The sequence below is a fragment of the Panicum virgatum genome, chromosome 7N (assembly GCF_016808335.1).
Source record: "Panicum virgatum strain AP13 chromosome 7N, P.virgatum_v5, whole genome shotgun sequence".
Lineage (NCBI taxonomy): Eukaryota > Viridiplantae > Streptophyta > Magnoliopsida > Poales > Poaceae > Panicum > Panicum virgatum.
In genome coordinates, this window is record NC_053151.1 from 41,228,549 (window position 1) to 41,289,496 (window position 60,948).

The 60,948-nt window shown below is 46.4% G+C and overlaps 4 protein-coding genes across 9 annotated transcripts; 1 reads left to right on the forward strand and 3 right to left on the reverse strand.

Moving 5' to 3' along the window:
• Positions 1 to 11,765: 11,765 nt before the first annotated feature.
• Positions 11,766 to 15,775, reverse strand: LOC120681483 (protein LAZ1-like). 2 transcript variants are annotated; one of them, XR_005677884.1, is made up of 9 exons: positions 15,545 to 15,775; positions 14,829 to 15,164; positions 14,648 to 14,704; positions 14,465 to 14,573; positions 13,771 to 13,955; positions 13,599 to 13,687; positions 13,053 to 13,314; positions 12,678 to 12,960; positions 11,766 to 12,461 (listed from the first exon to the last, which is right to left on the reverse strand). XR_005677884.1 is itself a non-coding variant. In XM_039962982.1 (9 exons), exons 2-9 carry the CDS (start codon positions 14,979 to 14,981, stop codon positions 12,144 to 12,146), a joined length of 1,422 nt encoding a protein of 473 aa, XP_039818916.1. In that variant the 5' UTR covers positions 14,982 to 15,164; positions 15,545 to 15,775; the 3' UTR covers positions 11,766 to 12,143. The 2 variants fall into 2 exon arrangements, 1 of the variants encoding a protein (XP_039818916.1); XM_039962982.1 differs by having other exon boundaries at positions 12,678 to 12,926.
• An 11,869-nt stretch (positions 15,776 to 27,644) lies between these two features.
• LOC120681484 lies at positions 27,645 to 31,310 on the forward strand. Of its 3 annotated transcripts, none has more exons than XM_039962984.1 (3): positions 27,645 to 28,824; positions 28,904 to 30,269; positions 30,904 to 31,310. In XM_039962984.1, the coding sequence occupies exons 2-3, from the start codon at positions 29,024 to 29,026 to the stop codon at positions 31,062 to 31,064; spliced, it is 1,407 nt and encodes a 468-aa protein (XP_039818918.1). In that variant the 5' UTR covers positions 27,645 to 28,824; positions 28,904 to 29,023; the 3' UTR covers positions 31,065 to 31,310. The 3 variants fall into 3 exon arrangements, with proteins under 3 accessions (XP_039818918.1, XP_039818919.1, XP_039818920.1); XM_039962985.1 differs by having other exon boundaries at positions 28,907 to 30,269; XM_039962986.1 differs by having other exon boundaries at positions 28,946 to 30,269.
• A 1,931-nt stretch (positions 31,311 to 33,241) lies between these two features.
• Positions 33,242 to 37,067, reverse strand: LOC120681485 (cyclin-B2-1-like). The gene is made up of 11 exons (XM_039962987.1): positions 36,708 to 37,067; positions 36,525 to 36,601; positions 36,329 to 36,419; positions 36,187 to 36,243; positions 35,916 to 36,090; positions 35,686 to 35,817; positions 34,910 to 34,999; positions 34,606 to 34,827; positions 34,172 to 34,270; positions 33,792 to 33,970; positions 33,242 to 33,703 (listed from the first exon to the last, which is right to left on the reverse strand). Exons 2-11 carry the CDS (start codon positions 36,583 to 36,585, stop codon positions 33,532 to 33,534), a joined length of 1,278 nt encoding a protein of 425 aa, XP_039818921.1. The 5' UTR covers positions 36,586 to 36,601; positions 36,708 to 37,067; the 3' UTR covers positions 33,242 to 33,531.
• A 1,735-nt stretch (positions 37,068 to 38,802) lies between these two features.
• LOC120683840 (NPC intracellular cholesterol transporter 1-like) lies at positions 38,803 to 56,739 on the reverse strand. 3 transcript variants are annotated; one of them, XM_039965935.1, is made up of 39 exons: positions 56,374 to 56,739; positions 55,289 to 55,338; positions 55,021 to 55,120; positions 54,783 to 54,890; positions 54,079 to 54,195; positions 53,737 to 53,887; positions 53,267 to 53,514; positions 52,529 to 52,714; positions 52,204 to 52,280; positions 52,004 to 52,121; positions 51,440 to 51,523; positions 51,131 to 51,223; positions 50,952 to 51,053; positions 50,734 to 50,799; positions 50,365 to 50,460; positions 50,163 to 50,270; positions 48,818 to 48,931; positions 48,638 to 48,724; positions 47,914 to 48,042; positions 47,101 to 47,299; positions 46,763 to 46,903; positions 46,603 to 46,646; positions 46,406 to 46,489; positions 45,705 to 45,773; positions 45,544 to 45,620; positions 44,867 to 44,936; positions 44,563 to 44,712; positions 44,164 to 44,235; positions 43,830 to 43,974; positions 43,633 to 43,697; positions 43,473 to 43,538; positions 42,678 to 42,771; positions 41,888 to 41,924; positions 41,695 to 41,752; positions 40,824 to 40,934; positions 40,051 to 40,118; positions 39,658 to 39,724; positions 39,502 to 39,570; positions 38,803 to 39,415 (listed from the first exon to the last, which is right to left on the reverse strand). In XM_039965935.1, exons 1-39 carry the CDS (start codon positions 56,437 to 56,439, stop codon positions 39,326 to 39,328), a joined length of 3,876 nt encoding a protein of 1,291 aa, XP_039821869.1. In that variant the 5' UTR covers positions 56,440 to 56,739; the 3' UTR covers positions 38,803 to 39,325. The 3 variants fall into 3 exon arrangements, 2 of the variants coding, with proteins under 2 accessions (XP_039821869.1, XP_039821870.1); XM_039965936.1 differs by lacking the exons at positions 55,289 to 55,338; positions 56,374 to 56,739 and having other exon boundaries at positions 54,783 to 54,886; XR_005678953.1 differs by lacking the exons at positions 38,803 to 39,415; positions 39,502 to 39,570; positions 39,658 to 39,724; positions 40,051 to 40,118; positions 40,824 to 40,934 and having other exon boundaries at positions 41,689 to 41,752; positions 41,888 to 42,124.
• Positions 56,740 to 60,948: the final 4,209 nt, after the last annotated feature.

The following is a 60,948-nucleotide window of genomic DNA, read 5'->3' on the forward strand; positions in this document are numbered from 1 at the left end:
GAGATGAACCGGCTATATTCCCAAATGAGTCAGCTCGGGCAACACAACGCCGAGCTGGTACTCAAAAATATCGATGCCAACACAAAAATGGCCGATCTGGGGGCGCGTCAGCAGGCGCTGGAGGAAGAGCTGGCGCGGGTTGCCGATGAGCGGAACGCCCAGAGGGCGGCCGCGGAGCAGAAGGCCCGTGAGGCCGAGGCTCAAGCTGCCGAGCTGCAGCGCCTTCGGACGGCGCTTGAGGAGAGAGCTCAGGAGGCTGAGGCGCAGAGCGCCAAGCTGCAACGTCTCAGCGCCACTCTCGAGCAGCAGAAGGCCGAGCTCCTCCACAAAGAGGTGGCCGTGGTCACGCTCGCCGGGACCCTCCAGGAACAGGGTGTGGCCCTCGAAGAGAGGGCGGTGGCCCTCCAGAGCATGGGGGCTACACTTAAGGAAAAAGAAGCCTCCTTGTCTTCGCTCGAGGAGGCCGCCCGTACCCAGAGGGAGGAGGCGCAGAAGAACATAGCGGGTGAGTACCTTCGATTTCCCATCGATTTGTTTATTTTCGTAGCTGATGTTGATTTTCTTGCTCAGAGCTGAGGCAGAAGGTGGCGGACGAGACCGCAGCGAAGGAGGCGGTCCACACCGCGCTCACGGCGGCACAAATGGAGTTTGCTGAGCTGGAGCAGACTGCCGTGAGTGTGTGTCAAGAGCTCGAGGGGGAGGGTGCCGTCTCGGGCAGTTCGGTGATCAGCCGCCTGCGCGCGCTAGGTGGCCGGATTGCCGAACACGCCAAGAGTACCTTCCGCCTCGGTGTCCTGCGGGCTCTCGCCGTGGCCTCGACGCATTACCTCATGGATCTCCAGAGGGTGTCGTCGGGGTACGTCGTCCCAGGATGATGCTGACGCGGACGCCGCATCGGCCATCATGGATGAAGCCGACGCAGCCGCAGAGGAGTTCGCCACCGTCCTTGCCGAGAAGCTCGAGGCGGACATACCTCCCATCGCCGAATTCGACGCCCCTGAAGACCCGCAAGGGGGGGATGGTAGCCTGTAGGACAGTTGGGCCTCGAAACCCATGTAAATAGATTAGTGTTTATATCATAGTCGCACTTTGTAATCGCACTTTATGAATATAAAGGATTTTGTTTCGTAATTTGAATGTGTGGCCCGTCGAGGCCTTGCGTGTTCGAGCCTGTGTTTCTTTACTTTATTTCCGTGTTCTTCATATGTGACTTAGATAAACATCTGCGAGGAAGTTCGTGTTCATAAGCAACGTAGGCGTAGAGTGGTGAGGGGGGGTGCCGTATCCTGGAGGCGTAGGCGGCCCCACGACTCGGCCAGCCCCGTACCGTAGTTGCTTACGCCTCGCGTCCGTTTTTTCCAAGGATACGAGAAGCTTAGGGTCGAAACGGAAATATTTCGAAAAACATTAGCAACTTTTTGGGGACGTTCGGGGGTTCCCCCCGTAGTAGCCCCCGAGGGAGGCTCGACTTTGCCGAGGGTAAAGCCGGGCGTACCTCTGTGTTCGTGCGCGCCCGAGCCCTCGAGGGTCGGGAAGGTTCCCAAAAAGCGATAAGTGAAGCGTGCTTCCTTATTATTTCGGGAAATTGAAAATGCGGTTACGAACAATATAGAAATAGCTTGTAATTCTAAGGATAGAAACGACGTAGCTGTTGTATGTTCCAAGCATTGGTGAGGACTTCGCCGTTCTCGTTTGCCAGCTTGTACGTGCCGGGTTTGAGCACCTCGGCGATTATGTACGGCCCTTCCCATGGAGGTGAGAGCTTGTGGCGGCCCTTGTTGTCCTGTCGAAGTCTCAGCACCAAGTCCCCTTCGTTGAGGTCTCGGCGCCGGACCCTCTGCGCTTGGTACCTTCGTAGGGACTGCTGGTAGCGCGTGGAATGCAGGAGTGCCATGTCTCGAGCCTCGTCCACTTGGTCCAGCGAGTCTTCGCGAGCTCGCTGGTTTCGTTGCTCTTGATATGCCTTAAGCCTTGGCGATCCGTACTCCAAGTCAGTGGGGAGCATAGCCTTAGCACCGTAGACGAGGAAGAACAGAGAAAAACCCGTGGCTCTGCTCGGGGTCATCCTCAGGCTCCAGATGACCGAGGGTAGCTCTGTGAGCCACCTTCGGCCGAACTTGTTCAGCTTGTTGAAGATCCTCGGCTTTAGTCCTTGGAGGATCATGCCATTGGCACGCTCCACTTGCCCGTTCGTCTGTGGGTGTGCCACAGCTGACCAGTCCACACGTATGTGGAAGCTGTCGCAGAACGCCAAGAACTTCTTGCCTGTGAACTGGGTGCCGTTGTCGATGATGATCGAGTTCGGGACCCCGAACCTGAAGACAATGTCGTTGAAGAATAGAGCTGCTTGCTCGGATTTGATCTTGCCGATGGGTCGAGCCTCGATCCACTTGGAGAATTTGTCGACCGCCACCAGCAAGTGGGTGAAGCCCCCGGGCGCCTTCTTTAGCGGACCGACAAGGTCTAGTCCCCATACGGCAAACGACCACGTGATGGGGATCGTCTGCAGGGCATGGGCCGGGAGGTGTGTTTTTCGAGCGTAGAACTGGCATCCCTCGCAAGTCCGCATGACGTCAGTGGCGTCGGCGACCGCGGTGGGCCAGTAAAAGCCTTGCCGAAACGCGTTACCCACGAGGGTGCGTGGCGCGGTGTGGTGGCCGCAGATGCCAGCATGGATGTCGTGGATCAGCTCCTTGCCCTCGGGAATGGGAATGCAACGTTGCAGGACACCCGAGGGGCTACGCTTGTGTAGCTCGTTGTCGATTAGAACGAAGGACTTGGCCCGCCTGGCAAGGCGTCACGCTCGAGCGCGGTCCGAGGGTAGGACCCCTCGAAGCATCCAGTCAAGGTACTGAACGCGCCAGTCTCGCGAAGCGGGGGCCTCGTCAACTTCCATCGCTTCGGCCTCGTCCGCGGAGGTTATCCCGAAGTCAGTGTCCATGGGCTCGACCCCGTCCGGCGAGGGGTTCCCGCCGGAGGGCCTGGCGGACGAGGGGCCTGACTCCGTCGGTTGCTTGAACTCGACGGAGGGCCTGGAGATGTCGTGAGCGAAGATGTTCGGGGTGACGGTGGTCCGCCCCGAGGCTATCTTGGCCAGTTTGTCAGCGTCCTCGTTGTACTTGCGCGGGACGTGATTGAGCTCGAGGCCGTCGAATTTGTCCTCGAGGTGGCGTACTGCATTGCAATACGCCTCCATCTTCGGGTCGTGATAGCTGGACTCCTTCATTACTTGGTCGACGACGAGCTGAGAGTCACCGCGCGCGTCGAGGCGTTTGATGCCAAGCTCGATGGCGATGCGGAGGCCACCGAGGAGGGCCTCATACTCCGCCATATTGTTCGAAGCAGGGAAATGCAAGTGGATCACGTACCGTATGTGTTCTCCGAGAGGCGAGATGAAGAGGAGGCCGGCTCCGGCTCCAGTTTTCATCACCGACCCGTCGAAGTACATAGTCCAGCATTCGCCCCGGATTTGGGATGGGGGTAGCTGAATGTCCGTCCATTCAGCCACGAAGTCAGCCAAGATTTGGGACTTAATTGCCTTGCGGGGGGCGTAGGTGAGTGTCTCTCCCATCAGCTCCACAGACCATTTGGCGATTCTGCCCTCGGCTTCCCGGTTGCGGGCTATCTCTCCCAAGGGGAAAGACGAGACCACGGTGACGGGGTGGGCCTCGAAGTAATGGCGCAGCTTGCGTCGAGCCAACACTACTGCGTAGAGCAGTTTCTGAATCTGCGGATAGCGTGTCTTGGTTTCAGACAACACCTCGCTGATATAGTACACCGGCCGCTGGACGGGCAGAGCCTGACCCTCCTCTTGTCTTTCAACAACGATCACCGCGCTGACCACTTGGGTCGTCGCAGCTATGTATAGATAGAGGGGCTCGCCGTCCGTAGGTGGTGTAAGAATGGGAGCACGGGTGAGTGATGCCTTCAGCCTTTCGAGGGCTTCTTGAGCTTCGGGGGTCCACGTGAAGCGCTCGGTTTTCCTCAAGAGTCGATACAGGGGTAAGCCTTTCTCGCCGAGACGCGAGATAAAACGGCTAAGGGACGCTAGGCATCCCATGACCCTCTGTACCCCCTTCAGGTCTCGGATCGATCCCATCCGAGTGATGGCCGAGACTTTGTCAGGGTTGGGTTCGATGCCCCGCTGGGAGACAATGAAGCCCAAGAGCATGCCTCGAGGCACCCCGAACACGCACTTCTCGGGGTTAAGTTTTACCCCTTTGGCCCGTAGGCAATCGAATGCGATCCTGAGATCAGCAACCAGGTCGTCCGCCTTCCTGGTTTTGACAACGATATCATCGACATATGCCTCTACGCTCCGCCAGAGCTGGTCTCCGAAAACGTGGAGCATACACCGTTGATAGGTAGCTCCGGCGTTTCTGAGGCCAAAGGGCATCGTGACGTAGCAGTACATGCCGAAGGGTGTGATAAAAGAAGTCGCGAGCTGGTCGGACTCTTTCATCTTGATTTGGTGGTAACCAGAATAGGCATCAAGAAAGGATAAAAGCTCACACCCCGCATTAGTATCTACAATCTGATCGATTCGTGGCAAAGGAAAGGGAACCTTCGGACATGTCTTATTTAGACTAGTGTAATCTACGCACATCCTCCAATTTCCACTCTTTTTCTTTACTAATACTGGATTAGCTAGCCACTCGGGATGGAATACCTCTTTGATGAATCCGGCCGCCAGAAGTTTCTGCAACTCCTCGCCGATCGCCCGGCGCTTGAGCTCGTCGAAGCGTCGCAGGCGTTGCTTCACCGGCTTGGAGTTGGGTCGGACATCAAGAGAGTGCTCGGAGACCTCCCTCGGTATGCCAGGCATGTCCGAGGGGCTCCACGCAAAGATATCTTCGTTGGCGCGGAGGAAATCGACGAGCACCACTTCCTATTTGTCGTCGAGGGTGGCGCTGATCTGCAACGCCTTGCCGTCGGGGTGGCTCGGGTCGAGGGGCACCTTCTTGATACCCTCGGTGGGTTCGAAGCTCCCGGCATGTCGGTGCGTGGAATCCAAGGCCTCGCCTGCCATTTTGTCGAGGGTGGCTGCGAGGGCCTCATCTTCCGCTTGAGCTTCCGCGCGCTCAACGCACTCGACGTCGCACTCGTAGGCGTGCTCGAACGAAGAGCCGATGGTGATGACGCCCCTTGGGCCCGGCATTTTGAGCTTGAGGTAGGTGTAGTTGGGGACGGCCATGAACTTGGCGTAGCAAGGACGACCAAGGATGGCATGGTAGGATCCTCGAAACCCCACCACCTCAAAGGTGAGTACCTCCTTACGGAAGTTGGCTGCCGTGCCGAAGCAGACAGGCAGATCGATCTGGCCGAGGGGTTGGACCCGCTTCCCCGGCGCGACGCCGTGGAATGGCGACTTGCTGGGGCGTAGCTTGTCCAGTCCGATCCCCATGAGCTCCAAGGTGGGGGCGTACATGATGTTGAGGCTGCTGCCTCCGTCCATGAGCACCTTGGAGAAGCGGGTGTTTCCGATGATGGGATCGACAACGAGCGGATACCGTCCCGGATGCGGGACGTAGTCGGGGTGGTCCTCGCGGCCAAAGGCGATGGTGTCCTTCGACCAGTCGAGGTAGGATGGTGCGGCCTTGGTGACAGAAAAGACTTCGCGGCGCTCACGCTTGCGCTGCCGAGGAGTCATATTCGTCGTTGTTCCTCCAAAGATGAAGAAGGCGTTCTCCACTGGGGGGAACTCGTCATCTCCACCTTTGTCGCCAGCATCCTTCTTCTTGTCCTCGTCGCGATGCGCGATGCGGTTGTAGTATTTCTTGAGCATCTCGCACTGCTTGAGGGTATGGTTGACCGGGCCCTTGTGGTAAGGGCACGGCTTCTTAAGCTTGTCGTCGAACTGGCCACCACCGCCTCGAGGGGGGCCTCGAGGTCCTTTGAGGTCTGGGGCTACTGCGAAGGCCTCCTCGGAGTCCTCTGCCTGCCCCGACCTGCGCTAGTTCGGTGGGGCCGGCTTCTTTCCCTTCCTCCCCCACTTCTGTTTCTTGGCGGGGGCGTTGAGCTTGACGTTGCCGCCCTCCGCGGGCGCATCGTCCTTGCGCTTGCTCGATTTGTCGTCAAAGATGGCACCAACTGCCTCCTCGCCGGCGGCGTAGTTGGTGGCAGCGTCGAACAACTCATTGGTGTTAACGGGTCGGCTTCTCGCAAGCTCATGCACCAAGTTCCTGCACGTCGTACCCTCGAGGAAAGCGTTGATGACCTCGACATGGGTGACGCTGGGGAGCTCGGTGCACTGCTTGGAGAAGCGTCGCACGTAGTCACGCAGGGACTCGCGGGGCTTCTGGCGACACCCTTTGAGGTCCCAGGAGTTCCCAGGGTGCACGTACGTGCCCTGGAAATTGCCCACGAAGATATGGACCAAGTCGGCCCAGTTGTAGATCTGATCCGCAGGCAAGTGCTCGAGCCACGTTCGTGTGGCGTCAGCGAGATGAAGAGGAAGGTTGCGGATGATGACCGCATCTTCCGTCGCGCCGCCTAGCTGGCACGCTAGGCGGTAGTCATTGAGCCAGACTGCAGGATCAGTCTCGCCCGAGTATTTGACGAGGGTGTTGGGTTGTCGGAAGCGCGGGGGAAAAGGCGCGGTACGGATCTCCCGGCTAAACACCCGGGTGCCCGGAGGCTCCGGTGACTCGCCCTTGTCGTGCTCGGGATCGAAGCATCCACCCCGTCGAGGGGTGTACCTCCTGCCGTTGATGACGTTGCGGGCATCGCCGTCGCCAGCGTGCCCGCGAGCGTCACGGATTCGCTCCCTTACGGGAACTCTTCCGATGCGCTCGTGCACCGAAGGTGCCTTCGCACCGGGTGCTACGGCTGCCTTGCCTCTCCGTGCTGGTGGCGTGTGCACGGAAACCTCGCGGTCCTGATGCGCAGTCCCGCCGGGCTGCTCCGGGGCCCTCGAGCGCATTCGAGACGCAGAACTCTCGGCCTGCTGCACGGCAGCTTGCTCGATGAGCTCCTGTGCCTCGCGGCGCAGGTTGCGGCCCGAAGGCGTCGAAGGCTCGGGCATAGCTTGAAGCAGATAGGCCACGGCGACGAGTTTCTCGCCGGCCGTTTGCAGTTCCGGAGATTTGTCGACGTTGTCGTCGGCCAGGATGCGCTCCCGCGCAACACGTCCTGCTGCCTGAGCATGTGTACCATGCGCGGTATGCTGCTGCTCGAGTGCGGCGCGTAGCTCCTGAGTTTGTTGACGCTGCTCGTCGAGCTTGGCTTGAAGCTCGTTGAGCTGCGCCAGTTGAGCTTGTCGCGCCGCTGAACTTGACGAGGAAGGGGCTGCAGGCGGGTTCACCGGTTGCTTTGCCTGCGCGTCCGCCCCGGCGTCCCTGTCGTTGCTTGGGGCGTTGTCGTTCTGCTCGTCCGCCAGGTCCACCATGAAGCACTCCCGGGAAGGATCGAAATCCCCCTCGCTGGAGCCTTCAGAGCAGGTGAGGCAGTAACCCGTCGCCAGTCGGAACGAGCGGAGAGCGTCGGGGTCGCGGATCCCGGAGTAGTCCTTGGCCTCGTTGGCCGCGAAGTTGTTCATGAAGAAGTTGATGTCGTCGGCGATCGAGCTCGCCGCCTCGGGTTAGGATTCGCCAGGAGACGACGTGATGAGGCTGCGAATCGACCGAAGATGGTGACCCAGCAGATCCTCACGCCTGACGAAGTCAGTGCAGACCGAAAAGACGCAGGCGGCAGCGTTGCGCATCCCGAAAGGGAAAGGTGATGGCGAGGTCGAACCCCCCCTAGGGAGCACTAGTGCCGCCGCAGAAGACGGTGGAGACGCAGGCGACGCCGGGGCACGTGATAACGATGCGGTGGCCTTGTTGGCCGTGATGCCGAGTTGCGATAGGCCAGCCTCGACCCAAGTGGGGGAGTTGTGGCCTTCCGCGTGACGCCGCTCCGCGCGTGCTTGTCGTGAACGTTGGCCCGAGCGCCTGTCGCGCCGGGCTGGTAGAGTAGGAGTTACTGGGTCGCGTCCGGGAGAGAGGAGCTGCATGAGGTAACCGTTGCCGGTTGCTCTGAACTCGAGACTCCCAAACGAGATCACGAGTCCCGCTGGGAGCGGATCCGAAACACCCATGGGGCATGGGTTGGATGTGCCCGCCATCTCTAGAGACCAAACGGGAAAAGGAGAGAAAATGTCACGCAGCGCTACCCCTACCTGGCGCGCCAACTGTCGGTGTCCCAACCCGGGGGCCCGGATCCCAACTAGTAAATGCTGCGTGTTTCCTCGTCCCAGATGGTGATGCAAGAGGCAATCACAGTAACGCACGGTTTTATCCTGGTTCCGGCCGCGGGGCCGTACGTCCAGCAAAGGGGGTGTGCGAGGGCACTGTATTATCTTGCACCCGGGGTGCTTGTAGTAGGGGTCACAAGCGAGGCGAGAGAGGGAGAGAAGCTCCCAAGTCTCTGCTAGAAGTGGAGTCGGTTGTGATGAGCGCTCAGTAGTGCTGAGGGTTTCTCTGAGGAGTAAATCAGAGAACTCGTTTCCAACCCCGGCCTAAGGAAGCCCACCTCTCCCTTTTATAGTCACAAGGAAGGGCGGTGCACACGAGTGGGGGTATGGAAGCCGTTGTTTTCCCTTAAATCGCGGGGTACAGTGGTCGAATACTGTAGGAAGTGTACTGTGGGAAGGCGGCGCGCGTCGCTGTCGTCCTGGATTTCGTCCTTGGTCCCGCGGAGATGGCGCCGGTCGTCCTGCAGTGTTCCGGCGATAGTTATGGCGCGGGATGGCCCCGGACCACCTGGTCGGGGTGCAGGCGTGCACACTAAAAGGCCCGGAGGACACGTGGAGGTCCCGGACCTCTGAGAGGATGGGGGAGGTCCGGGACTCCGACCGTGTGTGATGAGCGCCCCTTCCGGAAGGACGCATTACATCGCCGGGCCCCTTCCCCAGTGGGAGATGGGTCCGGATGGTGGGTGTCGGCAGAACAGTAAACGGGGGCGGTGCCAACTTGTCTTGCGCCGCGTTGAATGCCCCACAGTGTTGCTACAGCGACCGGGGTGGCTGAGCGGTGACCGGGGTCAGCGGATGGGGCGCCGGTCACATCCACTACGGGTGTGGCAGTCGACGCCGCCCGTCCTTGGAGCCGTGGTGGGGTGGCTGGCCTTTAATGCCTTCGTACGGCGATCGGTTGGGCGGCGGGGCCGTTTGTCCCTTGTGCCGAGAGATGGCCTCGAGCGAGGCGGAGATTGGCCACCCGTTCGAGGGTAGATCCGCTACCCTCGTGCGAGGCGGAGATTGGCCAGTGGGTCTGAGAGGGACCCTCGAGCGAGGCGGAGATCATCTCGCGGGTTTAAGGGGGATGCGAATGGGCCGTATGCTGGGCTTCTTTGAGTCCTTCCCTTTCCTCTGAAGGAGAAGTAGGCCGTGGGCCTTCGTGGGCTTAGTCGTCTTATCGGGAGTTTGTGTTTTTCAAAGTGGTCTTAGTACCCCAATTAGGGTGTCCCTAATCGTGGCACCCGACAGGTTGGTACCTCCAACCAGGACAAAAGGCCCCTGTCTCCCCCGCTGGCTCGGATAGCCTTTGGACCCGGGACAAAAGCCATCTATTGTCCCGGGCCCAAAGGCAACCGGGACAAATGGCCTGCAACAAAGGCCTATTCTGTAGTAGTGACTACAGGGCTTACTACTTTCTTATTCTCATTTCTTTTACAACAAGAACCAACTAGGAAGAGCTGCGCGCTTTGCCGCGCCCAGGAAGTTATGTATGAAGACTAATTAGGTTTAAGCAGCCGTGACAACTGATAAATGGGATAGGACTGGTCTAATATGAGATATGTATGGCATCGTAGTACAAAGTACATATATGAATTCAACTAAGACTATAGAGCATACACATGATTTATTTTAGATAAAAATAACTTATATTTTTTCTATGTCCTAAGATCCCTTTGTAGAGGGTACTTAGACCTTGGGTAGTATCATAGATTGCTTCTTAGCAAGAAATAAAAAAGTAAAAATAAACAGGAGGCTCCCTATTTATAGTTACATACATAATTGAAATATAGTATTTTAAAGTTGATGCATTATATTTTAGAGTCAATCTTCATGTTGTTCAACTCGAAAAATGGTGCAAACTTCATAGTAGGAATGATTGTCCCCCCCCCCCCCCCACATGAAAGGATTACCTTCCCAGGTGAGAAATAATGGCAAGGCATCAACTGATTATTATATGATGTCCAGATCAGTCTTGAGGCCTTGTTTAGTTCGCAAATTTTTTTAGGTTTTGGTATTGTAGTACTTTATTATTATTTGGCAATTAATATCTAATTATAGACTAATTATGTTTAAAAAATTCATCTCGTCATTTATAGTTAAACTGTGTAATTAGTTATTTTTAAGGCCAGATCAGTCGCCTGATATTTGCATTATCTCTCAATCACTCACCCTAGCCGTAGATTTCCTATCCAACGGCAATCTGACCAGGTGAGGGCGGGAGGCACGGCGGGGGCTCGTCCGGCTCCGACACCATCCCCTGCTCCTCCGCCCCCTCCTGATTCAGCGGCGAGAGGGCCTGGACAGCAGCCGCCCCCCTCCCTGACTCCCCCACCCGTGTCGCTGGAAAAAGAGACGGAAACAATAGAGTGGTGATGTTCTTTCGAGAAGGGTAGAGGTGGACGGTCAAAAGCACAGCAACAGACACACAAACCCGTTAATATGAATCGGCAGAAGTCTATTTTACCTTCTCCAACTATCATCAAAATTTGGTTTTCCTCCTACAACTATAAAACCGGGTATTTCACCTCCCTCAAACCGTGCACGGTTTGAAAAGTTGAGGGAGGTGAAATACCTGGTTTTATAGTTGTAGGAGGAAAACCAAACTTTGATGATAGTTGGAGGAGGTAAAATAGACTTCTGCCATATGAATCAGGCAAGTACAGCGGGTCCGATATGCTGGAATACAAAAAAAATCTCGTTAATCCATCTCTGATCGGATGGAGCAGGACGTCGATTGAGACATAAACAGAATTTCAATCAGTTGATATGGAACAAATTTGTATTTTTAAATGTATTTAATGCTCCATACATGTGTCCGAAGATTTGATGTGATATGTATTGTAGGAAAATTTTGGGGAACTAAATGTGGCCTGAGTGGAAGTTTCACTAGGAGTTTTATATGTACTATTAATTTTTATGCCATATCTACAATTTTACTGATATAGCAGGATTACGATGAAGAGAGAGGAGGGAGAGTTTTATGAGTGATGAGATAAGAATTCCATCCCCATGATACTTATCCAGTTCGGTTAATAAGTTCTCTATCTTGATAACTATGTAATAAAACTATACACTGAAATTTGCCTGAGAGACAAATCAATACTGATAGCGGTGTAGAAAGTCTTTTATCACCTGTCTGTCTCTCTTACTTGTTGCAGACTTCGTACTACACAAGTCAATGGCAGCGTTACAAAATGGTAGGGATACAATAACGTCACACATGTGTTATAAAAAAAAAAATAACGTCACACATGATAATCCAACACGGACTTGGTTCGATCGCGAGAACAATCTAATAGCAAAGCAGGCTGCAAAACGGCCCATAACCGCAGCAAAGGTAAATGACGGTAAAAAAAAAGATTGCGACACATGGCATCAGCTAATACGTTGAAATGGCAGGGTCACTCTCGTGCCTTCTTTTTCTTCCAGGATAAGAAGGTACATATTCACCGCATACGCACGGATATTTCACTCTATTCAGCTGCCTTGTCAGCCAACCAGTCAACAATACTTTTCTTCCACACCAAATCAATACCAGCCATCAGCCAGTCAGCAGTATTTTTCTTTCACAACAAACCAGCACCAACCACCAGCCGCGTTCTAGTATACAATTTCGGCACTTTTCTTATGCAGTGTATCATTGTATGGACTGTAATAAGTTACAATGGAGGCAATCAGCCAATGAGGCGCTTCCATCTCTAAAGAAAGAAAATGTTCCTTCTCAATTTTTGCAATACCACATATCAATGTGACTTGGAAAAAATTTTAAAAGAAAAGTTAGAACTTATGCACAGAGGCTATCTATCAGTTATCTACACAATACTGTAGCAGAAAGACTTGCCTGCAAGTTTACCGGCAAACATATCAATGTCTTTTTTTTCCACGTGATATGGTTTGGATTTACCAATCCTGCAAAGTAGAATCGTTAGTTCTTTACAGCCCAGCGGTGACCTCTGATCTCATAACCATCAGATGACTGATCACCACCTCCCCAGCTGTCCATAGCACCAGCTGAGCCCACAACTTTGTGATGTTTTTTTCCCTTCATGACGCCACTGTCACTTGCACTCCCACTTAATAGAGGATCATCAATCCCACGAATTGGTCTCTTTGGTGTTGCTGCACTCACCAAGTTGTCATCCTGGGTTTTCTTACGCTTGTCCTTCTTTTTCATCAATTTATCAAAGCGCTTCTCCACTGGCTTTACTGCTTGGTCAACAGTGAACTTGAAATCCTTGATCACCTAAGGTAAAGGGGGGAGGAAAAGAATACAAAACATGAGGATAATGCTAACAAAAATATGCTGTTAACCATATAACCCATGAAGTATATTCTAGAATATATTGACTGTAAAAAGTATAAGATTTGTTCCGCTGGTTCAAAAAACTTAGAGCCCAACCTAAATATAAATAGAAAATTTGTCGGCGGTGCTAAGAAAGAACAAATACCAAGAACTTACATATTCTCCACTGCCAACAACAAAGTCCCGAACACTTTCTTTTATGTTTGTCACGTTTCTCTCATCTGGTTCCAACTGTGGAAACTTCATTTTGGTAGGCCGGTTGCTTTCTGTAATTTCAAAAGGGTCCACAGGATCAGAGGATGCACAATCCCCAAGTACAGAAATGTTTCCAGGTGACTGATTAGCTAAGAGTGCATAGGGCTCGGCTGGGAACACATAGAGGTGAACAGCTGAAGCTATGCCCATCTGTCCAGAAGGAAGACATCACGCTATCAGATACCTACAACAACTAGCCACAGAAATGTGAAAGGAATAGATTCTTTCAAGCTACAGCTAAGATATATAATTAAAACAGCCTAGAAGGATAAATACCTCTATGCAAATAATGAAGTTTTGAATGCTTGATTTTAACTCCAAGCTCTGGGCTAAAGGACCTCTAAGAAGGCCCAAAGCATACAATATTGCGATCACCACACCTTGCCACCAAGTCAAGAATACTATAGATTTGAAAGAAAGAAACTTAGCGAGAGGCTTTATAGGTGCCAATTCGTCCTTCGTAGCTGTGTACCATGCCACCAGACAGTACAGGGCCCAATATTGACTAAAGTTGAGAACTGCAGCGAAGTAAGGGTACCTGCTTCACAGAGATATGTGTTGGATTACTAGAGCAATATGTAAACACAGGAGAAGAAAATAACTGATTTAGCTATCTCAGCATTGGTTTATTCATTACAATGGAAAAGGAGTAAATAAGACATGAACATATTTTCCAATGAATGGAGTGATGACATGTACCGTGAAGATGGCGCGGCAATTCCATTCTACTAACATAGCTCGTTTGTAAACAAAACTCAATAGATTGAAGATGTAATGTCCAAATTTGAGGACAAAGGGGCAGAAAAGAAAGGACTATCTTACCCACATCGTAAATTGAATTCTCCATCACAATACACACCAAAAGGTTCTAGAAGAAGAGATAAGGTAGCTGTGAGGGTCTTTATGATCATCTGTAGGTGTAAAAGAACATTAACTAAGTTTTACTTTTGACTTTTCAGATTCAAGGATTTGCAAGAAGAGCTAGTAGAAATACATATTGGAAGATTCCAAATTTGATAATCAGGTAGAACCGCGTCCCCAATGTCCATGGTTTCAATATAAAATTTACAGGAAAATGATGGTGTATGATTCCCTTCTCAGAGGCATGATGTAGTAGAGGTTGCCCAGAACCTGAGCCACCCTCCCTTTTCAAAAAAGCTATTGTTTTATCTTCGCCACCTACATTTGATTAGCCATAATAAACACAACCAAATCAAGAGAGAAAAATATCTGAAAGCAGCACAGAACCATATACATTATGAAATGCACCAGAAAGACAACATGTAAGGGCTTGTTTGTTTTATCTGCAGAATGTAGATTGCAGTTTTTAAACGCTGGTAAGACACAGATAGCTATACTGTTATACAATCTGGGGGCTATATTGTCGTAATCTGGAATTGAAATTCTAGGTGCTTGTTTGAGTTTTGGATTGTGCAATCACAATCTAGAAATTGCAAGCAGAGATAAACAGACCCTGAAACTACCAAGTGAAACGATATAAATATACTGCCTGCAACTGGACAATCTATCTACCAAGCCATCAGCAAATATGTTTGTACTCTGAATCAGTGTCTCCATTCTATTAATGCTAATGTGGCAAAGACGATTGATGCATGTAAGAAATTGGGGTTGTCACAATGTCTAAGGCATGTATTCTAAAGAAAGCAATGTTTATGCGCATAACTTACCTAAACATGCAGTAATATATCTTCCAAAGCAGTACATTGCAAATGCTTCATAACCATCGCGCAGGATGCCACAGTAAACACTCGTATTTGGATTTATCAAAGAAATATACTATCCCAAAAGAAGAACATTAGACATTGTGCTGGAGTAATGTAGCACATAAATAAGATGTTAAGAGTGCTTACCGACTCAATTGCATAGCAAGGGACCATGAGGATAACACCCAGTACAAATTTCTGTTCCTGTCCAAGTAGAACAGAACCCAAAACAGTAAACATTATGCTTCCATTATGATGATAAACAAGATTATATAAGAAAATGATGATACAGAGAGCAAAAGCAAAAGCAAAAGCAGAAACTAGAAACCTCTGGATTGTTGTAGGCCGAGAGATGCTCAAATATCAGGTACGTGGAGAGCGAAAGTGCAAGCAGCATGAAGAGCCCAGCAACTAAAGTAGCCCATGTGGGCGCAGAGTATTGAGCCATCACGGCCACAAGGTACCCAAAATTGACCCTCATGGTGGCAAACAAAACTTCCTCGGACCCCTATGCTTTCAAAGTCCTTCAGCGTCATCCAGCATCACCTTCCTTCGACTAGCAGGCATCAAACAGAAGCGAAGGCAACAATGCTGACCGAAAGCTGACACTTCAATCCAAACCAACGAGATCAAACTTTCAGGATCCACATATCGAGTCTATTATCTGCAATGAGGTCAAAGGTGAAATCCTGAGGTTGTCAAATTTATACCCACGGGATGATCATTGATCCATTAAGCATAAATAATTCAAACTCGTAAGATCTAACTAATCCAAGAGAGATCATATATAGGAGCTAAATACAGCCGCGTTCCGACCTCCTGCACGACCAACCCCACCAGACGCGACCAAAAACCTAGAAAACGGAAGGGGGTTGCAACCGACCAAAATTAAGCACGAAATCGCATCGGATCGCTCAATCTCCTCCTCCGATAAGCACCAAAAGGGGTGGAGGGTAGGCCACTCGGCCGGCGCAGCTACGGGACGGGCAAGAGAACATCGCGTCGGCATGAATTTGGAGGAAACAGAGGGGGGCGTGAAGGAACCTGAGCCGACGACTCGCGCGAGTGGGTAGGGGAGGCTGCCGCGGGCCGATTCCGCGGCCGGATCGAGGCGATTCGGGCGTCGCGGCGCGTGATTTCCCGCGAGGCGGACGGGCGGGAGGCGGAGGGAGAGGAGGGGGGCAGATCGCGGGTGCGGATCGTGACGGCGTCGCCGCCCGTGTCTCCTCTTCCCCTGTCCAGTGGACCGCCGGTTTTCGAAGTCTCGCCAAATTGGCTTTTGCGCTGGCGTGTCGTGGGCTGGGGAACGGGGAGTACGGTGGGGCGGGCTGACACTGGACTGCTTGATGGGCCGTAAACCACATTGATTTTCGTAACGGTAAGATGATCTTGAAGGCAATAAGCTGCACCTGTTTTTTAAGAATATCGAGCATGGTGTCCGTACATTGATAAAGGTAATAAATCTACATAATACTATTAATAAAATAATATCATCAATTTTGTGCTCGTTCAGGCCATGTTGCGATCATGCGAGACATTGATTGTCTGGGATCCGATTGGGATTCCAATTATGATTCTGATTGATTTGTTCGTATTCCAATTAGAATTCCGATTGACGAAAGGCTAGTCCGACTCGTATATGGAATGGACTAAGGCCTACATATCAATCACACAAGACGGACCAAATCAAAAATTTAGATGGAAATTTTAGTCGCTTTAGTAATAGTTATAGATAGATAAGCATGGACAGATACTATAGCTCTACCTAGACAAGACGTGTTAAAGAAAAAGAATAACAAGCTGCAGTTGTTATGCTGTTCACGGTGGCGGAGGGGTATGCCGGAATCACTTGATCTTGGAGCAATCAAACGCACCGCCCCATGCCTAAAAACCATAGCCCTGGAGCCCTTGGATGGTCGCCACGTCGCGCGGCCGCTCCATCCGCATCGCTCCTCAGCGTTCGGGCCCTGTCGGTGCCCTAGCTGCCGCCTATAAGAGCCGCACCGGCACCGCTGCGAAACCCTAGAGCTCAATTAGGGTTTCCACGCTCCACCGCTGCCAAATTTGGGAGAAGTCGGAAGAAGCAGAGGATGGGAGAAGAAGGAGAAGGATCCGCTAGCGCCGGAGTTCTCCGCTGAGCCTGTGCTCGTACGTCGACGCCAACGTAGCTGCGCGGCATGGCACTGCCCCACCGGCCACCTACACCACCTCTCCATTGCATCGAGCACCGCCGCCCCTGTTCTTCTTCGTTTTCCCGTGCTCGCGTCGCCAATTGGCTATCGTAGTTGAACCTAGCTATGCTCTAGGAACCCCCCTAGCCCTTTGATTGCTGCCTGCAGGGACCCTTGTCGTGAACCGCCACTGTTGCCCTTACCCAGCGCCACCGCATTGAGCTTGCTCGCCGCGACCACACCGCGACCCTGGGATGCTAGGACCCGCACGCGTGTGAGTGCCATCTACACCAAGGCACTGCCTTTGCGCGTTCCGCACTGACCGGACCTCGGACGCTGCCGTTTGGCGCGCTCCGGCGAGCTCCGCCTTGCCGTTGTCCGACTCCGCTGCCGCCACGGCCTCGCCATGGCCTTGCCATGCGCCGGCTGTGTGCGCTCCTGCGCTGGAGGACCCTAACTTAGCCCCTGGCCGAGCTGCCGAACCCCGCCGCCACCGCTGCCGCCGCGTGTCGACGCGCCGCCGTTGCAGACCCACCTTGCCGAGCTCGCGTGCGAGCATAGAAGCATGCCGCGTGGCCAAAGGCTGGGCTTTCCTGGCCCAGGCGCGCGGACGCGTCTCGCCACCATCGCCGACATCATGTCGTCGCCACGCCCACGCCGCGACGTCACGGGCATAGCGTGCACAAGGCCTCGGGGCATTCCCCGAGCGCATTGAGCACAGATGTCGTGCACACACACTCTGGCCCACACGCAAGGGATCCGCACCGGATTAGGAGGTTGCCGCACCGAATCCCGGAGTGATGACAGGCGGAAACCGCCTGTAAGAGAGAGGAGGGACACACCGACACGTGGGACCGAGGTGTCAGTGAGAGGGAATAAGAGAAAAGAAAATTAAAAGAGAAGATAAGAAATGGGCTGAGGCCCAAGAACGTCGCCGGACCGAGCCGATCTTCGGGCCAGATTGACGTGAGGAGAAGGAACGGGCCGACTCGCCCAATCCAGCCCACACACACAGTCACCTCTTTCTTTTTCTTTTTCTTTTTCTTTTTCAAGCGTTGATACGCGGCGCTCCATCGGTCAGCGACACCCGCTGACCGACAGGTGGTCCTGGCTGACCCCGCTGACCTGCTGACTGTTGACCGATCAACGTTGACCAGTCAATGCTGACATGCTGACATCAGCAGGAGCCGACCCTCGGGATGACGTTATACTAACGTCAGCATGCCACGTGGCATGCCCAGAGATTGCCACATGTCCCTGAATTTCTTTTTGATTTTCCAAATACATTTATTATTTCCAAAAATCCTTTTTGACTTCAAAAAATCATAATAAATCAACCGGAGCTCCAAAAATTATGAAACCAGTTTCATAATTTTTCTAAAATCATGATCTACATGTTAGAACAGGTTTTGAGTGATATTTGGATCATATTTGGTAGTTTTGTACATATTTACACTTTGGCCCCTATACTTATTCGAATAGGATCCGCCACTGAGGAGCCGACCGAGGACCAGGAGTACTAGGAGACCCAGGAGTTCTTCAAAGAACCACCAGGTTCACACCCATCTCTACTCGTTCCCCAATAGATATTGCATGCTAGATCTGCTATCACTTTACTTATTGTTGAGTGAACATGCATGACCTATTTATATACCTATTCCTTGATCACTTACTCTACCATTTTATGGTCGAGAGATCGTGTGTGTATTGAATATGAGTGGGATACTGAGATATACTCTTGGCGTGAGTGGAGTGCCACATTTGAGGGGATGGTGGATAGGGTTATACCGCGGGAACGAGCGAATTAACTCGATCGTTTGATCGAGGGTTGGGGGCATGTGTTGGGAATGCTCCGCAAGTATCTAAGGCAGGTACAAGTGTTCCCGTTGGAGGAACTGATCCTTCGGGATCCGTAGTAGTATAGAGAAGGTGTATGAGGGGCAATACCTGTAATGGGTGCCATTCGCGGATCATTGCGGTGGAGACGCACTTGCGACGAAGATGCTTGTTTCGGCAAATAAGGACCGAGTTAGCTGGACCTGGTGAAGGAACTATGTCAACGTGCAAACCACTTATCCTTTATGAGAAAGGATCCGGTCCGATCTAGCTACACGCGGCACCAAGCCTCCAGGAGGATAGAGATCAGTGTAGGGGGAGGGCCAGTACTAGCGTGAAGGGGTATTGGTCCTCGCGAGCCCCGATACTGCAGGGAGATGCTTCACAATCTCGGCATTGTCTCTTGCGGGAGATCGTACCCAGACCCGGGAAAATAGGATGGTGGCCATAGCCATTAGTTTCGTTACAGTAGACCGGTGTCTTGTTATCCGGGAGGGTCATTGCAGACTGGCCACGATTCGAGTGGGTCCAGGTGTACAACCCCTGCAGGGTGTAAAACTATATGTATAGCCGCGTACTCGATCATGTACAACTCTTGATCCGACTTCACTAACTAGAGTAGTGTTATTTAACTTCTACCTCCACCTAGTGATGTTTTCCTGCCGGTGTGCAGTTGAGGTACGAGGAGAGGGAATTCTCGTACCGACTGGGTGAGTGGTGATATCTGGAGGTGTGAGTGATCCGGGAGTCCGGGATGCCGAAATGGCCCATGAAGAGATAATGGATGATTTATGTATCTATTTGAGATACTTTTGTGCATAGGAAACCCCTTACCGTTCCTTGGCTATAATTTTATACGGATGCATCCACAAAACTTGCATATGGATGGTGACATGAACCTATCCCATCATTGGGGATAGCTTGACAAGATGCAGGATTTGAGGAGGAGTTCGACAACAACGACGACGGTTGGTATGGCTGAGGCTCGGGCTACGCTCAAGTCTGCCTGTGGAGGAGGAATCCCGAAGATAGAGGCCCTAAGACCTAGTTTCCGCTGTCGCTTTTTGTTTGCTAAGAATTTAGCCCAACAGGCTTGTACTGGGAGGACCGTACTGAATCCCCAGGACTTATGTAATAACTAAACTCATGTTTGTATTATTTATGTACTACGACTATGATATTGCCTGAAATGATGAATCTGTATGTGACAGTATCTGATCCAGGGACTATCACAACGATACAGGGGGTCGGGATCGCCTTACGGGATCCCGGTTTGTTTCAGGGGGTAGAGGTACTTGTTAAGGCCCAAGAGGCCCACTATGCTTATGTACACACAACAAGACTACTGTCTCTCTCCCTCTCTCTCTCTCGTTCATCCTCTCCAGAAGGTAACATGGTACAGAGCAAGTTGGGTTAGGGATAACTCATCCCACCCAAGATCCACTGTTCCGCCGCCGGCCGGCCGTCGGACGTCCGCCGTCGCGGATCCGCGAGTTGCGGGCCGCCATCTTCTCGTTTTGCAGCCGCCCGTCGCGGCTCGCGTGCGGGAGCGGCCCGTGCAGCCCTGTCTCATCGCCCGTCCACCAGTTCTGCCTACCGCCTGTCGCGGCGTCTGTCCCCGCTGGCCCACCGCTCGTCGCGGCCGTCCGACGCGGTCGCGGCCTCCCGGACGTCCGCCCGTCGTGGATCCGCCTATTGCGGGGTTGCCGGCCGCCCGTCCGCGCGCCGTGCTAGTCCGCGCGAGTCGCCGGCCTCCCGTCCGCGCGCTGTCTACGCCCACCCCTCTCCTGTCTGCGCCCGCCCGCCCCTGCTGTGCCTTTGCTCTGCGCCCGCCCGCCCGCCCGCCCCTGCTACGCCCCTGCTCTGCGCCTCTGCTGGCGCCCGTCCCTGTTCCGCAGCACGGACGCGTGCTCTACTCTACAGAACGAAAGAAGGGGTGCTCTGATCTGATCTGCTGATTGTTTTGCTGTGAGTTAGAGTCTGTTCAGCTTCATCCTCTGTTTTGAGTACAAGTATTAGCATTCTTCAATATGATGCAATCCAATGATATAGCCAGTGATATCAAGCTTGATGGTGAAATCTATACTAGTGGATCTGTGTCTATAGCAGCTGCCTCACATGTCAATACTCCTCAGTCTTGGGTTTTAGATTCAGGGGCTTCTTTTCATATGACGTCTGATAGGTCTAAGTTGGTTGCTTGTAAGCCTATCACTGATGGTACTTCTATCCACACGGCTGATGGCACATCTTGTCAAATTACTCATCAAGGATCCCTTCACTCTCCTCATTTTTATATACCAGATGTTTCATGTGTACCTCAATTATCTATGAATCTTCTATCAGTGGGTCAAATAGATGATATGAACTGCTTTGTTGGATTTGATGAGTCATCTTGCTTCATTCAGGATCGTCGAAATGGGAAAGTGACTGGGACTGGTCATCGCCGTAGAGATTCTTCTAACCTCTATGTTATGGATACCTTATGTCTTCCTTCTTCCACTGCTCGTGTATCATCAGCGGTGTCATCATCAACTTCATCTTTTACGAAGTGGCATCATCATCTTGGCCACCTTTGTGGGTCTCGATTGTCCACCTTGATTCATGACAGACGTCTCGAACACATTCCTATTGACTCTAACTTCCACTGTAAGGGTTGTAAACTTGGCAAACAGGTGCAACTCCCTTATTATAGTTGTAGCGAAAATGGCCTCTCATGCCATATTTCAATATAATGTTTTGGCGATTGATGACACACACAACACTTGGACTAATATGATTGTTGAGATGACCATTCTCAGGCTTTTAGGTTCAAGAGATGACAAAGAAAAGATAGGAGTAGCAAGGCCCAAAGGGCCGCCCCTACGGTGGTTCCGCTACCCGGTTAGCAGACGCGGGTCTCAGGGCAGCGCCCTGAAAGCTCTTCGGATCAGGAGCACCGGAAGAACCGATGCCTAAGCATCGGTGCATCCGATGCTTGTCGGAAGAACCGACGCTATGATGTTTGGTGCAGGAGGAAATCGAAGCCAAGTCAGCCTATAGGCACCGGTTGAACCGACAGTCCAAGAAAGGGCATCGGTGCATTGGGCGTACTGTGTACCAGAGACGATGTCAAGTGCCCAGGAGAAATTTCTTCAGCACCGGTTCAACCGACGGTGCATCGGAGTATTGCATCTGGGAGTTTTGGTAACACCGGTTGAACCGACGCCAGGAAAGTTGAATACGTCGGTGCAATGAACTCAGCAGCTGAGGCAAAATCTATACACCGGATGAACCGACGCTAGATATTGGTGAACGTCGGTGCAGTTGTCCAGAGAGTTAGTTTTTCAGCAACTACACTCACCGGTTAAACCGACGCTGCATCGGTTGATTACGTCGGTCGATTGAGGTAGCCGTTGAAGTATAACGGCTAGTTGGAAAATGCACTCACCGGTTAAACCGGTGATGACAAAAACGGGAGCATCGGTTTAACCGGTGATAGCGCTTTTTGTCAGCCTTTTTTTCCAACGGCTAGTTTGGGGTGTGTGGGCTATATATATGCCACCCCATGGCTCATTTGAGAGTGCTGGAGACCAAGGAAGCATACAAGAGTTCAAGATCATCTCCAACCATCATAGAGCTTCATTGTACATCACATAGGCTTAAGCACACTTGTGAGAGTGCTTAGTGCTTGTTTAGGCTTAGTTCTTGAGAGAACTAGCTTGAGTGAAAGCCTTGCTGCGGCAAGCATCTTGTGATCCGTCGTGTGACCCTCCGACTTGGTGTGGATAGGCAACGACACTTTGTGCGGGGGAAGAGGAGACCCCCTCCTTGGTGGAGAAGCTCCGTAGTGGATTTCGGCTGGGTGATCGAGAGAGACGGTGGCGGTGCACGAGACTCGGTGTCTTGTGGGCACTTGCCTTTGCTTGCCGGCATCGCCTTGGTGGCGTAGTGCAAGACAGTGATCGGAAGAGCCTCGGTGTCCCGTGAACGTAGGCGTTTGTGCCGAACCACGTTACATGACCGTGTCTACTCGGGAGTTTGCATCCCTCTTGCACTTACCTCTTTACTTACCATATTACGTTTCCGCATTTACTTTATCTTGCGTGCCTTTACTTTCCTAGTTAGTTTGTTTAGGATTGGCTATAGGTTGCCAGTATTTTGGGGTAAGTAGAGAATAACAAAGATAAACCTTAGTCATAACTAGCATGTATAGGACGTGTTAGGTTTATCTTATGCAAGTAGTTTGAGCCCTAGGTTAAAAAGCGATTAGCGACCCTATTCACCCCCCTCCCCCTCTAGGGTCGGACACCCCGGTGATCCTTACAATAGTAGTACTTCTCATTCTGCAAAATCTTTTGATCTTATTCACTCTGATGTTTGGGGCCCCTCACCGTTTGCATCCAAGGGTGGTCATAGATACTATGTTATTTTTATTGATGACCATTCTCGATATACTTGGATCTATTTCATGAAGCATCGCTCCCAGTTGTGTTCTATATATCAGTCTTTTGCCCGCATGGTCCACACCCAATTTTCTACTGCTATTAAAATCTTTTTTTCTGATTCTGGAGGAGAATATTTATCTTCAGCTTTTCGTCAGTTTCTTACCTCTGAGGGCACTCTTCCTCAGCTCTCATGTTCAGGTGCTCATGCTCAGAATGGCGTAGCTGAACGCAAACATCGTCATCTCATTGAGACTGCTCGGACACTTCTCATTGCATCTTTTGTGCCTTCTCATTTTTGGGGAGAAGCCGTTTCTACAGCTGTTTATCTAATTAATCGACAACCCTCTTCTAAACTTACTGGAAAATGTCCTGGTGAGATTTTTTTTGGGATACCTCCTAACTATGACCACCTCCGAGTTTTTGGGTGCACGTGCTATGTCTTGCTTGCACCTCGTGAGCGAACTAAGTTGACTGCCCAGTCTGCTGAATGTGTTTTTCTTGGTTATAGTCCTGAGCATAAGGGTTACCATTGTTATGATCCTTCCTCTCGCCGCATGCGTATCTCTCGTGATGTGACATTTGTTGAGAATCATCCGTTCTTTTACAACCCTTCTACCCAGCCCTTTTATTCGCCCACAGAGTCCACATCGTTTCTCTTTCTTCCTCCTATTTCATCTAGCGATACTGCCACTACAACACCACCACCACCTGTTACACTTATTCCCGATCCCACTCCTTCCATCACACCCATTCCCGTTGAGCCTCCACCACCACCTCCTCCACCCTCTAAACCACCTGTCACAAAAGTTTACACTCGTCGTCCCAAAGCTCCTACCGAACCTCCATCTGATCCTCCTTCCTCGGCCACTCCTGATGCTCCTGTTTCTAATGATTCTAATACTCTTAATCAGTCACATGATGTTTCTGACGAGTCACAGATTGGTCAGCACTACAATTTACGTGATCGTACCACTATTGAGCGACCTGAGAGTTGGGGTTCCCACGTGTTGGTGCTGTTATTGATGAGCCATCCACTTATCATGAAGCTGCCAATATTCCAGAGTGGCAAGCTGCTATGACTGAGAAACTTGCTGCACTTGAGCGCACATGTACTTGGGATCTTGTTCCATTGCCATCTCATGCAGTACCTATCACATGCAAATGGGTATTCAAAATTAAAACCAAATCAGATGGTTCTATTGAGAGATATAAAGCTCGCTTGGTTGCCAGGGGTTTTCAGCAAACTCAAGGTGTTGATTATGATGAAACGTTTGCTTCAGTTGCTCACATGACCACTGTTCGCACTCTAATTGCAGTGGTTGCTTCTTGTTCTTGGACTATCTCTCAGATGGATGTTAAGAATGCTTTTCTCCATGGTGATTTACATGAGGAAGTATATATGCAACCCCCACCAGGTGTTCATGCACCTTCAGGATATGTTTGTCGTCTTCGTCGTGCATTATATGGTCTCAAACAGGCTCCTCGTGCTTGGTTTGAGCGATTTGTTTCTGTGATACGGGCTGCAGGCTTTTCACCAAGTGAGCATGATCCAGCCTTATTTATTCATCGTTCTCCGCATGGACGCACTTTACTTCTTCTATATGTTGATGATATGTTGATTACGGGAGATGATATGGAACACATTTCTCATGTGAAGAAGCAACTTGGGGAGCAATTTCAGATGTCTGATTTAGGTCCTCTCATTTATTTCTTAGGGATTGAGGTTTTGCCTTCTGCCAAGGGTTATTATCTTTCTCAGTCCAAATATATACAAGATCTTCTTGCTCGCTCTGGCATTACCGATAGTCGGACTGCTGCAGCACCTATGGATCTTCACTTGCAGCTTCGTCCTACTGATGGTGCCACCTTGGAGGATCCCTCTCGGTATAGGCATATTGTTGGGAGTCTTGTTTATCTAACTGTTACTCGACCTGACATTGCTCATGTTGTGCATATCTTGAGTCAGTTTGTGAGTGCTCCTACTTCGGTTCACTTTGGACACTTGCTTCGTGTGCTACGTTACTTAAGGGGCACATCATCTCAATGTTTGCTTTATGCTTATGATAGTCCACTCCGTCTTCATGCTTACTCGGACTCCACTTGGGCGAGTGATCCCACAGACCGTCGTTCAGTTACTGGTTATTGTATCCTTCTTGATTCTTCTCCTCTTGTTTGGAAGTCCAAGAAGCAGTCAGCTGTATCTCGATCAAGTACAGAGGCAGAACTTCGAGCACTTGTCACTACCACTTCAGAGATTGTATGGCTTCGCTGGTTGTTAGCTGATTTTGGTATTTCTTGTGATACCCCCACACCTCTCCTTTGTGATAATACCAGAGCCATACAGATTGCTAATGATCATGTGAAGCATGAACTCACAAAGCATATTGGTGTTGATGCATCTTTTACTCGCTCTCATTGTCATCAACAGACCTCCGCCTTGATTTTTATTGGTGCCATCAGAGCTGTAAGTAGCAGATTTTTTCACTAAAGCATAAACTCGAGAGAAACATCGACTTCATTTGCTCAAACTCAATGCTTCCGATCCTCCACCTCCGCCTTGAGTTTGAAGGGGGGTGTTAAGGCCCAAGAGGCCCACTATGCTTATGTACGCACAATAAGACTACTCTCTCTCTCTCTCTCTCTCATCCTCTCCAGAAGGTAACAGTACTTAGGAGGGGCGTCAGTCTATCGACGCTCTTCTCCAAATTATACCTTTACGAGAGTGAGGGAGAGTAGGGGAGGTGCCGGTTGGCCCCTGCACTCTTCTCCAGCTTGTACCTCGACAGATGCTTATTAATCCTAGTAAGTGTTCGTGATCTTCTTTGTGCTTTAGTTTTTTAGTTAAATAGTGCTAGTACACTAGTTGCTTATGGGATCAATTGTTCACTAGTTTAGTGGATGCCTCTAGAGTAAGATTCCTGATAAAGAGGGATAATCCAGTACTACTCTAAAGTTAATAAAAGACGGTGTAGACGTGGTGTCTAGACTAAGCCTCTTCCCAAAGACCCCGGGAGAGGCCATAAATAGGACAGAGGGGGCAACATGTAAAGGGATCGACTCCTCTTGAGAACAAAAAATCACTCAGAGGAAGAGACCACAAGAGAACTCTAACCAGACAACACACAGGACGTGGGATGTTATGTCTCTGAGGGCACAAACCTGTCTAAACCACTGTGTCCACTAAACGCTCCGCGGACAAGATCTCGCTGAATGTTACACCCCTGGTCGAATCTCTAAACGATGGTTCCCACGAATTCCTACTCGCGGCACTCACCCACCATCAAGTCTCAAATATTGCTTTATTTGTAACTGCTGAGTTGAATTACCTGTATTGGTGCAGGTATGTGTGAATCTACCGGGAAACATTACTATTTTACTAATAATTGGTGGTAGACCGTCCCTTTTTTTACTAATTTAGATGTTCTACTAATTATGGAAAACAATTTTCCATACTTCAGTATGCACTGCCTAATTGGGGGTGGCCGTATGGCTAGCCTAGTTTATGGCCGACCGTACATTAGTCATATCCATTAATCAATTGCGGCTGGTCGTACGTTAGCCACATCCATTAATCAATGTGATATTTCAGGAAATTTTTCGCACCAACCTCAAATCCACTTCTCCAAAACAGAGCTAAACTGTCACTATATACCCCACTGCCAACAGCCACCCTATTAGGCATTTTGAACCTCCATCCCAGCCAATTCATCCACTTTACTACCATATTTAGTTTTTGACTCGTCTTTATTTTAAAGCCTCATCCTATGTATAAGTTGTTGTATCTGTGCTCACACCACACACTCACTACCTAATTGAAAACTTCAAGCTATACATATTCCTAGCGAGTTTAAATTGACAGGTACGTCATGCCATTATGATCCACATGCACTTGAGATTTCTTCATAAGAAAATTGAGAAAAATCCTGACAAGTGCGGTGCGGGGGTTCGAGAACCCGCCGTTGCCTAGGGAGCTTGCCACTGGGCCAATGGCCTGTCCGCAGCTCATGGGGCCTAGTGGATTTTTGGCCCACAGAGGTCTTGTTACACGATACATATGGACCCTCGATGCGGTAGCAGATTGGACGGTCGATTGAGGTTTTTGTTCGCCTAACGCGTTAGCCCTAAGACCCTCCACAACGTGTGTCCAGAGCAGTGCTTGAAGAGGAGAGAGAGAGTTATAGCATCGCTTCTCACACTGCAGCTAGCGATGCCAATTTAAAGTGATACCTACAAAATCGGGAGCGAAGCAAGAACAAGCTTCGATGCCTGTTCAATAACAAAATATTTAAGCTCACCTGCGGCTCCCTTCACGTGCTGCTGCTCACCTTAGATGAGAGCAAGAAGTACTAATAGTTTATTTAATGTGGACCCATAGATTTATAAAGCACCGATGCCTAAATTTTTGCACACTGCAGCTCTGATAACACCGATGCCTATTTGGTCACTGTGGAGCCCATATTTCCTTGGCATCACTACAACACTGCGGCGGAGGGCCTACGGATGCTTCTCCATCTTTCATCGCCCCCGCCGCACTCAGATTCGGCGACATGCCTAAAGCATGTCACGTAGTAACATTCCGTGCATCTCAATCGTTGAATCCGAATCCAAGGCCTCCTATTCATTGGGCCCGCACGCGCCAAGATGGACCCACTTCGAGTCTTTGACCAGCTAACAGGCGCTCGCCGCTTCGTCATGCTCACCCGACGAATCCAGCACCTCCGAGGCTCCGACCGCCACCGCGAGCAAGCTAGGAGGCGAGCCCCTCCCTCCGGTCACCAAGCGGCGTCCGGCGTCTCCTCCCTCCGGCAACGTGCCCCCGAGGAAGTCACGCTGCCGCCGTCAGATCTGACGCCACCGCCGCTACCCCATCCCCATGCCGTTGGAACCCGCCGCCCCCAGGCCGCCGCGCTCGCAAGTCCAGTTGCTTTTGATAGCGATTTCTCCTCGCGTGCTGTGGTTTCGATTGCAAATCTTTCTCTGACCACTTTCATGTTCCTCCTGTAACCGGATCCCATCCTAGCCTGATGCGCCAGCATGGTTGGTTGGGCACTGCCCACAGCAGAGTTCCCGCGAAGAGCAGAGTCTGTTGGGATTGTGGGCTGAGGTGATGCTGAGCATGCTGGCGTGCGTGTGAAGCCTGACCACTTTCTGCAGCAGTTCGTCCACTGAATCAGAAAACGGAATGAATCCATGCATATTCAAGGCTACATATACTAAATTTTCTTTCTGTTTAGGTCGAAATCGTGTTGTTCATCATGATTTATCGATTGGATTCTGCATATTCTTGTTGCTTACTTCTACTGAACACAATGACTAATCTGATCATGTGATTGCTAGCAGCCTGAACTCTGAAGGCTCTGAACTCTTCCATAGTTCAGAGCGCCACCGTGACAGCCTCACCCGGGTCGGTGCCGGGCTTCGACGGCGCCACTCTGTAACAGACTGCCAGGGTGATCACAGCGCCATCGTCCTACGCATTCAAGCTCGGTCGCACCGGCCTTCACTTCGTGCGGCTCCACTTCAACGTCGTCGAGGTCGTCTCTGACTCTCTGTCCCCGACAAACTTAGCACCCGACACAGCAGCAGAGACATCGGCTTCATGGGGCCGCGGCTCAACCCTGCCGTGCTACTCGATCCTCTGCTGCGACGAGGTTCCGGTGGCCTAGGGACGGTGTCACGGCGGGGGAGGGGGTGGGGTGTTAGCGGCGGGGTAGCGCCGGCGCCGGTGGATCTGAAGGCGGCGGCGCGACTTCCTCGAGGGCTCGTCGCGGGAGGGAGGGGGCACCAGACGAGCGGGTCCATCTTGGCGTGTGCAGGCCCAACGAACAAGAGGTCTTGGATCCGGATTCCACGATCGAGATGCACGAAATGTCACCGCGTGACATGCCTAAAGGTTTCCATTTCCTTCCCCCGCAAACCTTTCAATCCGCTCCGATTTCTTCGATTCGATCTGATAACTCCGGTTGCAACAGCAGTCCAAACTTCGATCGGATACTCCCTAAATCCTACTTAAGCCAGCGCAAGGGATCGACCGAGGAGCTCTGAGGATTCCTACCAGATCGGCAGCGCGCAACCAGCAAGCCTCGTGAATCATGAGCGCTCAGGTATCATCCGTACACCCATCCCTTTGTCGGCCTCGACACGGCCACCCACCCGACGACGGCGGCGCTCCCCCGCCGAGCTGGGTCCTCCTCGACCTGCACGCCTACGTCGCCGACCGCGAGAACGCCACCTCCGCCTACTCCGTGATGAGCAACGGCGAGGCCATCCGGGTCACCTTCTGCACCGCGCCGCCGCCGCTCGTCTCCTACATCTGCGTCTGGTGCCCTAACCTGCCGCCGACTGAGCTGGTCATGGAGCCCACCATCGAGGTTGCGGAGGATGACCTCGTCCACTTCTGCGTCTCTATCCGAGCCTACAGATTTTGCTGTGACCACTTCGTCTACAAGGCCCCCAGCGACGGCAAGGGGCCCTCATTGTCGCTGCTCGAGAAGCCTGAGCGCTACCTGCAATGTCGCCACGGTCTTGCCCTCCTCGGCCACCGCGAGGTCGGCGACATTCGCGCACATGTGGAGGACGACGGCCACTACTACTTGGCTGCACTCCATCACGGCCGCCGGCCTTGGGATTTCAGCCTGGTGCTGTACAATTCCATGGACAAGAAATGGTCCAGCAGAAACTTTTCTCTATATAGGCCGCACATCCATATGACAGCCAAGACGATCTCATTTGGCGAAGGTGGATTGCTGGGCTTTGTTGACGCCTGGAGGAGCATCATCATCTTTGACATACTTGGCCGCAAACCTGAGCACTATCTGCCTCTACCCAAACATCTCATTAGACTCAACACGATCCATGATGAGCCTTTGCTTTCAAGGGACATTGCTTTTGTCAACGGTCGCCTCACCCTGGTTGAAATGCACCGCAACACCTCTGACCAGAGCCTCAGTTGCAGCTGGGAAGTTTCCACATGGAGCATATCCAGTCCTTGGAAGGGACAGGATGGTTGGCAAATGGACTATAGGTTCAATACTAGCAGTATCGTGGTTGATGATGGTACGGCCAATGTGGACTTGTTGAGGCAGCTACGGGACAATGGAGCCACGCCTCAGCCAGCCTTGGATGGGCTTCTGTTTGCTCATCCCACGCTGAGCTTGAGCGAAAGTCACATTGTTTACCTCATGTGCGAGGTTAGCATGTGGGACAAGAAGACATTGGTGCTATCTATTGACATGAGAAACCCAAGGCTACAGGGAGCTGCCACGTTTGATGCAGAAAGAATGATGGGTTATACGTATGCACAGTCCAGGATCTCCAAATTTTTCAACATGGTTCCAGGTGATTTCCTATCTTTTGCAAGCAAATGGCAAGCCCCTAGATAATTATGATAGTAAACTGGTATATGTTAACATTACCCCTTATATATCTTGATGCTGCTTAGTGCTCGGTTTTTATTCTGAGCATGGATGTGCGCAAATGTACAAAATAGTCTGCTATAGTCTTTCTTCAAAAAAAAAATAGCCCGCTATAATCCACTATTAGCTTTTTAGAATATCTACCCTACGCTATATAATATTTGTCTACTATATCCGCTTAAGAGGTTTTTCCAGGATTTAGTGGTAATAAATGTCCACTATGTCCACTAAAAATGTAGTCAAGAAATAAAGAATCAATATAACTAGGATGGACCATAGACAAAACTGCACGAGCACAGTTGTGCAGTCAATAGACGTGTTGAGTCTATTTTAGAGTGATAGACCAATGATGCTTCTTATTTTGTATGTAATTATTAACTATTTTATCATTCCGCTAAATGATTTAGCTTCCGCTATATCTTTTGCTATAGCTCTTTTAGTTTTTTGGAAGAATTTCCACAAAATATCTTAACCCGCTATTTTTTTACATTGATGTGCGCACATTCAGTTATTTCTGGATCAGCTCTTTCACATAAGGGTTGATTTGCTGGGTGCAGGTCTAAAGGGAGGTCTGAAACGACCAGGGAAATTCCATATGCAGTACCCTCGCAAGCATTGGATTGGGATTGACAATGAGCCAACTCAACACTCGGGTTTTACTCAGAGGCAAGAGGACACAATTGCTGATGGTGGGGATATTAATATGGCGGTCGATTAATACAGGAATTTCAAGAAGCTGGTTTCTCAGTGGAGATAACGAATCTGTGTACTCAGGAATCCGTACTTCTCATCCCCCCTGCTTTAATTTATTCCCCGTGTTTTCGCCAAAACCAAAAGATCATCTTGCCCCATGCCGCACCCTCAGAGAGACGTTTGATTATGAATATGTAACGTGCAACCTTATGTCTGCCGAAGTGGATCTGTCTATTTATCTATTTATATGTTGTGTTTTATCTCATACTTACTTTTTTAAATATTGTGAAAGTTTTTATTCCATAGTTCAAACTGGACGGATGGCACAAGATGAGGCTAGCATTATATTTATTATAAGATAACTAAGAAATAACTCAGCACTATATCTTTAGGAACATTTCCTACAAGAGAAAAAAATATTGAGAACCCACGGACATTCAAAAGATAGTGTTTTATTTGTGTGCCATTATAAAAGATGGCAAAGTATCTGTATACTATTAAAAGACAGAGCCTTAGGATAGTCTCAGTGGAAAATATCATTGCACAATTGCCAAGAGTGCCACATCACTTTGACACCGGAATGGCATAGCCACTCTTAGTGCACAGTGTCATGGCACAGTTCATAGACAACTTACAACATTAAATAGTGCAACAATTGTGTGATTAAATATGACATGACTTGATGAAGAACGGTCATCCCCGTCTCATGACTTGACAACCGTGCCATGAGAGGGTCATGGTGATGACCCAGCTCATCTCTCTCCTCTTAACTCTGTTGACACATCATCAATTATGTTGATGTGTCATAGTCTTTAATATCTATGACACTCTCATGACCTAAGCATTGAGACTGGCCTAACAGAGGTGAAAAAAAACATTGGGTGTCTCTTTTCTCTATCTAGACCACGTCGTGGATGGTCCGACAAATAGGCTAGTCTGAAACTAAAAGCCGGGAGGAGCAAATAACATGAGGCTATGTTTAATTCCTAAAAAAATTCGGACAGTATCCGTCACATCGAATCTTCGGATGCATGCATGGAGCATTAAATGTAGTTGAAAAAATAACTTATTATACGGTCTAACTGATTAGCACGAGCTGAATCTTTTAAACCTAGTTAATCCATAATTAGACATTATTTGTCAAGTAACAACGAAATATGTTATAGTACCAAAACCCAAACTTTTTCACCAACTAAACACACCCCGAGTACTCAGATAACATTAGGTCTGATTAAAAAAGGAAAACCCACCAACGTGCGCTAAGTATCTAAAAGTTTGGTCTGACAATAAAAAAAAAAACAGAAACGTGCGCTAGGCATCTAGTAATTCCAGTTTGGATTTTTGTTAGGATAAAAATTAGCACTGCCACTCAGCTCACGCGCGTGGACAGCAACAGATACCAAATGAAGCCTCAATTCAGTGGTCATGGTAACTGAATTGCTGAAAATTCCTACTTTCCTATGAGTGATTACCAAATTATTTTGATCCAACTCATGGAAAAAAGACTCCTTTTCTTATACAGTGTATTATTGTATGGACTGTAATCAGTTACAATGGAGGCAATCAGCCAATCACACAAGAAGAGGCGCTTCCATCTCTAAAGAAAGAAAAAGTTCCTTCTCAATTTTTGCAATACCACATACCAATGTGACTTGGAAAATTTTAAAAAGAAATGTTAGAACCTACGCACAGAGGCTATCTATCAGCTATCTACTACACAAGACTGTAGCAGAAAGACTTGCCTGCAAGTTTACCCGCAAACATATCAATGTCTTTTTTTTTCTCCACGTGATATGGTTTGGATTTACCAATCCTGCAAAGTAGAATCGTTAGTTCTTTACAGCCCAGCGGTGACCTCTGATCTCATAACCATCAGATGACTGATCACCACATCCCCAACTGTCCATAGTACCAGCTGAGCCCACAACTTTGTGATGTTTTTTCCCCTTCGTGACGCCACTGTCACCAATCTCGCTACAGTTTGGGAACATTCTCGCTACAGTTACGGGAAACAATGATGAAACGCATGATTTGCTATCAACCTTGGGGAGAGAACGGTCAGGATTGATTATAAGATGAGTCAATGCTGCTGATCCACTCGCCATGCAACGGTAGCAGTCACCGGACTGATTGATTCCAAATCGCGTTCAGAAAATGCATCAGGACACATCCATGCCCATCAATCAAAGGAACAACGAAATGTGAGAAATCAAGAACAAAATCTATCGATCCATTTGATTCAGAACTTGTTTTCTTTACAAGGTTCCAACAGCAATTCCTAAAACTGGTCAATTCGTTATTAGCCGGACTTCACTGACCGACCGACCGCCACTGACGTCATTCACGACATAGATAAAAACCAAACGTTACATTATCATAAACAGAAGCTCTCCAAGAAAATTGATAGGCTTTTGGCGCAACATCAACACGATGTTTGTGCATCTTGTTCCTGGAAAAGGTTAAAATGGATCCAGTTGGATAGAGAGATTTAACTAGATTGTGCCTGAAGATAGTGGCGATGTGCCTCCTGACTCCAGCAAGAACAGCGCAGGCTCAACCTTGGCTGCGCACCCAAACTTGAACGTACTGTATTTCCTATGTACACCGGTGAGCTTGCCAGTTCCAGCCTTCTGGTGAAAGTCTACCATCATCCTCGAGCACTCACTGAGAGAACAGCAGAAGGTACACAAAAAGTCAAGATACAGATGCATGTAAATGCAGTCAGGAACAGGAAGTAACTAAACAGACTTACAGGAGTTGATCGCCAGTGTATGTGCTATGTGACTCGCAAACCTTTGTCCAGTGCTGGCAGCGATTGATAGCACATTGCGCAGTATAAACTGCAGCAGCAGCTAGAAGCGAAGGCTGGTACTTCAGCATTTGGTATTCAACCAGGCAGAGCTCCAGCATGAAAAAGGACACGAGCTCTAGCTGTGAGATACAACAGCAGGGAATTGTTTCAGTCATAAAACCAGCTTAACACTACTACTGGAGTTTTGTTTATCCAAGTGAGTTTTTTATGAGGGGGGTCCCCCGCCTTGTATGAATAATATGAAGTAAACTACTACAAAATTGTGTGTGCTAGCTTATTCAAATCGTGAAAACACTGATCAGAATGTAGTTACAGTTCACCTGTTTATCCGAATCTGCTGCTTTCAGAAACCTCCTCATGAAGACATATGGTGTTGGAACAGACATATTGAACTGAAGTGAGTTCAGAATCAAGTTTTCCTGCTCAATCACAGGAGTCAAATATTAATTTCAAACAACCAAGAGGTCTAAAAAAAGTAAAAGAAGACAGTGTGCAAGGATTTGAAAAGAGAGGGAGGAATCAATCAAAAAATTACTACTAACTGATCTCGTCATTAAGCGTTGATCTAGAGAGGTTAGGATTGCATTTTTGCAGTAAACAAATATGTGGCTGGTTTAAGTAAATGTTACTATTTATTTGCTAAGGTAATAAAGATGGACATAAAATGTATGATCGAATTTACATTTAGATGTACAGTAATAACAGAAATAAGCATCAAGCCAGTGAAAGCGCATATTTTATTTAATGGGGTTACCATTTCTAGAATCTGCCCTTTCGTGTAGGCTCTGTCAGAAATGAGTACTAGGTCTTCAACAACTGGAACTGAAACCTCCTCATATTTGCAAGCAAGAAGCATAGCTGTTACTCCCACTAGCTGCAACTTCTTCCTTGGAACCACTTGCTTTTCCAAAAATCTATCTATTATGTTTACTGTAAGAAACAGTGTCTCATCCATCAGTTCGAACTTGTAATGCACCTGGCAAAGGATCAGTAAAAACATTAGAATCACATGTAGTTTCAGATTAGTACAAAGTTATAAGGTCGACACCCTTTTTTACCTCAATGAGCCAATCGATCAGAATCGCTCTCATCTTTGCGTTTATATCTTGTTGGCTGGACATGTAATCAGGCTTTACACAACTTTTTGCCTGCATAAAGCATAACAATGGTGATACTGAAAAGATAGTAGAAGCTTCCAAGCAATCTTTTTTTTAGATAATTGAAGCACCACATTGCCTGCATTAAGTTGTTTTGAATGTTTACATTAAAGGATAATTTAGAAAGAACTTTCATTTTGGCGACCATGATTTGTTTCGATGATATTCCAGGAGCCAATTTTAGTAGTAGAGGCAAGGACAAATTATGTGTGATCTCAAGCACAGTGATGACAAAAGAATTGGATTTCAGCTGTACAATATGTACTAGTGATTGTACCACTAGAATAAAAGGCATATATGAGAATAGTATACAAACAGCATAACATTCCAACGTGTTGAACAGGTACAAAGCTAACACAATTAACAAGGTACTCCTGGCCTTCAAGTGGACAAATGTGAGATTAAAATCACACAAATCAAAACATATTGACACAGTTTATTCAAATTATTTTCTTGAGGTGCAAAAACTATGTTAGACATGCATTTACATATTAAAGTTTACTGCATTTTGGATTCTAATGTGAGTGGAATGCTTATTACAGGTTTCCTGTCTAACTTATACAATTTTGCAAGGACCTTGTTCGTTCGTATAAGCACATTGTAGCTAAAGCATCTCTGATTCTGATCTGATATCACCTAAAAATTCAGAATTCATGATTTGATAGACAAGAGATCACCTCATTTTCTCTGTAAAACTTGTAAAGCACTTCAACATATTCAGTTGCTGCAAGCGGATTCCCTGAGTCCGCACTGTCAATGTCCATGATAGATTCGTCTTCGTTCACACTGTCCTTGTGATCTGTCTCATCCTGCATCACCAAATGTATTACTTAGTCGGAGCCATCACAAAGATGCCCAAAAGTCATCCCTTTCTGAGGATCAGTACGGATCAGCACAGTGCAAATACCATGTCAATATCAACATCGGGGACCGGCTCGTAATGTTCCACGTCGATGTCGATGTCGATGTCGATGATGCCATCGCCGATTGGTTCCTTGTTGTGATCAGCTCCAAGTCCTGGATCAGTTGTGGTCACCTGACCTTCAGGTCCTCCTTTGCTCGCCAAGGAGGCGGCGAATTTCCTGAACCACCAAAGTCCAAAGCAATGCCCAGATCAAATTAGAGCCTCCAAGAAATATCAGAGCGCAAAAACAAGCCAGCACTGCACTGGTCCTAACCTGGTCATGGGCCGGCTGCTTGCCAACGCCGGCTTCTTCTCATCCCTTCCATTCTTCCTGTAGAGAAGAAAGGAACGCCACGATTAAACAAGATTCGACCCAAGAACCATGAAAAAGGCACGATCTTGGGCGAGGAGATTACTGGAGCATGGGCTTCTTGGCGACGGCGCAGGGGTACGGGGCAGCCCCGACAAGGTTCTTGATATCCGTGAGCGCCCGCCGGTTCCCCATCTCTGCACAAATCACGAGATCAGAAGCACGGACGACGAGTGGCGGCGCCGCCGGCGCAAACAACTAGATCATCCGAGAATGGATCAGCTCGGGCCGCCGCCACCTACCTCGGACGCCGGGCACGGGCTTCCCCGCCACGGGTCTCCGATTCTCATCAGCCGGCTTCATCACCGACGACGCCGACCTGCACACAGCGGCTCAGGATCCGGTTCAAGAAACGCCGTCCCCCCCAACGCACACACAAGCACACAGATCCCCGAGGCGAAACGGCTGCGAATCGTCAGACGCACCCGTAGGAGGAGGAGGAGACGGATCGGCCGGCCTCCCCTCTCTCTCTCCGATCCTCGCGAAGGCGCGGCGGGCGGTGCCTATGGACGCAGGAGCCCCGGGGTGACGCGGAGCATCCGAACGCAGCGGGGCGGCGGCGGCGTTAATAATAACAGCAGCAACGGCAACGTCTCTCTAGTCCCCCCTTCTCTACCTCTCTCTCCTCTCTGGCTGCCTTGGGATTCGAACGAGAGAGATTTAGGTTTTGTTTTTGTTCGCTCTTGGTGGAGAAATTGGGAGGAAGTGTCACGCTCGCGGACGAGGACGAGAAAGAAAAGGGGTTGATTTGTCTGGGGCTTAGTCTAGATGCGGCGAGGCTGCGCGAGAGGGAGGGAAGGGGGCGGATTTGAAAGAGGGGAAAGGCGACGGAGGCCAACGGCTAGTGGGCTGTCGCAGCGTGAGCCGTTGGACCACCGGACGACAGCTCCTCGTAACGGTCGGCGGTCGCCTCCGGCCTCCGTCCGCATGGGGCGTCCACGTGCTTTCAAACTGACAACGGGCTCCGGGTGCGCCGCGCCGGGGCCGTCCGATCCGGGTAAGGGGTAAGGCTTGGACTCGGCCGAGACGCTACGTACCTCTCTACCACTGACCGGCGGGCCCCTGCACCTGTGGTGGGATCCACTTATCAGCGATGAGCGCGCGTGTGACGGTGTGAAAGTCATCACGCATCAGTGCCCATCCAGTCGAGCCCGCTCCTCTCCACTGACACGGGGTTAAGGCCGCGAGATGCGATCGGACGGACGGGATCACGTGGGTCCCTGAAGAAGCAGCGAGATGAGCAGCGGTGAGCGCGCCTGGCGGAGGCCGGAGACCAGAGAGCGCTGCTGATTTGTGCTTGGCAGCCTGGTACAGTGGGACTGGTACGAGTAGTAATACTGTAGTAAGAGCAAGATTGCATGACTTTCAGATTTGTCATTAAATTAGTTGGCAAGCAGACGTGTGCAGCGCTGTCACTGTCGAGTTTGACCGCTTGTCGTCCTGTACATGCAGCCAGCAGCCATACGAGTCCTAGGCAGATGGCTGGTTGATTTGAAACCTTATTTTAGGGGTTGAGTAGGCGAGCGGGCGCATGTATCTGACACCCGTACAGCATGATGGCAGGATGGTAAGAGGCTCGGCTTAGCCTTCCCACCCTGTAAACGCAAAAATTTTTAAAGGAATTTTGCTAATTTGAAGTACTAAATGAAGTCTATTTATAAAACTTTTTGCATGGATGAGCTGTAAATCACGAGACGAATCTAATGAATACTTAATCCATGATTTGCAACAGTGATGCTACAGTAACCATCCGCTAATTATTGCTTACTCATAGATTAATTAGCATCATTAGATTCGTCTCGCGATTTACAACCCATCTGTGCAAAAAGTTTTATAAATAGACTTCATTTATTACTTCAAATTGGCAAGATTCCTTTGCAAAAAAATTTGCATTTACATGTAAAGAGAACTAAACAGGGCCTTATTCCGGAAAAGGTAGCACTGTCAAATGCAAAGTAAGTACTTAACTATAACAGTGGGTTTTTGTCCAATCATTAGATTTTCAGTTAAATATCCAGTTTACCAACTCAGACACTGCAATCCACTCGGCATGTTTTACATATACTCGCTGGAGAACGCAGCCACAATTGCATCTAGTCTGCCTCAGATCTCCTCATGCTTCCATCTCCCTCTATTGTGCCCTGATGAAGGGTTTGAATTCACCATGGCCATGCATTGTCATAGATTTGGAGGGTGCGGACGGACGGTGCAGCAAAGAAGCCGTTGATCCACCACCAGCAGCAATCTCGAGAGGCGTTGCCACAGGCATTTGTGGCACTGCGCCAAAGCAGGATACCAACGGCTGGGGTGCAGAGAAGCTGAAGGCCCGTGATAGTCACGTGAAATCCACCGATTCCACCAGGTGTTAAACTATTCAGAAAATCCTACCAAATCCACCGCCTAGTACTAACCAAATTGCATGAGTGTCGACAGATGGGGAAAATTTGACTAGAAAGCTCCATCAATAAACAAATTCGACTGATTGTGCACTATCCAGCATTCCAGACACCGCATGTTCGGTTCGGCAGCGAAAACACTAGACACCATGTGATTCATCGTACATGCAGGTTTAAAACAAAATCACCTCTTGCATGCCTAAAATACATCCTTGCAAACATACGGAATGAATCCAATCAAGCTCAATGCTACAACGTAACGATACCAAAACATCGGCACTCAAGCATCTGTACTCTCAAGTGAAACAGATACAAACCACCAGCAGACTGCAGCAAACTAGATATACCGCACAATCAAGACCCGATACGCCTCTTGGTTTCCTTTTCCGCCATGTGTAAGCTGTAAGCACCAACTAACCTAGTAATAAGCAAACAATAGGAGATGGGCATGTACAGTCTTTTTCTATGGATCTATAACACTGCTTTCACCACCCTAAAAAGACACTGCTTTTCACCTTCAAATGCTGTACAACGCAACACAATGTGACTTCTTCACAGGGATAGATGGATATTTACATGGACACACAAAACGCAAACTGGCCTATTTTAATTTTTGAGTATGTCACCGTTAATCGAATAAAATCCCTTCAAGTCTGCTCAGTTGAAGCTGAAGTTGGTTGACTTTGTTCAATTGGTTTCGCTGATTTTGGAGGAGGGCCACATAAACTCAAAAGGACCTGAAAGATTTAGCAATTTATTGGTGAAAGCTTTTTATGGGATTTTGTGGAAACAAAAAGAGATTGTAGATGATTTAGATGCTAACCGGTAGGAAGATAAGCCCATGCAGGAATCCAATGAGGACAAGTGCCAAGTACATTTGGAAGTAATAGACCTATATTCATATGGGTATAAGAAAGGGGTACTTCAAGGTAAGACGTAAGAGGAACTTTGGCTTAAATGTGGATTCAGAAGCACGTACCACAAAAACTTCAGATTTTGCAAAACGCAGGACAATAACTCCCACGAGTTTGGTCAAGGTGATTCCACTGAAACGGCAAAAGGTATGTCAGACCAAGATAATAAATATTGCTCTGATGTGTAAATATAGCAAGCAAATCCAGTTGACACGAGTGGTAAGTCTTTTTTGTAAGATTGAAAAATTATTGCAGAAATATACGGTAAATTTAAACATCTAACAGATGCTGTACGAAACACTGGCCTATGCGCATATAATGCATAAATTCAATCAACAAAGCATACGATGTAACCAATTCAAATTTGAATTCAAATTTGAATGATCAAAGCTTATATCTTCCTGTTTCTATTTCCTCAGGTTTGCCACAATTATTTTTGGGAGAATGCAATCTCTAACCTGAATACAGAAGCACCCATTGTGGAAAGAGCCTGCCTTGCACGAGTTTCTCTGTCCCCATTGCCAATCTATAAAACAATAAGAGAAATCTAGTATTAAGTCATGGTGTGGGCTGTGGAAAAGAATAGCCAACACAAGCATTTAAGTCAAATATATTTTTAGACGCATGTTTATATCAGAAATATCTGTGTGGTTCTATTTGAAAGGGTTGTGCGGCATTAGTGTTAGCCTTCTCCTTGCTACAAGAACTTATGCAGCTCTCCTGCGTGTTTGAGAACTTATGCAGACTGTGCACGAGTATATCCAATAAAAATACGTCTGCACCAAAGTCCAAAACTGTATTACCAGATAGCTATTGCATATGGTTCTAAATCCTACAGCCAGGTTTTCATGATCAGTGCAAATGTGTGCAAAGTTCTGTAGAAGTGGCCTGAAAAGTGTGGGTGTCTTCATGCCCAACCTTTTACAAGCATAGGAAAGCATAGATAACAGTAGAGAGGACTTCCTGAATTGGGTCAATTCTGTACAGTAGTTACCATGTGTAGCATCTGAAGTTTCTTTTTTATATGGGGATCATGCCATCCCCATGCTTTGTACAGTTTTTTACTTATTTTTATTAATATATTACCACAGTGGGGGTCTCCCCCGCTGTACAGTTCAAAAAAAAAGCATAGGAAAACATCTAAAGGTATAACTTGCCAATAATCAGATAAAATATAAAATCAGTAAAGTAAGATTTGGAACTGGTATTTCCAAATGTACAATGCACCTACCATAAAGGCATGCGTGATATGAACACAGAACTCAACAGCAATTCCAATTGACATAACAAGGTTTACAACAGAAATTGCATTGAGCTGAATACCAAGCATGGCCATCACACCCTGCCAACAAATACAGAGGGGGAAAAAAGGAAAAGAAAAATTAGCACCAACAATAATTCTACACCACCAGAACAGATTTAATTAAAATTGGCTCCTAGAACATCTTAGATATTGAGTTGCATGCACCGACCAATTCAACCCAAAAACCTAAGCTGAAGGGGAGAGGTGGGCAATTTACTTATATTCCAACACTCTCCCTCACGTGGAGGCTCCCTCAGGCCTCAGATGTGGAATAGGAGCGAGCAACATTTATTTTATTTAATTGTGCTAACCAGGATTCGAACTCGAGACCTCTCGCTTTGATGCCATATTGAGTTGCATGCACCAACCAATTCAACCCAAAAGCCTAAGCTGATGGGGAGAGGTAGGCAATTCACTTATATTCCAACACTAGAGTAATGTTTCATATACAAACACCTAGGAGTCCAGTACATGCCAATAATGGCAGGTGATTATAAAGGGATTCCCTTTTTAAATTCATTTATAAAAGTTTGCTTTTTTATTATACTTTAGTGTAATTATTCCACATCATAGCTAACATATCGCACAGGCTTCATCAATAGTAAATGAATCCTATAACTTGCTTAGTTCAGATATCACACAAAATCACACCATGAGCCGACAAGCCCACTTCATTTTAACAGATTCTACTTCAAATCTTGTATGAACATTATATATTCATTAGGGGCAGTTAATTAATCTAAAGAATTTTCAAACGTATTTAAATTCAAGGAGTTTTCATTCTGAGAGTCAAACATACCATTAAATCCAAGACTATCATGGCCAGCACAATTAAAATGATCGCTGAAGCCCATAAACTGAAATCAGCAGAAGATAATGAATATAAGGATCTAGTGAATTGAGTATCAACTGAAAATAGTTGGCACGCAGTTCTCCTGAGTTGTTCGAGAAAAAAAAATAGTTGGCACTATGATTATGAAAGCCTCGCTGACCTGCTGGTGACTATGAAGCACACAACAAATACGGTACCTGTATGCATAACAAGGAGAACAGTCAGATTAAATGCAATAAATATCTTACCATTTCATCATAATTCTGTCTAGCAGTTAATTCCAAATTAAGAAAACCTATGAAGTAAAAAGCGATGTGGCATAAAGAAATTCCCCCTTTTCATAGTGTTGATGTTGTTTCCATCTTGGCAGTAAATGGAGCGGAACCATGACTTGTAGCTTGGGGAAGAAAATATAGCACTCATCGGTAAGAATAAACTAATGATAAAAGTTCAGCTAGAAGCCTAGGTGGCTGGGACTTCTTAAGCTAGAACATTGTGAAACTGTTCATAAATTGACTGGGACCTCTCCTAGGTCCATCTAAGCTGGGAACTCACCAGTGACCAGTTTCAAGCAAATTAGCTGTAAGTTCCACAAATACCCTATAAATAACACACTAACACATAACAATCGATTCATTGGAAATTCAGTCTACTAATGCCACTTCAATGAATCATAAAACCAGTTCATATCAACTGGCACTCAACAAAAGTTGTATCTTTGGTGCAATCTGATGAACTAAGTCGAGGAGTAAATAATCATGACAGTCTAGCAAGAACACACTGTGCCTTTTAGTTATATTAGGATACTAATCGAATACATTAGGAGTTCTCTTTGATATCAAGAGTTATACTGAATGAAAATTTCGTGCACAGAAAGGGAGACCTCTGTGACAAATATGTCATAAGAAAGCACTAAGAAATAACAGCAAATAGTGGATTTAGTTACTAACCAAGGCAAACACATATGTTCATGATAGCTGTCTTCCACACACCCAGGTATTGCTCAAAAAATATGTAGAACACAGAATATGGGAAAATTTCCATCTGCGTAAATAAGATATATCAGAGGCTTGTTAGGAAGTACAACCTAGAAAATTCTCCGACCAGCAAAATATCGAACAATTATTATTCCATGTACCTCCTTTGAAAAGATAAAGCATGCACAATAAACTTTCCTCTCCAAATATGTCACAACTGCTAAAGCGAAAAGAAAATTCTAGGTGTATTGTGCTCTTAGCAAAAGGCCAAAGTACCACAATGAACTGGCAAGTTACCATCATATTAACATTTTCACAAAGGAAAGTCCCTTTTATGTGTGTGTGTGTTACAATTGCTAAGAGAGAGAGAGAGAGAGAGAGAGAGAGAGAGAGAGAAATGCATAATCAAGAACCATGCAGTAGCTTCGTTGGTTAGTGCCTTCAGTTGAGGATCCGGCCACCCAGGGCTCATTAATTTTTACCTCCTTGAGAAACTGGTTCCAGCTAGTTTATTGGCCAGCCATAGTTTGGTACTTGTCTACCAAAATTCTAAAAATGCCTGGGGGTTCTCTCCTATGATCGAGAGGAAAAAAGGGCAAGTGCATAATCTATTTTCCTCGAGTATGTAGCAGGTGAAAGTATATCAAGAGAACGAACAGAAGTTACAGTATGTAGTCAGTATCCATACTTGTTATATTTGATGGATGTACTTTTTATACTTTTCATTGATGTAGTTCTGGTCTAAAAAACTTGTTGCAGCTGAGGTACCTGTAAATCTTCAGACATTTTAGAACTGAAGTCGCGGGCAGCTCTCATTGAGTTAACATAGTCAGTCTAGAAGAAAACAACAGAAAACACTGGTTAAATTTAGTAATGTTAAAAAGGAAAGATGGCAATAATCATAATAGATTCCATGCTAGTTTACTACCTGCTTATTAAGGGGAGTATGGTATGTTCGGAATGCCGATGCTTGTATAATGCCACTTTCATAACCTGAAAAAGGAAAAGGCTTGTCAAGTACACCAGTTCACAACCTGCTAGTAGAAATCTATACAATACACATGATTTCATAGCCTAAAAGACAGCATAACAATAAGATACACAATCATAACATACTACACACACCACTGAGGTCCAAACTTGTTGAATAAGCTCCTTTCCCCCCTTTAGAACAATCACTTGATGGAAGCGCATCAAGAAACCATGGAAGTTTATCTTTGAATTGGGTTGTGGATGGACGTCCGTTATCCAATTCTGAGTGTAGGAAGCACTGAGACAAAAGCATATAGAAGATCAGAAACATTTCACTTCTACTTGCAATATATAGTAGTGTGTGGATTGTGGTTAAACCATACAATTCAAGTATTTATCCATTACATATAATAGGACAGGATAATACAGAAAACAACCATCTGGAACTGATTGATATGGTTAAAGGTACAGAGATTACAGGTATTACCGTTGTACAGTTATTGCATGTTCCACTAGCGCTGCAAGTGCCTGAATCCTGATCAAGTTGGCAGCAGGGAGGCTGTAAAGTACAGGCTTGAATGTTACTTACAATCCATTAGACGAGAAAGGTGCATTAAAAAAGCTTATCCTAGTATAGCAATTGTTGCTACTTCAGTATCATAGTATGCTAGTTCTTTTGCAATGACCCACAGGTATCCTGCAGTGATGAGGCAAGGAAGGTGCCTTTTATTCCATGGAGTGACCGGATACTGTTTACTTTTTAGCACTTCTCATTTTATTTATTTCTCATAGTGAGGGAAAGTTCCACTGGTTCAGATAAGAAGTCTTCTGTTTTGATCAAACCAATACAAATATATTAAGCCAAGCAAGAAAAAATGTCTACAACCTGATCATCTGGAGGGCAGTAACTTCCATTCACAAATTTCCTACAGCATCCAAATGCTTCAGGTGACATCCAAATTAGGAAGTCATCAAGCCAGGAAGCAGCAGGTTTAGCAATGTAACTAGTCTCAGGGGATAATGATTGTCTTGCTATCTGCATGATTGCAGCAATTATGTTAAACGGAGTGCAAACAAGTTAGGTTATACTAAAACAAGCTCATCTCTGATATATATTGTGCTAAAAAAAAATTCTTTACTGAATATATTCTGAATCAGAGCCTTATAAACACACAGGAACAACAATGTACCTCATTCAAAAGAGAATTTGAATTACACTGGTTGATTGAACATATCTGATTCGTATGCACCGATGCAGAGCTGGAAAACAATATAAATAAATCAAGCTTCTATATATGTTGAGCATGCAATTCAGGAGAGCTCAACTAAATCACCCATCTCAAAAGGCAACAGTAATAACGGATCCAGCAACATGAGAAACTTCTTTTTTTTAACTTCTTGCATATTAGGGACAAAAGGATTTATTGTCTTTGTTATTGTTCTCATATCAGGAATAATCGAAATATAAAAGTTTGGATTTATTCAGCATGCTGTTTTTCTCCAAGAAAAAAGAAGCATATTAAGGGTATAAGTGTCAATAAGTCAAGGGTAGTCTAGTCTTTTCCTATTCTAGGGTTTTGTACTCTATATATTGTCCTCTGGGTCTAATTGAACACATCAAGCCTTCGTTGGTATCAGAGCTCCAGGTTGCCTAATCCGGCCGCCACCCTCGTCGCTGCTGCTTTTTTTTTGCCATAGGAATCATACATGATAGGAAATGGACCATATTTCAAGAATTAAGGAAGATAGAAGAGTGATAACTAGACAATACTACAATATGGGAGCCACTATATATATAAATATATATTTGCATGTAACTTGGCTCCTCTTCGAAAAGTTTGTGAGCGCTACTTTTACATATACATACCTGTAATTGAAGTTCTTCATAACAAAGTATAATGGTGGACCAACTTTCATGTACTCTGCAAGGTCATCAAAATAATCCTGGAAATACTACAATTAGCGCAATCCTAAAGGGAAAAAAAGGAAGGTGCCCAAGAAGTGCTACAAAGGCTCCTGTGGTAGAACCTGCAAATAGGAATTTCGTGGCAGAACAATTTTCTGCTCCAGTCCTGGTTGCAGTCTAGTAGACAACGCCTAATTAGAACAGAGGACACATTGCAGTGAGTCATAGGATAACAACATATTCTTTTCAAGAAATGCAGAAAAAATGTGTTTGCTCTAAGATGAGGAGAAATGATCATGCCTAGACAAAAGACACTGTCAGATGTGCCTTCCACTGTGATTGTAGGATTTTTAAAAAAAAAGGAAAGGAAAACGACCCAATCATTAGTGCCCTGATCCTCTTCAAAGCCTATTGATTCTCTACAGCAAAAGAGAACCTATGATGAGCCCATGAAAAGATCACTCATGCAACTGAAGTCCGCTTGCATCACATTCAAGCTAACAAGTTGCAAGCATAGGTGACATCAATCCTTTCGTCAAAACTTGCATTGGTGAATGACTGGCCTTGTAACATGAAACTATACTAACAAGTGCATAGCACATTCCATCTTGATGGTCTACAGGATCTCTAGGAAATACAGATGGATTTCTTTTAGTAGTTGATCTCACTCCCATAAGAAAACTTAATTCAAAGCAAATTGAGTACACCAACTATTATGTAGCTGCACTGATGAATTGGCCAGCTATTAATCTCATGGTAGATGCAATAAGAACAAGAATAGCAACAACCATGATGCATGCAAGGGAAATAGAAGAAAACTTACTATGCTTGCAAATGCCAATCCTACAAACACAGCGATTACAACGAACTTCACTGCCCGGTAACTTAGAATTGGTCCATGAATATCCTACATGTAGAAAAGAAAAGGTAATTCGAAGTCTGTTAAACGAATAGGAAAATATGACAAACATGGCTGAAACTGAAAGTATAAACACCGCCAATAAAGACTTTAACGTTTACCCTCATATATCTAGCAAGCAAGTGGAGCCTCTGCCCATCACCACCTTAGGTTTGCAAGGCAGTAAGGGAAAAAAAGGCAGTTAGAGAAGAGCCAAAATGGCTTCACATTAATACAGCAGGTATCAGCAAAGCAAATGCAAGTTCCTAGTTTACAACGTACCATCATCAGTAGCTGGACTTGACACGATTCTCGCACAAGGAACACAATCAATCCTGTCATCCTGTGCCCTCCTAAAGTCAAATACAATAAGGGCTACAAAGGCTGTCACTTGGAGAAGGAAATCCATAAAGACCGCTAGTGCTGCACAAAACAAAGTCGGTTGGCAACTCATAAAGTGGCAAGTGTAGGAGGGAATAATAAATGTATTCCTCCAACCCTAGAAGGGTGGGTATATATAATTCCTATATATGGGCCTCTAGATGGGCCTCTATACACATGGTCTCAATATACACCAACAGCAAGTAGGGATACAATCCAGACAATGTAGAGAAACTAACCAGCAAACATGGAAAACACTCTGGTCGCAGGCATTGGGTTGATTGCACTAACAGCAAAAGCTAGTACTTCAGCAAAACTGGCTAATGTAATGGATGGTCCAACTTCCACCAGTGCATCGCTTATCCTCTCTTCCAAGTTTGACTCATCTGGTTGGCGTTTGACAGCATGCACAAGGATACACATGTTGTCGACACCGACCTAGCCACAAGCACATCTGTCAGTTTCTTTGTAGTAATTGAAAAATCTAGCACAACTGACAGTTTCCTCATAGGCATCTTCCTATTAGCCATCCGGCAAACTATGTAGATCCATCTGTCTATCCACGTGGCATACGATCACCTACTTCTTGAACAAATTAGAGACCAGTTAAAGGCATCAATCAACTACCAACCCCTCTCAGGAAAATAGGCATAATGTATCACAGCATTAATAAAAACAACCAAAATAGTAATAATAATACGAGGATAATATGTATGGCACAAATAAGGGCAGAATTAAAAGGATAAAGATCTACAAGGCCAAATGGAAACATCAGACACAAAGATTGTTCTGATTCGGAATTTTTCGTGGAGACATATTCCTTCAGCAGATGCATACAGCATCAATCAATATCTTACATAGTTCATGGAAATCCAATTTAAGCAGAGGTAGCTCAGGGTAAACAAAATTCTACTAGCGACAGTAACATATTGTACATGAAACTGCTATAAGGGAAATAGTTTTTTTGTTAACAGAAAATCAAAGACACATAAGCAAAAAACATCATATCATTCAAGAACAGAAAGTCAATCAATATTGTAGAGAAGACTTACAGCCAGCACAAGAAAAGGAATCACTTCCATAATAATAAGGGTGGACTTCACTCCAATAGCACTAAAGAATCCTATTGATCCTAAAACTGAAAGCATCACCAGGACAACCCCAGACAAGCCAAGCAGTACCTGAAGTTTATCATGTCAAATGTTTGCCAAAGCCAAATGTACCAAGTGCAAGACACATTTTTCATGGTCAAGTAAATTGGTATCTGAAAAATAAATCAGCTCTTCAAAATGAAACTCGGGATTATACTATTATATGAGAAATAAAAAAAACAGATTGCCTCTTGTCAGAAATTTTCAGTTGCAATTTTTGTGCAATTAAAGAAATAACTGCTTGCAATGGTTCCATGCAATTTTACAGTTTTGTGAAGGTGGCCATTTATTGTTTGAGCAAATAAAATGTGGTTGCTTGTCATAGTTCTGGTAAATCTACTAAATAGTCTAATGGATCTAAAGTGCAAAGTTGTATCGGGTTAGTAATATATGATACTTTTCACTTGTACAACTATTTTAATTAGAGCATAGAACCACATAAATGTGGACAGCTTCATTTGTATCAGGTACTGGAATAGAGATACTAGCTGCAAGGCCAATGGCACATGCACATGAGAATAGATCTCCATCTTGTATATTCTATATTTTCTCTTACAAGAAGCATGAGGAAAATGACAACCAATCATGGCAAAAGAGCTGAGCAATCATTTTATTGTACTCATACCTTTGATGAAACAAATAGTGACAGCCAACGAGAAGGACGGTCTCCAAGTGTGAATGATATATATGCAAACATCACAATATAGCTAATCTGATTTCAATCGAAGGAAACAAATAAGCATACAGTTGAAACTGCACTGTCTTAAACAATATTAAAGGGTTTTTGCATATATAAGATAGTTACCACTATGGTAATTGCATCAGCTGTACTCTCTCTGTTTAATTCATCTTGGATAGAGCTCTCAGATGAAAAGGACAATGTCAAGTTCTGTGCTAATACCATTGGAAGTATTTCCTCCTGGGAAAAAAAAGATTTAGGTTTTCTAGCTCATTGTACGCAATATTCAAAATCTAAAAAAATGAAGAATAAGAAATTTCTTGCAATGAATAAATCAGAAGATACAAAAAACTTACGGTAAGAAACAGAAAAAAAATATACAAATGCATTAAGCTAAAAATCATTCTGCATACAAATGACACTAGCACTCAGGCATTTAACATTGCAATTTGAGGATATGCCACATAAGTTGAATTTCAGAACATGCCAATCGATATCTTTATGACACGTGGACCAGGACCCACACGTAAGTAAGGCAACGACCAAGGAATGGCATATCCTAACTCAACTTTACTGGCATATCCTCAAATACCGACCCAAATTTAACAAGCTTCAACCCGTGGAGATGGAATATGAGAACTGGGTTCGGCGCTATATCAAGGAAGGAGAAACAGACTTAGACCACCCCCTCTAGCCACTCCGACCCTAAAACCCAGGTGTTATAGTGGGAGGGGTGGGGGCTTTTATCCTCAGTCCAACAGCAGAAAAAATTATTGGGTTCCCAAATTGTTGGACTGAGGATAAAAGCCCCCACCCCTTCCACTATAACACCTGGGTTTTAGGGTCGGAGTGGCTAGAGGGGGTGGTCTAAGTTGGTACCAGAGCCAGGTCCCGGGTTCGAAACCCACCGGCCACGCATTTCTTCCGCTGCGCGATTTCCCCTACGGGGTTCGCTGAGACCAGCAGCCAGCAGCCACAGGCGCGGCGCGGCTCGCTCGCTGTAGGGGGAATGTTGGTCCAGTGATAAAGCCCCCCCTCTCCCCCACTCTAACACCTGGGTTTTATGGTCGGGTTGGCTAGGTGGGGCGTTCTAACTAACAGAACAGCAGAAAAAATTGTTGGGTTCCCAAATAATGCCGTAAGATAAGTTGGATACTCTTACATCACCTTATCCAAGTTCTTTCACATTGCTGCATCTTATGAGGACGTAGAACCATGTGTACTCAAATGTTCTTTATGGTTGCTTGAAAGGAAAATGGAACTTTCAATATTTTACTAGCCCACAAAGGAGGTATATTCTTTAACGCAGAGGGAGTGGGGAAGTGCGGAAATATGCCACAGGAACTGATTAAAGAATAAATGCAGAAGTATTGACTTTTATAGAACAGGTACAATTAGATTAAACTTCTATAAAAGGAAGGGTCGTTTGCTGAACACATGCAACAAGAGAAATTGAATTAGCATGGCTAACCTTGACAAGACTAATAAATGCCCTTTCCCAAGCCACGGCCTTCTCATTCTCTTGTCCTGTTGTCTCAACCATGTTGTTGACAGGATAAGTAATTATAAATGCAGAAGCCTGCCCAGCAACAGCCAGTTGGTAAGGAGTGGGATATCAAAAGACGTAATAGGTTTTTTTTAGTACAATGGTGTAATAACTAATAAAACATTACCTCGGTAAAATTGTTTCCTGGAAAACCACCTAAAATTGTACCAGGATCAATAGGTGACTGAAAAGTGCTCAAGCATGTCTCTTCAGAAGTGTAATGCTGCAATATACAAGATAAGTATTTAGACACCGCCATGACAACCAGCTCGAAAACCCAATAAGTATCCTGATAGTCAGTATTCAATATGATGTACTGCATGTGCCTTTGAGAATAGTACAACTTTAGTACCAAGCAAAACATTGCATACATTATAGAATACATGCTCTGCTAAGTAGAACAATCAAATTCAACTCAATCTTCAATTTTGGTGAAGTTGCTAAAAAACTATCTGAAAACATGGATTGATAGGATACTTCAACAGTAGAGATTTACCTGAAAACAAAATTTAGCATGGTCTATTCCCGAATCATCATATTTTTTAGGATCCAGCTGGAAATACTGCAGCATTGAGCATTGAAGCTATCACTTCTATAGTGGTTTGTATAAACCATATTAAACACAACACAGGAATATAAAACATTTGTACATTCTTAAGAAACCAAGTTAGTTTCAATGCAGAAACTATCCTGTAGGTACTGTAGAATCATCACCTGCAAAACACTTTGAGTAGCACAGTCTGTACTGAGCGGCTTTAAGCAAATGTCAGCAAGGGCTACTGTTGACCCAGAATAATTTGCACGTAGATCATCAACCTTTACAATTAGAAGAAACATGAGAACCATATGGCAGATGAAGTCCCAAAATTCATGTTATCATGCGAATTTCCTACCTTTTTCTGAATCTGGAATAGTAATTTCATATTGTTATCATTTACTATCGAAGGAGCTGCAGACCCACCAGATGCAGAAGTGGCTAACACAAGCTGCATTAAGAACAACAATTGACGACATAATTGACTTTTCAGAATATTCATCTTCAAATGGAAAACAGGGATAAATAAGCCAGACATAAGACATCAAGAATCAAGACGATTGCAGAAAAAGAAGAACTGTTCTATATGGCAGGAATTCAGCAAATACAATTTGTAACGGACATTCACTTTATTCGACAAAAATGAGGTTACAAGAGTTGAAAATACCTGCTCAATCCTATAAAATGGTGCAAGATGGCTGTCAAAATAGTTCTTCTCATCAGCGGCTCGACTTCCGGGGCTAACCCAAAGCTGACAAAAGATAAGGATTAAATTCATAACAGCTTGATCAAATCATACAGGAAGTTTACAACTGATTAGTAATTTACATATGAACACTTGAGTTCTGAATTATGCCAATTCATTTTCTGGACAATGGATATAGTGTTTATTTATTTCAAAGAAATAGCTGATTCAGTCCAGTGCACTAAATTAAATGCAATATTTCTGTGTATGCTTACACATACATCATCGGAGTTACAATATTAAGCATGTTAAGCCCCAGCATAAATATTTACAAATGTGTATGATTCAGACGATCAAATTTGTGAGTGGTAACAATCAACAGACATGTGCAGTACTTGCACTCAATGGATAAGTAATAAATATCAAATACAGAAACAGAAACAGAAATTACAGATCCCGACATTGGATTCTGAGCATTTCAGCAACTATAGGTCTTGCTACGAGAAACAATAGTGAAATTAATAATGACTGGAATAAATTAAGTACCTTTTCTGGTCGGGTTTCAACCTTGAAGCGAAGGAGACCAATACATAAGAGAACAGGGATAAGCAATGATACACATAACACAAGAAGAGGGTATCTAGCAACAAATATTCCATGCTTCCTGCAATACTTTTCAAAAATTAGGATAGGCCTAAACACTTCAAATAATAATTGTTTAAGTACAATTGAAGAAGGAATCCAACCTAAAGAAAATTGACATGTAAGTTTGAACAATAGAAGGATGGGATGGTTTGACAGTAGAGGATGCAGCTTCAGACACCTGATACCAATATAAATCCACCAAAAACATAACCATGAACCTGGGAACAAGAACTGAACTGATACCTAATAAAAGAAGCTACTATAATTGTGCCAGCATTTTCTCCATAAAAAAGGACTAGAGAAACATGCTAGAAGGAACTAAAAATCCATATCAATGCTCAAGACAAGCACATTAAGAAAACAGACAAATAATATTCTAGTTAAACAAGCTGCTTTGGACATGAAAATAATTTGGCAGAAAAGAACCTGAACTGAGTTATGAAGGCTCTTGCCATTTTTGTTTGAGTCTGACTTATCATCTGAATTCCCCAATGGTTTTGTTTTCAAGGGGAAGGCAGTTCTTCCTCGTGTCCTGTATAACAAACCCCACAGCAGAAAAGCACATAATAACGCAAGGTAGACAACCACTAGTGAGAAGTCCAAGCATTTGGCCTGTACATATAGAAAGGAACATAAATTAAGGGGCACACCACACCACTAAGAAGACATCCAAAAGATTGTTAAATCACCAAAAATTTGAACACATGGAATCTCAACAGCAATTGTGATGTTTTAATTTAGAATGTTGGCGAAGTCCTGTAGCGCCTTAGGTGATACATATTTCATAAAAACTTTACCAAAATTATTTGTTTTCCACAGTTACATTTCGTTGTATATCAAATAAGTACATGATCTGAGCATGTATGCGTACACAAGAAGTCATGGAGTATGTTATCCACATCTAATATGGTGTTCAACTATGACACCTCATGACATGTGCCATTTTGTAATGCATTTAAAGTTACAGCATTTGTATATTGTTACTCCCTCCAATCTTAAATATATGATGTTTAGGACAAGCTAATTAGTCCATTTTTAAATTAATTAGCTTGTCCTAAACATTATTAATTTAAGAACAGAGGTAGTACAATAAATATAAAGCTTGGTATACTAGACCCACTCCTGAAATTTGATCATGCGTTCAGGTAATAGGATAGTGCCTACCTTTAAAGAACCCATTTTAACTGAACAGGAGGTTTCAGTGTTAAGCTGAGGCAGCAAGGAGCCCGTGCAAACAGAGGAAGAAGGGCAATCACCGCACGAACAACCCAAAGATGGGTCTCCACAAGAATAAATTGTAGAATTTAGAGGCTTCACACCAGATGAATCGCTAGAGTCCGATCGGTATGTTATTAAGTAAGGTGACCCAGGCTCATTAGGTTTCGCTTGTCGCCCAAGAAATGCCAACCACTCTTCAATCACAAGTGTAGAAGCCAAGAATTATACATGAGTCAGTCAAAAGTGATTACAAATGAGACAATGTAACCCTGAATATAGTCTACTATACAACCTGGCACTAAAAGGCCAACAAACATCAACTAGGAACATGAACCCCAGATGCACATCAAGATGGGATGCAGGAACCAGTTGCCATTGAACATGTTACCAACAGCAGAAAAAGGTTTCTGTTTTACCTTTGTAGGTTTTAGCACCACCACCAAGAAAATCCATTGCACGTGTGTTCAGGGTTCCAAACTTAACATCCTTACATGAGTTATACAGCTCTTCACCATAGTTAGTAGTTACATAGTAATCTATGCCATCAACAGTTGCAGTGCCATTAATCTGCAAAATACAGACAAAAGTGTGTTTGTTAAAATTGAATAAGCATATGAATTATTTACAAACATGTTTTCATAGTGCACTAGCAGTTTAAGAAATTAAATAACATATGGCTGCATAAAACCATATGAAAAGGGGGAGGTCGGATCTCATAGGATATAGTGATAAAGTAGATGAATTCAGAAAAGAAAGACCTGCTTTACTGAAGTCACATTAATGAAGAGGCTTTGGTTCGGAGAACAAGACATCTCACATAAGAGATTCAAGAAATTCCTCAAGCATGCTGGGCATCCAACAAGAAATGGAACAGCCTGCAAAACGATGGAGTGAAGTTTTATATTGAACATAGATCCAGAGTAAAGATCGTCAAGGAGACACTAGATCATTTGGCGTGCAAAAAATAATCAAGTTGTTTGGCTCATGAGAACACCTTGGAATGTATTTGAATTGCTATAATAGAATGGCAGACTTGCAAGGTACAATGGAATAGAACAATAGATGACCAAATCACTTTTAATAGATAGCAATGTGCTGAACATGCAACTGATCAATTGCAGCACTGCTTATTAGGAGAGAAGGAATAACATGACAAAGACCAACAACAAACAAATGATCAATAATTAGACAAAGGTATTTGTTGATGGAGATTCTACTTGCTGGTAGATAAAGTTAGAGCATTCCATCACAAAGGCATTTTTATATTTCTTCATGATCAACCTCAGGTGTGAATCAGCGCAACAGGAGCAACCAAGCAAAGCAGGGATAATGTATGAAGCAAACATGAACCCCATGCTGTAACCAAGGCAACTTGCCATTAATAAAATATTCAGCAGGTTCAGGTTAGGTTGCCAGAGCATAAGCATAATCCAGGTACTTCTTCAGCAACCAGGGCATCTACCTGTTGGACTTGTTGGTGTAATGTGTCAAACTGATCTACAGTACAACAGACGTCTCCAGTGATTGTTGGGCACAAACTTTGGACCCTTGAAGAAAACAATGTGTCTGGCTGAAAAGCAACAACAGTTGGTAAACAGCACATTTAAATAATCATAAAAAATTGCAAAGATAAAGGTAATGATTTTCCAGCTATGTTATATTCGGACGAAGGCCCAAGGATCGTATCGACATATTGTCACCTTAACAGCTTTGGTTGCATTTGCACAGTTTAAAACCTTCCCATCACTTCGTTGCCCACAAATACCATACATGGAACAGTAACCTTCTGCAGGTACAACCCTACAGATGCAAAATGGCAAGATAGATAAGGACCAAGGGCTCCACATATATGGAACATCAAGTTTAAGCATGTCAAGTACAGTAGCATATTCTAGAGTCAACTGAGCATATCTTAGACTGTCTAACCAATATGCACTCAGTAAGATGCTGGTCACTCTGACAAATTACCTTGAGCTATTGGATTCCTGTGCGCTGATTGGAAACACTAGCAAACTGATCTGCATTGCAGTAAAAGAGAGTTGGATGTTATTAGACAACACCTGAATCTCAGTGATGTACAACCATATAACATGCCAGTATAATGTACTCTATATGATAGCCCATTGCACACTATACACGGTCCAAATTAAATGTTGTTTTAGCTCCATATGCATATATAAATACAAAAATAAAGAAGTATTATCTTAGCAATCGACATAGTTTACCCCTATTAATTGCGTACTCATCTTCTGTCGCCCCTACAAATAGGCAAATAATAGCGGTCTTTACAGGAAAATACTTGAAGCCCAAATAACACATTCAGCTCTGTGCGTGACATCTAACTTAACTATGGAGATGATTGTGTTATGGCTTCAAATCCTCAGGGGCTAGTATGACCATAATTTAATGCACAGACCTCAGAAAGGTAAAATTTAGAACTCTCTTTTCAGTAGCTAAACTGAAAGGGTAATGCAGACACCACAGAGACAGTAGAAACCATAACCTTGCAACCTCTGGATAGCCTGAAACTGGAATACGGTTAAACCAAAACTAAACCAAAATATATCCTAAACTGCCTCGAGGTCAACTAAAATCGGACTGTCAACAGAGAAAAATAAAGCCAACGGCAACGAGGCAAAACCACACTGTGTCGATCCCCCAATCCGAGAACCGCATACATGTCAGTAAGTAACTGAAAGTTGGTCAGACTCGCACGTGTAAAAAGACATTCCAATCTCAAACATGCTTCCAACCCTCAAAACAGCAGCGCCCAATGGGAATTCGCACAAACGACGACGCCATGGTAAAATCCAAAAGCAGCGGTAAATTTTGCGCTAGAAAACGACAGCCGCTACGAACTGCTCCTACTAAATTGCAGCTCCTCCATGCAGGCACGCAAAAATAGGAAGGAATGCAATTAGCAACCGCAGAGACGGCTACGCGGGCTCGAAACCCCCAAGCATGACCGAAACCCCACCACAAAACCCCCCGACCCTTCAGAGCGGCCGCCGCCAGCAGAGAACACCGCCGAGAATCATGTGCGCGGGACTCACCTGCATCAGAGCGATCGCCGCCGCGGCGAGGGCGGCGAGCCCTCGCCGGCGCCCGCCGGGGACCATCCCGTCTCCGGCTCGTCCTCGATCTCCCGCGGGAGCGCGAAATGCTGGAACGGAGGTGGAGGGAAGCGATGACTCGAGGAGGGGGGCACGGCACAGACCGGCGTGGGTGAGGTGTGGACTTTTTTGGAGCGAACCGCGCGGCCGAACTTATATGACGCCGGGGGGCGGCCGGACGCCGAGCACCGAGCAACGAGTTCGCGGCGACGCCACCTCACGCGCCGCAAAAGGACAGCGGAAGATGAGGGAAGATAGGGTATTTTTCCTGGCCGGTTTTACCTCATTTCCTGCGTATCTTTCCGATCTCCAGCCCACCACCCACCACGCGTCGCCGTTTTTGCAAGGCCGGAAGAAGCGATAGCTTGAGGCCCGCGTGTCAGCGACCAGGCTGGTCATCCGTGCGGCAGCGGGGAATGTAGTGGGACCCAATCGGGATTCCCTGACTTGCTGAAGGCAAGTCAGGGAATACTGTTTCCCGTGACTTTGGAGTCTACGTGGGCCGTCCGATCCGAGATGGATGGGGTAGGATTGATCGCTACAGTACACATGCTACAGTGCTTCCTGCTACAGTATTCCGTGAACAGTATCTGCTACAGTGAATCACGGTAGGAAGTACTGTTCATCCAGACTCATAACACTGTTCCTCCTCGTGCCTTCGCTTCATGAAGTCAGACAAGTTGGATCGGGTGGGACCAGCCTGGCGGCGGCAGTATCCTCGCGTGAACTGGTGGGTCAGTGGGTGGGATTGGCGAACGACCAGTACCAGTACTATCTAAAATTCCGAAATTTTATAATATTTCTCGTCACATTGAATTTTTAAACCCATACATGAAGTATTAAATGTAGCTAAATAAAATAATTAATTACATAGTTTGTCTGTAATTTACGAGACGAATTTTTTGAGCCTAGTTAACCCATGATCAAATAATAATTACTAAATACGGTGTTAAAATTCTAAAAATTTTTGCAACTAAACAAAACAAGGCCTAGCACTACTGCACCATGTGTTGATCAGCAGGCGTGGGCCCCACCGTCTGCGGATGGAAGTGTGGTATGAATTGTTTATTCTGATTGTTATTTTATTAGTTTTCGATTCTTATATTCATATAAATCCGTCCGTAATCAAACGAGTCAATTATGGTCGATCCTGTGGGGAAAAACAAAACTTGTGTATCTCTACGCACGTTTGTTTATGTGAGTATGTGACAAGCGATGCTCTGCAATTCAAATAGTACTCTTTGTGCCCTTTATTTATCTGCATGGTTAAATGCCGTACGACTCATCCTAGTGATTAGAGAAGTCAACCTGATCACTCAAAGGTCGCACTCTAGTAACAAAAATGATCAAGTTCTTTTTTGAAAAGTCCAAAAGTGGATAAGTAGATCCTAAGCTCCGAAGATAACCTCAAAAAATGTTACTGAGTCTAGTGCCAAAAATTATCTTTCTCTGGAAATATCTTGGACTCCTTTTCCTCGCTAGTAGTCAAGATTCAAGCATCTTCAGCTCGTGTGGATCGAATGTTTCTTTCTTTTTTTTTGGAGAATCTGTGGATCGAATGTTGTGACTGCGCCGTGCGCGCAAGAAGAGTGCCGCGTCCAGTGTTCACGTGACAGGACGGGAAGCAGTGAAAGAAACACGGTTTAGAGCATTTGTGTCCTTTTCTTCCACAAAAAAAAAATTAATGTCTCCGCTTTGTCTACGCGCTGCTTACCCAAACAAGCGTCATCTAATATAATGCAAATGAGCCCACGGTGATCGCCATGAACGCCACTAATGATTGCTCGCGCCACCTAGCGTGCTCGTGCATGCCCCACGGGGGCGGCGCGGCGCGGCGCCATCGTTGTCTCACCAACCAGGGAGCCCACTCCCGGTGGTGGAGGAACCGAGTGCCGGGGGTGCCGCCGGGGCACCGGGCTGATTGCTCGATCTTTTCTAGAAGGACATTTGTCCCACGCGAGCGCTTGCTCGTCATGTCCGCATTTGCGCAAACCCCACCACAGGCCCAGCCCGTGCAGGACGGAAAAAGCGAAGGGGGAGATGGATGATCCCACTCGTGACGAGTGGCATCGATCTTTGGCGGATGGTCAAACCAAGGGTTCCTTTCCCCAGTGCAGCACTACTCTAGTGTGGACTGGAATGTGGAGTGCTGGGGAGTGTGTGTGTGTGGACTGGAGTACAGTAGTAGTTCGGCGACAACGGACAGTACTAGTAGATCGGTGTCGGCACGGGCAGGGGTGGTAAAGGGTCCAACATTTTGAACTAGAAAATCTAAGGATCGGATCTTAAAAGGGCCGGGCTTTAAACATATGTATTTTTGAACTAAAAATTTTAAGAGCTTTATTGGGCTGTGAAGAGGCCATTAGGGCCATAGCCCATTACCACCCGTAGGCACGGGCCTGAGGCGGTCCGACCCCTGGCTAGGCAGAAATGTGGCCACCTCCGGCGGGCTGGGCGCGGCAGGCGGCTGGAGGTGAGGCCGTCGCGCTCGACGGTGGACGCCACACTGCCACAGCCACTCACTCCACTCCAGAGCGTGCTCTGCGGCAAGTTGTTGCGTGCACACACGCGGCGGTCCCGGCACGGAGAGATTGGGGTGGGTTGCGTGGTAAAGGATCATGTTTTTTTTTCTAGATAATCTAAGAGCAGGATTCTAAAAAAATCGAACTCTAATTTTATTTAATTTTGAACTAAAAAATTTAAAAACCAACTAAATTATAAAGAAAACATTAAGATCATTATCCATTACAACCTCTACTGGGGTACAGTGGAGGGCTGCGCGCGCGACACGCCCACGCTCCGTCCGTACTCTATGGAGCGGTTCCGTCTCGCCTGCACGGCACGACACCGCACCGCACCGCACAGGTCGGTCCCGTCTCCCGTCGGTATCCGGCGGTTCAATGCTGTGGTGAAAATAGCCGTACCGTTGGCGGGTATGGAGTTAACGGCAGCATCTCTGTCGAGTTGCTTTCAGGAATGGCCGAGGTGAAACGGAACACGGGAACAGCCCTGCTGGTCACTCCCTCTCCCGTGTGAGTGTGACCCAATGGGATGGGAGTACACGTGCATCGCGCGTGATGTGTATAGGCTCCGTTTACACCCGCCGAGCTGGTTAGCTGGAATTAACTGATTTAAACTAAATAATTGGATAATTGCTATTTAGCTAGTTAGAACTATCTTAGGTGTCGATTAGCCGATCCTGTTTGGATTCACCCTAGCTAAAAGTAGCTAGAAATTAATTAGCTGGTGGATCCATACTAATCCATTATCCTCGAGCATAGATGCGGTTTATATTTGGCAGGTGTTGTATTTTTTCCCTTAGTACTATAAATAGTGAGCTATGATGAAGCAAAAGCAACAGTGTATGACCCTAGCTGCTACAACGGTGACACCGTGACACCGGGTTCAGTGGCGGAGCTTGAGGAGCTACTCAGGGGGGCCATCCATAATGATGTACTCTAAAAATTAATGAACAGTACTTGTTTTACTGTTCACACAGTGACATTCGCCGAAGGGGGAGGGGGCATGGCCCTCCTTGGCCACAATGAAGCTCCGCCAGTGACCGGGTTGCAGTGACGGAATACAGCTCCTCGCTAAATGGCTACTCTTATTTAAAACATAAAAGGTTATGTCATTTCGATTCTCTTATGATACGGGGATTTTATAAGATTGATACGGGGATTTTATAAGATGTATTATCTAATCTTTGAATTTTCGTATCGGATCTTTTCCCCCTGACGTGCATATCGTGTCGGAAGCAGCAAGTTGTAGAAAAAAAAAAGTACTTTCAAAACGTATCGGCGACCCGTTGGAGTTTGCTACAGGTTAGAGCTGTTCAACTACTTAAAAAACTAAGGGCACGCTGACAACTGGCAAACTGTTGAAGCATTTGATTTGATGCGTTGGGATTCTATTTTATGTGTCGTGTCCAACACATGTATTTTTTTATATTCACATGTTTTCTTCTCTAGTCGGAGCAGAAATTAGCAGCTTTTGCTACATGGCTCTTTTTTTTGTTGTTAATTTGCTACATGGCTCTGCGCTTGCTGGATCCTCAACATTCTTCCCGCACCAATCGTAAGGACGACGCAGTTTGCCCGTTAGCATCTCCTGCTACCTGGCGACTAGACTACTACTAAGCTCTTTGGAAGGAAAAAACAAATGGTAATGGCGACACTGTAGTTAAAAATTGTTCGTGCGCAAAGCCCAACCTCCGATCGAGATCGATCTGATTGGACGTGCAGCCGCCACCGAAGAGCTATCGTTGACAGCGATAGCAGCAACGTTCAGGCTTAATTACGGTCGCTGGATGTGAGAGTTTTGTGGCTTCAACGAAGAGGTCTCCCGCCGTCACAGGATCGCTCAGTGGACGGGACACTACAGCTATCTTCAACTCTCTCTACAGCGTTTTCGATTTGTGACGTGTTGGATCATTTCCGCTATCTTCTGCTCCAGAACAGCGTTGCTGCTGCGAGACTGTATTGCCAGCGCCCCGCGCCCCGCGCCCATGGCTGA

Bases quoted from the DNA above. Each gene is read 5' to 3' on its own strand.
- LOC120681484 (XM_039962984.1), top strand. From the start codon at position 29,024: ATGAGCGCTCAGGTATCATCCGTACACCCATCCCTTTGTCGGCCTCGA. The intron at 30,270-30,903 runs GTGATTTCCTAT...TGCTGGGTGCAG, and splicing joins ATTTTTCAACATGGTTCCAG to GTCTAAAGGGAGGTCTGAAA.
- LOC120681485 (XM_039962987.1), bottom strand. From the start codon at position 36,585: ATGAAGCCGGCTGATGAGAATCGGAGACCCGTGGCGGGGAAGCCCGTG. The intron at 36,091-36,186 runs GTTAGGACCAGT...TTGGTGGTTCAG, and splicing joins AGCAGCCGGCCCATGACCAG to GAAATTCGCCGCCTCCTTGG. The intron at 34,828-34,909 runs GTAAAAAAGGGT...ATCCTTTGCCAG, and splicing joins TGATCGATTGGCTCATTGAG to GTGCATTACAAGTTCGAACT.
- LOC120683840 (XM_039965935.1), bottom strand. From the start codon at position 56,439: ATGGTCCCCGGCGGGCGCCGGCGAGGGCTCGCCGCCCTCGCCGCGGCG. The intron at 50,271-50,364 runs GTAATGTTTTAT...GTTGCTGGGCAG, and splicing joins CAGGAAACAATTTTACCGAG to GCTTCTGCATTTATAATTAC. The intron at 43,539-43,632 runs GTAGTAAACTAG...GTTTTCTTCTAG, and splicing joins ATACTCCCCTTAATAAGCAG to ACTGACTATGTTAACTCAAT.
- LOC120681483 (XM_039962982.1), bottom strand. From the start codon at position 14,981: ATGAGGGTCAATTTTGGGTACCTTGTGGCCGTGATGGCTCAATACTCT. The intron at 14,574-14,647 runs GTAAGCACTCTT...CTTTTGGGATAG, and splicing joins CTTGCTATGCAATTGAGTCG to TATATTTCTTTGATAAATCC. The intron at 12,927-13,052 runs GTATTTATCCTT...CCTTCTGGACAG, and splicing joins ACTTCATTATTTGCATAGAG to ATGGGCATAGCTTCAGCTGT.